Genomic DNA, 71,643 nt, shown 5'->3' on the forward strand with positions numbered 1-71,643 from the left:
AGAAGCATAGGCCTAGTTAATATTTATATACCCTGGAGTGTAAGAACCCCTGATCTAATGCTATCAACAGGGGAAAGAAAGTATTCTTTGAACTTCAGTCTATGCAGATTTTCTAGTTCTCAATGCATTCACCTGCAAAAAAACGTGTTTTCATCCTGAAGCTTGACAATGTCCCTGCCGACCATTACTATCCAGGGACGGTTAGCTTGGTCACCAATTATGGAATTTCTTATCAGGCTCCAACCAACTTTGGCAGGTTGGCCTTTGCTAAATGCCTAACCAGTGACATGTGGTTGGCTGACAACTTAAGCAAGTCAATTTTGTTTTCTATGCATTTTATTCGTTCATTCAGTAAGCATGCATTCAATGCGGCCAGTAATCTTTTTGGTGCCTGGGCAAGAGAGTGGTGGACACAACACATAAGGTCTGTGTCCTCCGAGAGCTTCCATTAGGATAGAGAGGGGAGAAAACAACCAACAAGCTCAAGAATGTGATGCAGTAAGTGCCATGAAGACAATGGAACCCGGCCATAAGGCAGTGGCTGGGGAAAGGTGAGCTCTGAGGGTGTTCAAAGGCTGTTCTGAAGCAGTATCTACCCTCTTGCTCCTAGAAAAGAGAGGCAGCTGTTGCACTGCCCAAGCCCACCATTATTAAGAGCTTCTGTGGGTGGTGCTGGGCCTGGGGTCTGCAGGGACAGCAGTGAATGGGGCAAGGGCCTGCTCCCAAGCAGCTGATGCTTCTGTGGGCAGGTGGACGAAAACTGAACAACAGCAACAACAAGCAAGAGAACTTCAATATCTGGTACGTGCTATAAAGAAAATAGGATAGTTTGACAGAGAGAAACAGGGGAAGGAGAGTGGTCAGGGAGGGTTCTCTAAGGAGAGGACATGAGTGCAGATACCTCAGTTGTGAGAAAAAGCCAGTCATGGAAGAGGCTGGGAAGAGCATTTTGTCAGAGGGAATGGTAATGCCTAAAGATATGAAAATGACTGACTTGTTCTTAAAGGGGTGAAAGCTGAGTGCTTGAGTACTGAGTGCTGCTTATTACAGTGGGTGAAGGTTGGAATAGTTCAAGGTGAGAGTAAAGAATTCTCTCGGGCCACATGGGCTCAGAACTAAATTCTAACAGTGACAAGAACTATTGAGGACTTAATGACTGGTGTGCTGGGACCAGTCCTGTGCTAAGAGAAGGGATGGTGGGTTGGGAGGGTTGAGGGGGCTATTGAGAGGAAGTAGAGATGGTGGCACATGGCCAAGGAGGTAGATTCTGTGGCTACAACCTTGTTGGTGGATTGCATCTAGGGGATAAGGAGAAAGGAAAAAACAAGTATTCCTACTTGGGAGTTTCAGCAACTGAATCAATAGAGGGGCCATTCACTGAGTGAAGGAAGAGTAGGTGGTGGATAAAGGGTTCTGTGTACAGCATATTGTATTGAAGATGGAACAACCATCTTTCCATACTCTAGTTTTGCAATGATTCTTTTTCTCATTTGCCTGCCCACTCCCCTCTTTTTGGGCTTCAGTTTGTGATAGAAGACACATAACAGTTAGGATTCCTATTTGGCTTCTAGCAGGAGAAACCCTGAGAAACCAAGGTTTAAACAAGTGAGTCCAGGGCTGGGTCAGCTGCTCAAAGATGCCACCAAAGATTCAGGGACCTTCTATCTCTCGGTCCCTCTCTCCTTTGTTTGTGGCTGTCCTCTATGTTGCAAAGTGGTTCCAGAGCCTCTAGGCGCTCGGGGAAAATTCTCCATGGATATTTCATAGTTTTGCCTGGTCCAGGATTTCTGCACAAAGGGTGTATTTGGCTAGCAAAGGCCTGGGAATCTGGAGATAGTGTCTCCCTAAAGGTAGAGACCTCCAGAGAGATTGAGAGAGTTAAATCCCTCTCCTTCTACATCCTAGAGACATTTCTTATATTCCAAGATAATAAACCTGTTGATGTCTTCCCTCTTTCCTGGAGCCTTGATCAATGAGTCATCTCAAGGGTCAGATGTGCCAATGGCCTAAGAAACTCCTAATTTCAGGGTTCTTTTCCTGTGATATCAACCTCGCTGTATGTGCAGATGACATCTGGTTCTCACCATGTCCTTCTCTGGCAGCTGGGGTGTGGGGAACTTGTGCTAAGGTGCTGCTCTGGTGGCTTTTGCCAGGAGTGATCAACTGTTTGTCTGATCCAGAAAACCTCATGTCACCTAAAAGTAAATATGCATAGTGTGGTAGGCTAGCATTAGCTTCCAAGTAGGGTAACATCTCAGGTCCTTTGTGGTTTCTGACTTAACACCAGGCTACAAATCTGAGTCTCAGGTGTACTCGCTGGTTGAGTCTATTCCTTATAAAAGCTGTCCTGGAACCCTTCCCAGAATTTTTAGCTCATATCTCATTGGCCAGAACTTGGTCTCTTGGCCACTTCTAAATGCAGAAAAGTTTGAGGACACGTGAGTTTTCTAGCTGCCCATCTTGCCACATTAGGGGAGTAGGTGAGAGCAGATGTTGGTCAAGCACCTCACAGTGGTCTGTCCTGGGATGTTGGTAAGCCTGCTCTTACACTGCTATCTTTCCCAGGTTTTCATAATTTCTCATTAGTGAAAAAAATCTTTTCCAAGTTCCAAGCAACTTACAGTTGTGGCAAGATGAGAAGAAATTGGATGTGGGATTGGGAGACCTAGGGTGAACCCCAGCTGCACTGCTTTCTAATGGTATGCCCTTCAGAAGGCTACAAACTCGCTGAATCTCAGCTCCTGAAAATTGTCATGACGTGGCAACTGGGAGGATAAATGGATTGATCTATGTGGAAACTCTTAGGAAATGTGAGTCCTGGCTGAGAGAGTGGAAGAGCAAAGGGCAGGTCCAGCATGGAGCCAGGTCTCCTCCCAGAACAAAGTAAGAGGCTGCTCCCGTGACATGATGTATCCAAGTCCACATAAAGCTGGCACAAGAGCTCACATCCTGACAACCAACAACACCTATGACTGCCAAATCGTACAAGCCATTTACAATTATTACCACCCTGAGGAAACAGGCAGAGCACACAGGTCAGTCTGGACAATGGTCTCAAGATAATGCAACACGAGTCTAGGCTTTTACTTAATTCTGCTTCAGTGGAGATGATCGGGCAGGCATGACTTCCTATTTGCATGAACAAAAGTACCTTTGAACTTGGCACAGATGCTTTCATGCACACGACAAGTGAAATACTTAGCACAGGCCCCGGGGAAGGAAAAAGACATGACTGAGCAACCAGCACCCAGTCCTTACAACAAACATCTATTATAAATGCCCATTCTGCTCAGATGGTCAGAGAGCAGCACCTGAAGTGATGTCAGCTACGGAACTATTGGGCCTCTTCCCCAGTGTATTTTGCAGGTTTCTCAGAAGGTATGGAGTAAAACCAGATGTCAGAATGTTAAAGGGCAACTTTGACTGGCATTAGTTATGCATCATTGACTTCTCTTCCAAATAAATTCAGCAACGGAAGAATTTATTTAGAACAGTAGCAAAGATGAGCAGCCCCGGTGGCTCAGCGGTTTAGCGCCGCCTTCAGCCCAGCGCGGGATTCTGGAAACCTGGGATGGAAACCCGGGATCCAGTCTCACGTCAGGCTCCCTGCATGGAGCCTGCTTCTCCCTCTGTCTGTGTCTCTGCCTCTCTCTGTCTGTGTGTCTCTCATGAATAAATAAATAAATAATCTTAAAAAAAAAAAAAACAACAACAGTAGCAAAGAATGCATAATGAATACACAGAAAAAAACTTCCAGCATTGAAAAAGGCTTGGTTGGCCTTTCCTGAGTTTTTATGAATGATTTCTAAGGTTGTTTACTGATGAATTAGACCTGAACTAAAACCACTCTCCACTTGTTTTGTACTCCTGGCAGGAGCAGCATGCCCTTCTCAGGGATGAGTCGGTCCCTTCCAGCCTTCAGTGCAAAAGCACTGGGCAGCTGTTTTGTATAATGTGTCCTGACTCCCAGCCAATCGGGGGGGGGAGGGGGAGTTTGCAATTTTTTTTTACTATGACATAGTTCACAAAGCATTAACTCACCCCCTAAAGTGTATAATTCTGTATTTTTAATATATTACAAATTTGTGCAACCATCACCACTGTCCAATTCCAGAACACTTAAATTATCCCCCAAAGAAACTGTGTCCTCATTAGCAGTCATTCCTTTTTTCCCCTCTCACTCAGCTCCTGCAACCACTAATCTCCTTTCTGTCTCTAGGGGTTTGCCCATTCTGGACATTTCATATAAAGAGAACCATACAAGATGTGGACTCTTATGTCTGGCTTCTTTCACTAGCAGAATGTTTCCAAGTTTTATCCATGCCATAGGATGATGATCCATGCTACAGTATTTATTTTATGGACAAATACTGTTCCACTGTATGGATATACCACATTTTGTTTGTCCATTCATCAGCTGATGAACATTTGGGTCATTTCCATTTTGAGTCAATTATGAATAATGATGCTATGAACATTTGTGTTCAAGATTTTGTAGGAAGGTATGTTCTCTATTCTCTTGGGCATGCCCCTAGGAATAGAATACTGGGTCATCTGGTATCTCTTTAATATTTTGAGGAAGTGGCAAATTGTTTTCCAAAGTGGCTATTCCATTTTACTTTCCCACCAGCAATGGGTCTCAGCATGTACGAGGGTTCCAATTATTCCACATCTTCACCAACACAATCTTTCTGATGCAAGCCATCCTAGTAGGCATGAAGTGGTATCTCATACTGGTTTTGACGTGTATTTCCTAATGACTAATGATGTTGAGTATCTTTTTATGTGCTTGCTAGCCATTTGCATCTCTTCTTTGGAGAGATGTCTATTTAAGTCCTCTGCCTATTTTAAAATTACATTGCCTTTTATTATTGAGTTGTAGGAGCTTCTTATATATTCTAGATACTTGACTCTTACCAGATTTATGATTTGCAAATGTGCTCTCCTATTTTTTTTAAGATTTTATTAATTTATTTTAGAGATAGAGTGCACGCATGCATGCACAAGCAGGGGGAGGGGTAAAAGGAGTGGAAGAGGGAAAGAGTCTCAAGCAGACTCTACACTGAGCCCATGTGGGGCGTGATCCCACAACCATGAGCTCAGGACCTGAGCCAAAACTAAGAGTTAGACGCTTAACCAACTGAACCACCCAGGTGCCCCTATGTTCTCCTATTCTGTAAATTGTCTTCTCACTTAATAGTTTCCTCTGATGCACAAAAGCTTTAATTTTTTTATGAAGCTAAATTTGTCTATTTTTTTCTTTTGTTGCACTTGATTTTGGTGCCACATCCAAGAAACCATTACCTAATCCAAGGTCATGAAAATTTCCATTGTTTTCTTCTAAGAGTTTCATAGTTTTAGTTCTTACATTTACATCTTTGGTCCATTTTGAGGTAAATTTTGCATAGGGTATGAGGTAGGGGTCCAAATTTACTCATTTGGGGGATCCCTGGATGGCTCAGTGGTTAAGCATCTGCCTTTGGCCCAGGGTGTAGTCCTGGAGTCCCGGGATAGAGTCCCACATTGGGCTCCCTGCATGGAGCCTGCTTCTCTCTCTGCCTATGTCTCTGCCTCTGTGTGTGTGTGTGTGTCTCTCATGAATAAATAAATAAAATCTTAAAAAAAAACAAATTTACTCATTTGTATGTAGATGTCTAGTTATCCTATCATCATTCTCCCCATTGAAGAGACTTGGTACCCTTATTAAAAATCAATTGACTGGAGTACCTGGGTGGCTCAGTTGATTAAACATCTGGCTTTGGCTCAGGCCATGATCCTGGGGTCCTAGGATGATAGAGTCCCTCATCAGGCTCTCTGTTCAGCTAGGAGCCTGTTTCTCCCTTTCCCTCTGCCTGCAGCTACCCCTGCTTGTGCCTCTCTTTCTCCCTCTCAAATAAATAAATAAAATATTAAAAAAAAACACCAGTTGGCCATACATGTAAGGGCTTTATTTCTGGACTATCAATTCTATTCCATGGATTTGTATGTCTAGTCTGATGCCAGCACCACACTGACCTGACTACTACAGCTTTGTACTAGGTTCTAAACTCAGGAAGCGTTAAGTCTCTCACCTTTGTAATTTCTTTTTAAGATTGTTTTCATTATTCTCAGTCCCTTGCATTTCCATATAAATTTTAGGATCTACTTGTCTATTTATGGGGGGGAAGGGTAATTGGAATGATACTAGTCAGTTTTTTCTTGATAATTTGAGGGGCACCTGGGTGGCTCAGTGGTTGAGCATCTGCCTTTGGCCTAGGGTGTGATCCCAGGGTCCCAGGATTGAGTCCCACATCAGGCTCCCTACAGCAAGCCTGCTTCTCTCTCTGCCTGTGTCTCTGCCTCTCTCTCTGTGTCTCGCATGAAAAAATAAAATCTTAAAAAAAAAAAAAAGCCTCTCTTAGAGGGTTTGTAGGGACACAGGGAAGGACTAGCCCGGCAAGAGCCCCAGGGCTCTGCTTTGACAGCTAAGCACTCTAATGTGTAAGTGAAGTCAATAAATAAAAGCAATTTTTGATCTTAAAAAACACTAAATGGTCCAGTGTAAAAGTCTCAGAGAACTCCACATTTCTACTATTCCTGCTTGGCACTTCTGTCCTCCTCATAGGTCATGCATAAGTTTTTATTTTCTATAGCTGCATTGTTCTGAATGTCCTGGGCAGGGATTCCTAACAAATTAAAGACGCTTTTTGTTTCTCTCCTTTCACTGTGAGGGCAGTGTGTGTGTGTGTGTGTGTGTGTGTGTGTGTGTGTGTGTGTCAGATGATTTATACAAAGCTTCTGATTTTCCCTTCTGCTTACAGAATAATGAAGCAGTCCTGTAGGCTCCTGTAAGTCTGACAAGAGACCTAATAGAATTCTGTGGAAGATACTTTTGTACTTGTGGAGTTTTTGAGACTCCTTCCTGCTGTTTATGGCATTGTAACATATAAGGCTGCATTTTAGGGCATTTTTGCCAGGTTTCTCAGTTTCTCTGGCCTTTGAGTGGTAAAGTATACCTGATACAAGGGATAGATACCCTTTGGGGGGGTCCTGCCTGGCTTGTATCCCTCTCTGAGAATGGCTCCCTGGCCTCTGTGTGAACTCTACAGCAATAGTCCATGAAAAACGATGACCAGTCAAACTCTTTCTGGAATCTGGGACCCATCCAGACATGAGTCAGTCAATGGCAGGTACACGGACTTGTATGGATACGTCAAATGAGTATGTGTGGGCCAAAGTCTGGAGAGAGATAACTTGAATAAGCAGAGACCACAGGTTTAGGAGAATGTCATAAAGAGGAGGAAGAAAGGGGGAGGGCAGTCATCCATGTCCTCTGTCCCCATGAGTCCCAGTTGGGCCTGCATCAGTGACCAGGCCCAGCACAGAGGCATCGACTGAACCTGATTTGACATCAGTCCAGCTTCTCAAACTTTGCCTCCTAAGTGAATTGGGACCCAGGAGGATGAACATGAATCCAGGGGCATTTGCCATATCTGGAGGACATTTTGTAGAGTATCTTACTTCTTTAAATAAATACATAAATAAATAAATAAAATCGGGGAGGATTTTACTCTGGAATAGATCTATACTTAATAAAAAGTGTTTTCTTCCAAGGACTTGTTGAGCTAAGACAGGGCCATGCAACGCTGTGGATTCCGAATCTCTGATGTACTACTACTGGCCCTAGTCTGAGGAACAGGGAATTTGTCCAGATGTCTGATCTTGCAGGTCAGAAGCATGAAACCCAAAGAAGAAAAGCGCTTTTTTTCTCCATCTTATGTCTTCCAATCCGAAAAACATAAGGGCGGGAGTGAAGATTAAGAGACTGAATATGAGTAAGTGATTAGCCGGGTGCCTTAAAAAACGAGCCCAGTGATGAGCACTGGGTGTTATGCTATATATATGTTGGCAAATCGAGCCCCGATAAAAAAAATACATACCAAAAAAAACACCAAAAAACAAAAAAAAGTGCCCAGTGAGGAACAAACGGGTGCTTTCTGCGCGCCCCGCCCCGCGCGCCCCGCCCCGCGCGCCCCGCCCCGCGCCTCGCCCCGTCCGCGCGCCCCGTCCGCGCGCCCCGCACCGCCCCGCCCGCGCGCCCCGCACCGCCCCGCCCGCGCGCCCCGCACCGCCCCGTCCACGCGCACCGCCCCGTCCGCGCGCACCGCCCCGCCGCGCCCGCGCGCCTCGCCCCGCCCCGCCCCGCCCCGTCCGCACGCCCCGCCCCGCCCGCGCGCACCGCCCCGCCCCGCCCGCGCGCCTCGCACCGCCCCGCCCCGTCCGCGCGCACCGCCCCGCCCCGTCCGCGCGCACCGCCCCGCCCGCGCGCCTGCTCCCCCGGGCCGCGCCCCGCAGCCGCCCGCGCCGCCAATCCGGTAACCGCCCCCCGCCGGGCCCCGGCAGCCCCTCCGGCCCCTGGGGCCCAGGCCGGCCGATCCCGAGCGGGGCGCCGCTCGCTCGCTCGCCGCGGTGACCGCGCCAGGCCGGCGGGCGCCCCCCTGGCCTAGCCAGCCCCGCGCTCGAGCCGGCGCCTGGGCCCCTGGCCGCCTCCGCTTCCCGCGGCCGCTCGCGGCGCTCTGCCCCGGGGAGCGGTAGGGGTTAATCTGCGCTGCTGAACTTGTCGCGGTTGACCTCGTCGGCCCCTCTGCCCGCTCCAGCTGCGGCGCCCTGCTCGGACTTGGAGGAACCGGAGGCTCGAGGGTTTTCCAGGCTTCGCGCCTCCTGTAGGGTTTCTGCAGGACCCGCAGAGGCGGAAACTGAGAAGTCCGCCCTGTTTTCAGAAGCTGGGAGTGCGCCTTGTCCTGGAGGCCTTATCAAAACCTCCTTGCCTGACCCAGGGCCTGGTGGGTGACTGGGAGGACCTCCTTGACAGGGTGACGGGGGCCTGCCTTGAGCCTGCTGGGGCCACCCCCCCCAGGGGCGCTGTCCGTGATCAGTTGCCAGGGACTCAGCCCTTAGGGGTCCAAGTCCCTGCCCTGCCCCCACCTTTATCAGAAAATTTCTTCACCTCGCTGGGTCCTTCCCGAAATGTTTCCTGGCCTTGGGGCTTTAAAACCAGAGCTCCTGAATTCACCCAGAGAAAGGTATTCAGAGCTCAAGCTCAGCTCAGACATGGCACCTGGCTCCTGGGTACCTAACTGATGCGGCATTGTGACCAGAGTTAGACCTTGGGTGCCCTTGGACACTCGCCCTTCCCACAACCCCAATCAGAGAGTCCTGAGTCCCCACAGGGCCAGTTAGCCTTGGCTAGACAGTACTAAGGGTACTTGCCAGCACTTCTAACTACTCCAGAATTAGGCTGAGAGGTAGGACACTGGTTTTTAATGAAGATGACCGGGCCATTCTAGTTTGTCTGCCCGGAGGAGTTTCTTGGGACATGAGACTTTCGGCTTTGAAACTAGGAAGGTCCTGGGGAAAGTGGGACAAGTTTGTTACTGTATTTTTAACCCTGGCTGCACAATAGCTTCATACATGGAGCCTCTCATCTAGAGGGTCTAACCTGATTGATCCAGGGAATATTTCTTTTAAAGCTCCCAAGTTGATTCCAACAAACTACCAGAGTGAGGAACTACTCGATTATAACCTAGGCAACATTGCTGTATAACCATTGAAGGTGGTTACTTTTTGGGCACAAGTGGACGGAGGTGTCTCTCAAAAGGGTGTATAGCCAACTGTAGTGGTCCTCTCCTTAACAAGAGGACTGTCAGAATGGCAGTGGCCTTATTGCTATGGTCTTTTCCCAGTTCCCTCATTGCTCGACAGCGAGGATCAAACTTTCTCCTTTCCTGGCATGACTTGGTACCTCCTCTCCCAAGGTCCATGGATTTGCCTCATGTCGACTGGAGAGGTCATGATTTGGACAGTCTCAGATGAAGCTGTCATGAGACTTGACAGGGATCCAGTCTCTTGGGCGGGGATGCTTACAACTATGAGTGGTGGTCTGGGGGCTAGCTGAAAGTGCTGTGTATACTTCAGCTTCTTCCTGTGGGACTGTTCCCTCTGCAGGCTGCCAGGATCATGTGGTATGTCAGCACTCGGGGCATGGCCCCACGGGTCGACTTTGAGGGGGCTCTCTTCTCTGGCTATGCTCCCGATGGGGGTCTCTTCATGCCCGAGGAGCTCCCACAGCTGGGCATAGAGACCCTGCATCAGTGGAGTGCGCTCTCCTACCCCAGCCTGGTGAAGGAGCTGTGTACCCTCTTCATTGGTCCTGAGCTCATTCCAAAAGAAGTCTTAAATGGTGAGCATCCCCCAGCCTCCCTTCTCTCCCACCTCACTCCACTGCCAGTCCAGCACCCCACAGAGCTGCAAATCCATCACTTAATCCCTAGGGGGTTTCTAGTCCTATTTCCCAAACTTTGGAGTTTTTTCCCCCCAGATTCTAGAACCCCAGAAATGTAAATATCCCCAAAGAGTTCATCCATTCCTCCTTCTATCTTCAATGAGATGAATGCCATGGTGGTCTGCAGACAATGTTTCTCAAAAACCTCTTCAGGACCAGAGACTTCACCAACATCCTGAGATGCTTGAATGTTGAGATATTTCCTACCTGTATATAAAGCACCTGGGCCTTTAGATAGCTGTTCTGTTTCCTTGAATGGTAATTTCGGAAAGGACCTTGAGAGTGTCCTGGACCAAACTATCCTCTCAAACTAGAATGTACCCATGGACTCCTCTGGGGATCCTGGTTTTTTTTTTTTTTTTTTTTTAAGATTTCATTTATTTGTTTGAGAGAGAAGGAACAGGGGGAGGGGCAGAGGGAGAGGGAGAAGCAGGCTAGATCCTGGGACTCCAGGATCATGACCTGAGCCCAAGGCAAATGCTCAACTGGCTAAGCCATCCAGGTGCCCTGGAGATCCTGTTAAAATACAGATTCTGGTTCAGTAGGTCTAGGGTGCACCTGAAAATTCTGCATTCCTAGCAAGTGTCCATGGGCTACTGGTCTATAGGCCAAATGTGAAATAATCCACAATGCGATGGTGAGAGTTTAGGGCTAGAAAGAAGAGGACCACTCAAGAATGTGGTCTGCTAGCACTGATGGCATTGCCTGGGCACTTACTAGAATTCTCAGACTTCTTCAGACCTACTGCACTAGAATCTGCATTTTAAGATCCCAGGTGATTGGTCTGTCAATTAAGGTTTGAGGAGCGCCACCTAAAATGACCTGCCTTAGATAGGATTATATGTAAACCATCCCAAGGTTCTGGTATCACAGGTGTGAAATTTAGTATAGCAAAAACAAACAACGTCTGGTCTTTAGGAAGGAGCATTAGAAGAGATGAGACACTGATTTGTTTGTTTCACAATTGTTGAATTGAACCTCTGCTGACCTACATGCACCTGAGAAATCCTAATGATAAAGTTTATAAAGTAGAAAATGGGAGTCTTACAGCACAATTTCTCTTCTCTAGGGGGCATCTCTGTGAGGAATCTATGAACAGTGTTATTCATGTCTTTTCAGACTTTTTTCTAGGATTATGTAATTATACTCCTATGCAGTCTCATTTGGGATAAACGTTTCTGGTCTCTTATCTGGTAGCAGGAGATAGAAACTTCAAAAGCGTAAAGAAGTGGGGGGGGAGGAGAACCTGAGGAAGAGATAATGCCCTTCCTCCACTGTCCAACCCCTCTCCCCTCACAGATCTGATCGATCGGGCCTTCAGCAGATTCCGCCACAGAGAGGTGGTCCATCTGTCCAGGTTGAGGAATGGGCTGAACGTGTTGGAGCTGTGGCATGGGGCCACGTATGCGTTTAAAGACCTGTCCCTGTGCTGCACAGCACAGTTCTTGCAGTACTTCCTGGAGAAGAAGGAGAAGCACATCACTGTGGTTGTAGGTGTGTGTTGCGGGCACGAGGGCCGGAGCCCCTGAGGTGCCTCACTTGCTAGTATTCATCCATAGGATGCCCTGCATTGATATCTCTCAAGGAGTTTGTATTACTGGTTCTTCTAGAGCAGGATTTGTAATCTTTTCCTGTGCCACGGACCCCTTAGACAGTCCGGTGGAGACTACGGAACCTTCTCAGAGTAGTATTTTAAGTACACAAATTGTATAAGGTTACCTGGTACCAAGTCCACACGGATTCCTTGATTTCTGTCCCAGGATCTCTAGGAAGTTCATGGACCCCAGATTAAGTACTAGATTCCAACTCTTCAAGTATTTGAAGTAGACATTGCCTCATGTGGCAGGAATGCTTTGGGGGCTATTTCTTTCCTTTTCCATCTACCATGATCTAAAGAGGAGGGTTATTTTTTCTTCATACCCAGGAACATCTGGGGACACAGGGAGTGCTGCCATTGAGAGTGTTCAAGGGGCAAAGAACATAGACATCATTGTTCTGCTGCCCAAGGGTCACTGCACAAAGATTCAAGAGCTCCAGATGACCACAGTGCTGAGGGAGAATGTCCATGTGTTTGGAGGTGAGTGCTGGGATGGAGGCTCCAGGTAAAGCATGGCCACCTTGAATGGGTCTATTTTGGGAAATGGGCTGGAATACAACTAGTCAGGTGATTAGTTGACCATCCTTCCTCTTCTTTCTCTGTCCCTCCCTTTCTTCATCAGTCATGAGGTTGGTATATGCCTTGGCTCAGCTCTAGACAAGCTCTTGGCAACACAGTTTTATAAGCTATCAGAGATGACAAGTGCATAAACAAGTACTGACAGTAGGACCCAAGAAGTGTAGGTTGAAAACCATACCCCAAAGAGTGCCACCTCTACGTAAGTTCAGCCTACTGGTGCCATATATACAGGCAGCCACCAGACCCATAGCCTGAGCCAAGTGCCTTGGGTTTTGTTCCAGGGCATTGAACTTTAGAGAGCACAAACATGTTAAATAACTATTTTAAAAGAATGTCCTTACATGTTAACAGCTCATGCCCTCCCTTATAGGATAGAAACAAGTAAGTCATGCATTTGGTTAGCAGTCTAGGAAACTACTCGGTAGTATCCATTTTTGGAGATACCTCTTCCTGGGCCACATCATAAATTTTGCCATATTGTACTTGCAGAAGAGCAAAAGGAGCAAAAGAATATCTCCTTTAATATCAGCATCTATTCTGTAGAAATCAACTGTAAAAGGGCAGGATGAGCTTGAGTGGAGCCGTCCATCTTATTTCCACTTTTCACACCTAGCTAGACCCCAGGTAGCCACAAAGTAGGGGTGGGGGATATGAGGAGTAGGGGGTCTTGGTGAGGTTTTGTAGACTGTGGCCTTGGGAAAGCTGTCCAGGAGGCCTGGCTTGGTTTGATCACTCACTTAGCAGGAGAGCAAATGTGATGGCAAAAGACATTCCTCCCCCAACTCACCTGGCCTTCTGGCGTAATCCCATAGGGGATGTTTTCATATAACACCGGTTTTGTCAAGGAGCAAAAGCATAGCGCAAAGAAACCTTACCCATGGGAGTAGCATGAAGATCCTCCGTCGACGTGTTCAAAAGTAAGCAAAAAGCCCTTCTCTTTTCTTTAGCAAGCACATACACATTCCAATGAAAATTTCTGGGTTTAGCTAATGCAGATGTTGGAAAATCTTACCCATTAGCATTGGTGGTTGCCCATATTTGGCTGCATTTTCCTGCACTCATTGCAAAATTTTGACATATGATAATCTGGGCTCCCAAGGGTCCCTATTATACCCTAAGCACTATAATTGCTAGTTATGGAGGTAGAACTATCTTTGCCTAGAATCAAAGCAAAGAATAATATTCTGTACCTCTGTTCTGCCAGAGGAGTACCAAGGACGTACTCCCTTCTTGCCTTATAGCAGATATTGGAAGGCTTTTACCTCAGAGCTTATATGTAAGCTTGGTTCCTGACCACAGAGTGGAGAATGGTGCATTTGTAAAATAGTAGTAGAAATGTGGATGATGATGAGTGCAACATGTCATAAATGTAGAGCCCATGAGGCATTTCTGTTTTGCACATGTTCTGAGCTTCAAGAACTAATAATACAGCAGACTTTAAAGAAATTAATTTTTGTTTCTAAATAGCACTGTTCAGGTCCTTCCTTTCCTTTCTGGAATCTTCTGATTTGGTTTCTAGGAGGATGTGTGTTCGTTCCAGAGCTGAATGGTTATGTTTTTTTTTCTCTTAAACTAGGGAGCCCAGGGAGTAGGGAAGGGCCATCTGGATTGTTGTGTGTTGGACACCGATGTTTTTTAAAGTCATCATTTTCCATATATATTTTATACTTGGTTCTTCTTAAGTGCAAAATAATCAGCATTATTTTAGTTATAAAATAATGTACTACTAGTACATTATTTTAATGTCTACTAGTTATAGATTATTTGGGATATTTTTGGCTGGAAGTAACAGAAAATCTAAGTCAGACCAACTTGAGCAAGAATATTTTCCAGCTTATGTAAGTGAATGCCTAGAGGTGAGATAGGTTCCAAACAGCTGATTTAGTGACTCAACTGTCTGTCAGTGGGGACCCAGGTTCTTTGCATTCTCTGCTCTGCCTTCCCCAATCCTAAGGCTCATTTCCCTTGTGGCATGTGATGCTTACTTAATGTAACTAAGTCTCTCCTCCTGTGGCTCCATCTTAAGAGCAGTGAATCTTTTCCTAGAACCCCAGCGACATCCCACTGGCGTGTGGGTGGATCTAGAGTCAGCCCCCTGGCCTCATTGCTGCTATACAGTGGAATGAATAACAACCTTGATGCCTATTCTGGCACTTCCTGCAGTAAATCTTACCCCTCACCTTCAAGTTTGGATCTGGTGGAGAAATAAACCCAGGTTCCAGATAAGAGATCAATATTGGCTTGATTGCTCATTGAGTAGGATTGAGAAGCACAACTTGGACTCATAGCCAACTCACCATAAATTTCCCCAGTAATTCATCCATAAATTAAATTGTGTCCACACCCAGTTTGGGGAGGAAAGGTCCATGCCAGCTTACCTACCACATGGAGCAGAGAGCAGAATGCCTCTCTGTGATCTGAGAGAAAGGCAGAGCATATGGGAACAATAACTCTAACCCCAAGCCCCGGTGGAGGACCATGGGGTAAAGAAAGGATCAGCCTCTTGCCACCTCATAGCCTCAGAAACCATCTCTCCTTCTTCCTGGAGAGTAGAGCAGGTGGGCACGGGCTCCAAGGAAGAGTTCTTTTTTTTTTTTTTTAAAGATTTATTTATTTATTTATTTATGATAGACATAGAGAGAGAGAGAGGCAGAGACACAGGAGGAGGGAGAAGCAGGCTCCTGCTGGGAGCCCGACATGGGACTCGATCCTGGGAATCCAGGATCGGGCCATGGGACAAAGGCAGGGGCTAAACTGCTGAGCCACCCAGGGATCCCCCAAGGAAGAGTTCTTTTCCCAATATCCCACCTCGAAGGTTGATCATTTATGTCTAGTTTCTTATAATGGTAGAGATGTTGGAAGTATGACCACAGGAATATGAGACGTTGTTTCTTTCCTTGAGTTGCTTAATTTTTTTTTAAGATTTTATTTATTCATGAGAGACACAAAGAGAGGCAGAGACACAGGTAGAGGCAGAAGCAGGCTCCCTAGAGGGAGCCTGATGTGGGACTCAATCCCAGGACCCAGAGATCGAACCCTGAGCCAAAGGCAGATGCTCAAACACTGAGCCACCTAGGCACCCTGAGTTGCTTAATTTTGAGTCTAGAAAGCCAGGCCAAGACCTGGGAGAGCAGAAACTAAAGCCAAGTGAAGGTCCCAGCTGGATGGGCCCAGTGTGGGAGGGCCTTGTTGTAGGCAAGTACTGGCGACGTGGGGGTTCTTCATGCTTCTGACAGCTACCCTCTGCTCTCTCCCCTGACAGTGGAGGGCAACAGCGATGAGCTTGATGAGCCCATCAAGGCCGTGTTTGCCGACGTGGCTTTTGTCAAGAAGCACAATCTGATGAGTCTGAATTCAATCAACTGGGCCCGGGTCCTTGTGCAAATGGCCCATCACTTCTTTGCTTATTTCCGGTGTGCACCATCCTTAGACACATACCCCCTGCCCCCCGTGGAGGTGGTTGTGCCAACAGGGGCTGCTGGTAACCTTGCAGGTAAGGAGACCCCTGGGCAGAAATGGCCTTTCCAGAAAAATACCTGTGGCCCTAGTTCTTCCAGCTGCCCTTTGGCTACAACTGGGAGGAGAAAGTTTGAGTCCTCGCGCTGAAGGTGACAGGCAACCACACAGAAGGAGCCCCTAGCAAACCTCCCCCGAAGTCCCTGGGAGGACATCCCAGCCTTTTGCTGCAGCGGGGAAGGATGGGCTAACCCCACTCAGGAGAGTGTGGAGAGATGAGGTTAAGGTTCAACTTCTGGTTTGGCCTGGCACTCCCCACCTCCAGATATCCGGACTTTACCCCCAGCCTCAGCCAGCTGCCTAGTATGAGGGCAACTGGCACAACATGTTCCCACTCCTAGAATACTACCCAGAAACCATGTAAGGTGGAAAGATGTGTGGACTTAGGGTTCTGGCCCCAGCTGAATGGCCATGGAGCAGTCCCTTAGATTCAGCTGCTCGGCTGTAAAAGCAATATTGGATAGCTTATCATATCTCTCAGGGCTACCGTGAAATGCAAGTGAGATCCTTCATGTGTGTACTTGAACTTTGTAAGGGTGAAGTGCTGTGCTGCTGCGTGGCAGTAAAATCATCTTAAATAATAATAATAAACATTTATCCAGCACTTACTGTGCATCAGGCAGCCCTCTAAGTGCTTTTCACATATCAACTTATTTAATCCTCACGTGCACCTATGAGGACGGTACTCCCATCCCTCCTTTATAATGAGGAAGCGGAGACACAGCTAAGTTAGCTAGCTTGCCCCTGCTTACACACGGGTCATGGCAGAGCCAGAATCACCACCTCCAGAGCCTGCATCCTCTTGAGCTTGCTAGGCTGCCTCCTAACGGGCACCACTGTTTCTGATGGTTCTGTCGGCAGCATTGCTTCTGATGGGTGCCAAAGGTGGCTTCAGTGAGACCAGGAAAGCATCCTAGCAGTCAGGAGGCTTCCTGACTTCTTCCACTATCATGGGGGTGGGAAGAATGGCACTGGCGGTTAGGCAAGGATAGCTCAGTCATCTTCATTGGGGGAGAAAACACACTGGGCTCCCCATTTGCATGAATGGTGCTGCCTACACGTGTCCTGGTGCCTACCACAGTGGTGGGCACAAAACGAACACTTGCAGAGAGTGTTCCTATCGATATCTGCTCCATCAGGAACTAGCTGTTTAAATTTAAGCCCCTGGGCCCTTTTGAACATCTGTATCCCCTCTGCCATACACCAATAGCATGGGGTTTACAGGCGGATCAAGGGAAGTAAGAATGTGAAAGTGCTTTGCAAAATTCAGAGTGATGTTGGGGTGATGTGGTGATTCCCTAACTCCTCTTAATGACCCTCCACAGATGAACCATTCGTGAAGTATGTAAAACCTTCCTTAGATGACTACCTTTTAGGACTCTCTCCCTCTCTCAGGGTGAGGAATTCCTTGTTTGTTCCATGCAAACAGAAACTGCTGGCAGGGTGGGCCGAGTTCACTGCTCTGTCCTTCTCCATGGGGCCTCTCCAGGAGGTGTGGTCTATCTGAAGGCGCTGCTTCTAGGAGGCTGAGTCAGGGTCAAGAGCATGTGTCACTCAGCAGGGAACCTTCATTTTCTCTTCTGCAAGTGGTAGCAGGCATGTGTGCCTGGTGTGTGTGTGAGAGAGACTGCTTTATTGTTATATGATTCACATACTATACACTTCACCCGTTTAAAGTATACAACTGAACAGTCTTTAGTATATGTGCAGATTTGTGCAGCCACCCGCACAGTCAGTTTCAGAACATTTCATCACCTTGGAAAGGAACCCTGTTCCTGTTAGTGGTTACTCCCCCATTCCCCTCATTCCCCCAGCTCCAGGCAACCATTGATCTGTTTTGACTCTATCGATTTGCCTGTTCTGGACATTTTATACAAATGGAATCATGCAACTTGGGTCCTTTTGTGTCTACCTTCTTTCACTTTATATGTTTTCAAGTTTCATCAATATTATAACATGTATGAATACTTTTTTCCTTTTTATGGTTGAATAATATTCCACTGTGCACGTATACCACATTTTGTGTATCCATTTATCCATTATTGGACATTTGGGTTGTTTCAGTTTTATAACTATTATGAATAATGCTGCTATAAACATTGGTATGTAAGTTTTTGTGCATTCCTGTATTTTCCCTTCTCTTGAGCATATATACCTACAAGTGGAATTTCTGGGTCACATGGTAACTCTAGGTTTAACTTTTTGAGGAACTTTCAGACTTTTCCAAGGCAGCTGCACCATTTTAAATTTCTACCAGCAACATATGAGTGTTTCAGTTTCTCCACATCCCACCAATGCTTTGATTCTAGCCACCCTAATGGACATGCAATGGTATGTCCTTGTGACTTTGGTTTATGTTTTCCTTAAGTTGAGTATCTTTTATGTTCTCATTGGCCATGTGTATATCTTCTGGAGAAATGTTTGTCCAAGTCTTTTTGCCCAATTTTAAATTGAGCTACTAGTATTTTTATTGTTGATTTGTAAGAGTTATCTGCATATTCTGTATCCTTAATCAGATATACAATCTGCAAATATTTTTTCCCATTCTGTGAGCTGCCTTTTCATTTTCTAGATAGTGTCTTTGAAGCACAAGTCTTCAAAATCTTCAAAAAGCACAAAAGTTTCTTAATTTTGATGAAGTCTGGTATGTCTAAATCTCGTCTATTTCTTGTACTTGGGGTATCATGTCTGAGAAAACTTTGTTCTTCTCCCTTCTTGTCTTAAGCTGGGTGCATTGCTCAGAAGATGGGCCTGCCCATCCGCCTGGTCGCAGCAGTGAACCACAATGACATCATCCACAGGACTGTGCAGCAAGGAGACTTCTCTCTGTCTGCGGCCGTTGAACCGACCTTGGCCTCAGCTATGGACATTCAGGTAGGGCCTGTGGGAAAGTGTGCACCTGGTCCAGGTGTTGATTGAGTGGGCATGGTCAAGAACGGACATCAGTGTGGCCCCTGGCACCCTGCCTTCCTGCCCAGGTGCCCTACAACATGGAGAGGATCTTCTGGCTGCTATCTGGCTCTGACAGCCAGGGGACAAGAACCCTCATGGAGCAGTTTGAAAGGACCCAAAACATGAGTCTACCCAAGGAACTGCACAGCAAGGTCAGTCACCTCACCATTCATGGATCACAGAGAAGGTGAAGGGTGTAGCCATGAAACCCAACAGTGATTTGAAAATCTGTCTAAGGAAAGAGGGTACCTGTTTCTTGAGCACCTGTTATGAGCCAGGTACTTTTGCAGTCACTTTCTGTGCATTAATTTAGTGAATGAGGAGAGGTAGTAGAAAGCATTGGTTTAGAGTCAGACAGAGCTTGGCTCTAAGCTGGCTATGAGAACTTGGGCCCGTTTCTTAAACTCTGTGCCTCAATTTCCTCATAAGTGAAGTGGGGCTAATGAGAATGCCTATCATTGTTGAAGATTTAAGTCAAATAATACCCATGAAACACTTTGTATACTGCCTGGTAATTCAGGGCTTGATACATCGACTATTATTATTATTTTTATTTATTGTTGATTTTCAGCAGTAGCAACAATTGGAAGCTACTTTGCCCAACTAGTATGAACAGAGACATCTGTCCTCTTGAGTTTCTTTCTTTCTTTCTTTCTTTCTTTCTTTCTTTCTTTCTTTCTTTCTTTCTTTCTTTCTTTCAGGAAAAGGAGTAATTTTATTTCTTCAGAGTGGTAGGAATCTAGTTAAGAAGGATTGCTTTTATTTAATTTGTTTATTACTTTTTTTGAGAGGGAGAGAGTGTGTGTGAGTGGACAGGGGCAGGGGGAAGGAGAGACAGAGGGAGAGAGAGAATCTTAAGCAGGCTCCATGCTCAGCACAGAGGCTAATGTGGGGCTTGATCTCACAACCCTGAGATCATGACCTGAGCCAAAATCAAGAGTTGGACACTTAACTGATTGAGCCACCCAGGTGCCCCGATTACTTTTATTTTAATGCAACCTGGTGATGGTCCACTTATTTTACATTGAGAAAAAGGATTTCATATGTTGATGTTGTCTTTAATTTTCTCTACCACATCCCATCAACTCATCCAGACTGTATGTCCAGTGACCAGGACCTCACTACCTCACACCAGCTCTCATCATTACGAGGTTCTATATGCTGAGCTGGGGTCTCCTCCTTCGCACCTGTGCCCAGGGGAATAGTGTGATTCCCATATTCCAAGAGAATCTTCGTTTCTCTGTTGAGTCTTTCCAGTTCCTTTAGCTGTCCCTTATATGACCGAATTTTACACAGTCAATGACTGTCTTCAAGGGTTGTTCCCAGAACTAGATATAGTTCTCTGGGCTTAGCCACTACCCATGCAGACCACAGTGGAATTTCAATGTTCCCTGTGATGCCACCTGTCTTAGCTTGGGCCACTATCACAGAGTACCAGAGACTGGGTGGCTTATAAACAACAGACATTAATCTCTCTCAGTTCTGGATGCCAGAAGCCCGAGATCAGGGTGCCAGCCTGGTTGGGTTCTGGTGGGAGCAACTTCCATAGAAGTGGCAGACTGCCAGTGTTTCCTCATAGCTTCACATGGTGGAAAGACATTTAGCAAGCTCTCTGGCCTCTTCTTATAAAGACACTAATTCCATTCATGATGGCTCCACCCTCCTGACCTAGTTACCTCCCCAAAGTCCCACCTTCAGATACCATCACATTGGGATTAAATTTTTCACATATGAATTTGGGTTTGGGGGGCAGAGAACACAAACATTCAGACCATACCACAACCAAAGATCAACTTATTTGGTTAATGGTTTGTTTTAATCCCGCATTCCTTCTCCTCATGTAAATGAGGTGCTCCAGGGAAACAGACACCAGATCCCACACTGCTTCATTCCCTCCCTGGCTGTACACATACAAGACTTTCCACCTGCTGGAACAGCCATCACTCATTCCTTCATTCCTGTATCCCCTGTATCCCCTGTAAGCTAAGAACTGTGCTAGGTGCTGGAGATACAAAGATAGAACACATTCTTTGTCTTCTGTGAACCCACATCAATAGCACACAATAAATTTTCAAAGAATGATCAGATCAACCCTCCACACTGAGGGGCCAGTGAGAAGGGAGTCTTCCTCTGTCTGAGGATTAGGGGAGGCTTCCTGGAGGAGGTGTGACCTGGGCTGGGAAGGTGTTCTTGCACCCACCGGAAGGGGATACACCAATGACAAGGCACCAGAAATGTCTGAGTCCCCATAACCTCCTGTGTTGTGTCCGTTTGTGGAACAAGACTATATACTAATTTGCTGATTCATGAGCTAACGTAACTGAATTCATTGACCTGAAACTCAGACGATCCTTCCCCCAAGCTGAGTGAATCAACTTAAAACTGGGAAACATAGGGAGCTAGATTTTTCTCTGAGCTAAAGCTGAGCTCTTTGTCTGAAGATAGCATCTGAATCTCTGGTGTTGCCCGCCTATGTTATATAGTGAGTTTTTAGTCACTTTCCCTGGGTTTCCCCTGGCCCTGATTCCCATCCCTCTGATCCTGGGACCTGTCAGCTTTCAGGGGCAATGACGTCTGAGTCCATGTCAGATGAGGCCATCACCTGGACCATGAGTCGCTGTTGGGAAGAGAACCAGTACTTGCTGTGCCCTCACTCAGCTGTGGCTGTGGGTTACCATTATCAGCAGAGGGATAGGCAGCAGCCCAGGTATGGGCCACAGGCGCCTGGGTCACTGGGGTACTCTGGCTTTCAAGGGCCCTCCTCTTCCCCAAACAAGGGAGACAGGAATCTGCATGAATGGCTTTCATGGGCTTGACTGGTGCTGTGTGGAACTGTGCCCTGAGAACTGTGGTCCCGGAGGAGGGTGTGTGATCAATGTTTGGGGATGGTCGCTGTGAGGTAGTGGGTGAACTGGGTCTCCAGCAAAGAGGAGCAGTATCATCGTAGAGAGAGGTTGAAAGTACCCAACATCTGCCTCTTTCTCTCCCTTCCTTTCCTCTCTGTGCACCACCCTATCCCTACCTCCCTGTTCCTTCATCTCCTCCCTCCTTGCCTTCTCCTTTCCATATCTGTCCCTCTGTTCTCTCGCCTGCCCTCCTGTTGCCACCTGCACCACCCCACAGCTTTCCCCGGTGCTGTCTGGCCCCCGCCTCTGCAGCCAAGTTCCCAGAAGCTGTCCTGGCAGCCGGGCTGACCCCAGAGACCCCTGCAGAGATCCTAGCTCTGGAGCTCAAGGAGACGCGCTGCACCCCAATGCGGAAGGGTGACGACTGGACACTGATGCTTCGGGACACCATTGAGAGTTTGGGCTGGCAGCAGAGGGGTCACTTTCTGAATGCTCCCAAATAGCCAGGCTGGGTTGGATGGACTTCCTTCAGGCTTCAGACCCCAGGGAGGCTTACCCTCTGAATTGCTTTGTGCACTTTCTCCTCATTAAGAGTTGTCATTAAGAGAATCTCAGGAGGCTGCTGAGCATGGTCTGGTGCTGGCTTTGCTTTTGTGGCTGCTGTGTTCTCACTGTGGTGGTCCTGTGCCTGGTTACTGGAGCTGCTGGGTATGGGGGTATGGGTGGATGGGGTGTTCCAGATGGTGCAGGAGCATCCCTGCAGCATGTCATCGTTTCAGACCTGCCGATGAAGAGCTTGAGCTCAAGGTGGGCTTCAGCTCCAGGGGTGAGACCCCTGATCCTGAATCTCTGCAGGTGGGCACTTCTCCATCCATTAACACAGGTCTGAGGTTCACAGTCTCTGAGCCTTGGTTTATCTGGTCTCCAAGCCAGATTCAGAGGTATTCACCTGCCTCGTCAGAGGCTCCCCTCTTGTTAGAAGTGTGGGACTCCCTGGAGTAAAAGTGCACGTTCAGTGTTATGATGATCACTCTGTGGCTTGTGAGCAGAGACTAGTGGCTACCAGGTGGTGGCAGGGTGCCAGAGGGTATGCTGCATCTTCCTGCTGCTCCAGACTTGTCCGGCACTGAGGGGCAACAGAACAGGCAGGGGAACAGGCAGCATGCATGGTGGTGGTGGACAGAGTCAAGATTTGGTATCACCAAATCAAGGCCATGTGGGAAAGCATGCACCCCAAAGTGCAAACAGAATCAAGTTGCTCTCTTGCTCTTCTATCAGATTCCCCTGTTGTGTTAATCCAGGGCATGTGTCATAGCAGCATTAACCACTAAATAAGGTCCAGATGCCTTCATTTCCTTAGGTACCTCCATAATCATGCTGCCTCAGAGAGGTCACACTGTCTTTTCCTCTGAAAACATGACTCACTTTCTCCCCTCTTTCCACCCTGCCTTTGCCTCTGGGAGACTGTCCTTCTTTGATAAATCCTGCAGATTGTTTACTGCAGAGTTGTCCTTCATCAGGCCAGATGGGATCAATGGTTCCTGATTTCTGGCAGAACTTCAACAGTAGCTTTCCTTCTACCCTGTTTTGTGGTTCCCCACATCAGATATCATCTCCTCATCTCAAAGTTTCTTGAAGACAAGAATCACTGCTTTACACAATGGGCTGAAACTTTTTGGATTTGCCCCTACTGATCAAAATGTTTTTAGAATTTGTTCTCCCAACATGTGGATACTAAATTATATGTAAGCTACTACTAAATTATATATAAACTATACTGGCCCTGGGATCTCCTCAAAATGCACACTTCTGGCCACCTTCATAGATGAATCTCTGGGTCTGGGGTGGACATCTGCCATTCTTACAGATTCCCTAAGTCTTCTGTGCACTCTAATTTGGGAAACCCTGGCTGGGGAATTTAAGTGGATAAATAATTTATCAATTGTGAGGTGTACTTCACTTCCACAAGGGCATACTTTATTGCTCCTACAGTTTTCATGATCTAGCCTTGCACTGGGGAATTCAGTAGCTCCTAGCCACATGTGACTCTGAGCACTTGAAATGCAAATAGTGCAACTGAAGAGCTGAATTTTTAATTCTTAAAAATTTTAATTTACGGGCAGCCTGGGTGGCTCAGTGGTTTTGCACCGCCTTCAGCCCAGGGCATGATCCCAGAGATCCAGGATCGAGTCCCACATCGGGCTCCCTGCATGGAGCCTGCTTCTCCCTCTGCCTGTGTCTCTGCCTCTCTCTCTCTCTCTCTCTGTGTGTGTCTCTATGAATAAATAAATAAAATCTTTAAAAAACAAATGTAAAAAAATTAATTTACATTTAAATTTCAAAACTAATACTTGATTCAGTCATTAAAATCTTTTAAGTAGTTTTGGAAAGATGCAGGTATGTGAATCTGCTTTTTCTGCTATAAATTTTATGAAGTTTAAATATAGATACGTATTCCCAGTGAAAATTTAGTGTTCTAATTGAAATACACCATAATTGTAAAATACATGCTGGATTTCTAAGATTTCGAATGAAAAAAATCTGAAATATCTCAGTAATAATTTTATATTGATCACAAGTTGAAAGGATATTTTTTGATGTATTGTGTTAAATAAAATATATCACCAACTTTAATTCTGTTTCTTTTCCTTTTACTAGGATGTTTAAAGTTTTATATGTGGCTTGCCTTTGTGGTTCATATTGCATTTCTGTGGACAGCAGTGATCTAGAGTTTAGCATTAGCTTCGGGTCCACATAAACACACTGCAGATTGTTGCGGGTTTAGTTAAATTACTGCATGAATCGAGGGGGAGGGGTTTAGACCAACACAAACATGTGAAGGTCCACACAAGCCCTATGCTCTGGACATGGAGGGGGTGGTGCTTGGGAACATAGGTGAGGCAGGCACGCACGCAGGGAGTTTGGGGGGACACTAGAGGGCGCTGTTGTTACCATTCTGAGGGCTGCGGGGTAGGGGTGGGGGAGGGTGGTGTATCCAGCCTCCTTAGCCCCATACCCATGCCCTGAGGTCTAAAGGAGCTGGTCACCCAGGTTGATTTCTGCCTGCCATTCCCACTGCAGAGCATGCCAGCCCCACGTCTCTGTGATGCCCAGGGAGAGAATGCCCTCCTACTGGAAAATTAGACATTGAAGCATGACAGTTCAGTACAAAGAGGGAAGGGCAGGAATGCTGGACCCACAGGAGGATGATAGAGCATTCCTAAAAGAATGACAATGACCCTTCCAGGCCAAAGCACTGCGCAGTTGTTGAGACCCTGTAACATCTTCATTAGCAAACATGATGGAGCCCCAGAGTCTGTTTATCCACTAGGCACTATAGGTCTGATGCTTAGGAGTCACGATACATTTAAAGACCTATGAAAATGTTTTCATTTCTTTTAAAAATCAAAAGAAATAATGAGGGACGTCTGGGTGGCTCAGTGGTTGAGCGTCTGCCTTCAGCCCAGGGCGTGATCCTGGAGTCCTGGGATCCAGTCTCACATCGGGCTCCCTGCATGGAGCCTGCTTCTCCCTCTGTCTGTGTCTCTGCCTCTCTCTCTCTCTGTGTGTGCCTCTCATGAATAAATAAGTAAAATCTTTTAAAAAAAGAAAAGAAACAACGAATACAATCCAGCATGGCTTCTATTCAACATAGTCATACAATAGAATTTTAAACATTTTTTATGGAGGAAGAGGCCCATGAAAGTGAAAGCACCCAGGGCCCACAGAAGTCATTACGTGGGCCTAAAAGTACGTGCTACACACCAGAGAATGCTTTGCCATGTAACTAATTGAATCCTGAAAACCTGTGATTTAAGTCTTCCTATTATCTGCATTTTGCAGGTAAAGTAACTGAGGCAGAGATGAGTACCTAGGTGGCTGGGGTGGCACTAAGGGGCAGAGAGGCTAAGACTTGAACCCAGATACTGTGCTTTCAAGTTCAATGTATAGTTTCCTTCACACTGTCTTCTGTAGCTGCTCTGTATTCCACCACTTCCCATCCTTCCCCGGGCTGTGGCCCTGCTTCTGGATTCTTCTCTGCCCTCTCCTCCATGGATGGATGTGGGAACATGGTTTTGTGTCTCTGAGAGGCCTGCCAGGGGCTGCTGTGGCCCAGGTTTGTGGGTCTCCCAATTGGCACTGGCACTGGCCCCCAGGGCCCACTGCGGGCTGCCCTGAGCTGCAAGCTCCTTATCTTTTGCTACCATATTTCTGAGGGCCTCAGGGGAGTGTTGAGATCATAGGGGTCACAAAAATCCCCGCCCTTTGGATGGTTCAGAGACCTAAGTGGTCACCATACCTGGAGGAAGGGACCCAGAATGAGCCACTAGACACAGTGCAAATAGATGGGAAACATGAACTGCATCTGGCCATGGGGAATCTTGGAGGCAAGTAGAAGAGCAGGGCAGGCATGAGAGAAAATCAAAGAAGCACCTGCACCATGAACATACAAGCAGCCTAGCTATCCTCACACGGACACACACACACACACACACACACACACATCTACACACATACATACAGACCTGCATGCACTCATTAACATCTACACACCCATACACACCTGCGCATACATCTACACACACCCACACACATCTACACACCCATATACTGACACATCTACATACGCATACACACACCCACACATATCTACACAGCCATACACACCACACACACATACATCTACATACCCATACACATCTGCACACACATACATCTACACACCAGTGTGCGCACACACATCTACATACCCATACATGCCTGCACGCACACATACATCTACACACACATATATCTCACTGGCCCCAGATAGAGTTAGAATGGGCTGTCCTTCCTGAGAGCACCATGTACTGGCCATGTGATCACAAGCCACATCACCTTCGTGAGCCTCAGGCTCCTGTTGGCTAATTCCAGTCCTCACCTGGCTGGTTTGTTTTGAGGATTACATGAGATAATGTATTCCCAAGTGCTAGGTAAATGCGAAAATGCTGCACAAATAGTTCTTCTTATTAACACAATTATAGTCTGCACTGAACAATTTAGTACTTTTAAGCTATCTTGTATTTTTTACTAATTGCTTTGTGAATTAGTCTTATCTTGCCTACAAGACTGCCTCTTCCTCAAGGACCCAGTTGGTCTGTGGCCCCACAGTGCTGGCACAGCTCTGGGCACAGGGTTGGAGGTGCCTCACCCAGCCAATGTGCCTGGCAACAGGCTCTGCGGGGCTCGTTTGGGGGTTCAACGGGATGGATTGGCCAGTGGTGGCTCTGCTAGCTTGTTAACAAGCCTTGCTGATTTGCAACGACGATGGGGATGGAATGATGCCCTTTACTGAGCTTTAGTGACTGGCTGAGCCCTTGGTGAAGCACTTCCCAGACATGGACTCCTCTAACAGTCATGAGGACTATCTGAGAAGGGACTATTGATCTCCATTTTAGAGATGAGGAAATGAAACTCAGAGAGGTTAAGCCATTTGCTGAAGGCCACCCCAGCCAGTGAGGGGTGGAGGAGAGATGCGAGGCTGAGTGTAGGGTCTGTGAGCTTGGACGTTGTGCTAGCCTAGAAGAGGCACTTTGGGCCAGATGGCCTCTGGGTTCTCTTGAAATCAGGATCTGTGGTCATCTGAAGGTTAAATGGGGAGATGACTGAGTCTGAGAAAGCCAGGTGCTCTGGGGAGGAGCAGGGAGCCAGAACTTTTGCTGGGGGCTTGCCCCTGGCTCGGGTTCCCACTTGGAGCTGGGGTCCTCACTGGGGAAGGCTGGGAGCAAGAGTCTGCTGAGTGGGGTGGGTGTTGCCTTGGGAGGCAAGTGGCGTGACAGAAGATCTGAGAGGCTTTTCAGTGGCTGACAGGGAGGCCCTGACAGGTGGGCCCACTGGGAAGACCCAGATGGGTGGAGTTGGGGAGACTTTGCTGAGTTTTCTGTGTCCCCAAATAAACAAAGGGTGAGCAACATGAGGAGGGCCGGGCCATTAACCTCCTAAAGGGGGAGAGGGATGATTTCTCTGTCCTGCTCAAGAAAGCTTCTCCCCAGATCCACCCTTCAGCCTACCAGGTGCTGGGCCCTGTGTTGGGTTCCCAGGGAGAGAGAAAGGGTAGGAAAAGATAGGGCTGGGGTTAACTTATGTAGAAGGATAAAAGCTTGTGACAACACCCAGGCCCCAAGGCTGTGAGTGACCAGCTCTTGAATGCAGGAGCCCGGCAGCCCTACTGTGGCCCCCTCTTCCACATCCAGCTCCAGCACTGACCCACAGTGTTGCAGTGATTGGTTTAGGGGCCTGCTCCCCGAATACTTAGACATTTCTGCAAGACTGCTGTCCAATACCCCATCAAACAAGACCTAGCCCCCAAACTTAGCCTTCCTGAGTATGGCCTCAGTGAGTGGCTGACTAGAACAGAACTGGCAGGAGGGCTGCAGACCCAGAAAAGGAAAGATGATGGCAGGGAGAGGGAGTGGTTGGAGAGAAGAAGGCTGGGTTGAGTGTCCAGGGGTCTCTTAGGGGCCGAGGTGGTCCTCCTAGATTCAGAACTGTTTCCTTCTCCTCCTCAATAGTTTGGTCATCACATAGATCTAAGAAGGCAGAGGGACCTTTTTCTTCTGAATGAATGATCAAGAGCTAAGTAACCAAGGCCAACTATAACAAGTACAAAACTAAGAACCCAAGCAAAGCTCTGGGTCCTTCCACGCAGGGTGAAACCACTAGAGCCTTCCTCTGGTGTGGCTTCTAAGAGGATCCACAGAGTGTCACCTCTCCCACTTCCTATTCATCTCCTCGGCCACCTGGATCACAGTCTTCCTTTACCTTCCTTATCCAAGCCAAATCCCCAAGCAGAGACAGTGCTTGCTTATAGAATGGATTCAGTTTAGGTCTTGAGGGATCAGAAGGGTGAGGGCTCAGCTCTGTACAATGCTCCTGCAAATAAAGGTCACTTTTGCCCTCCTTTCCCCCAATCTCTGGACAAAAAAAAAAAAAATCCCTCCCAATTCTCCAAGCCCAGGAGGAGCCAGCCAGTGATTCACATGGCCGGCAGAGGGCAGCAGAACACACCCCAAGGCCCTCTCCCTCCAAGGTGACGACTCCAGCCCCATCCCCACCCCCTACAGGCAGGTAGGTCTGACTCTGTTCTCTAGGAATTAAAACCCTGAAGGTCTGAGAGGGGGTGGCGGCAGAGTTTCTTTAGTCCATTCTCAGATTTAATACTGGGACCTCCTTCCTTTAAAAATAATAAAAATATATATCACAGATGCTTCCAATGTTGTCTTAAGTAGTTTTTGTTTTGTAATAACGCTACTCAAACATGTACAAACATAAAACTACTTGTGAACTCCTTATACTGATAACTCTCATACAAAGATAAACAGAAATAAAAATTCAAATTAAACGAGAACAAATCTACAAATGCAATCAAAGTTCAAAGTCATCTCATGAATGATAAATCACATGCTACACTCAAACCTCCAGAGCCCCAGAACTAGGGCACTGAAGTCTGCAGGCAGGGTTTTCGGTGTTGTCCTCGTGGGTTTAGCTGATTTGTCCCCTGTTTGTGATGGAGTAATTTCATTCTCCCTTCCCTCTTCCTTTCAAATCACAGGGAAACATCCCAAGCACAGCACATTGTGATGCCATAGGACCTTTGCTTGGCACCAACTCACCAGGTATTTGTCACGGGGTCTACCCTTCCTTACTGGCTTGTGACAATTGAGACAGTATTGTTGCTTGTGATTGTAAATACAAATACAAATGCAGACTCTGGAATTATGCATTTCATTTTAAGGTGGCTGGACACGCACAAAAATCACATACAAACAAAAAACCCACACCATTGGGACACCTGGGTGGCTCAGTGGTTGGGAGTCTGCCTTCGGCTCAGGTCATGATCCCGGGATCTGGAATCGAGTCCCACATTGGGCTCCCCATGGGGACCCTGCTTCTCCCTCTGCCTGTGTCTCTGCCTCTCTCTCCCGTGTCCCTCATGAATAAATAAATAAATCTTTAAAAAAACAAACAAGCCACACCACTGATTGAGAATTCTTAAATAGCAAGGATGGGGAGTACCTGGGTGGCTCAGTCAGTTAAGCCTCTGGCTTCAGCTCAGGTCATGATTCCACGGTCCTGGGATGAATCCTGATTCGGGTGGGCTCCTTGCTCTATGGGGAGTCTGCTTCTCCCTCTCCCTCTGTCCTGTTCCTGCACACTCACTGTCTCTCTCTCAGAATAAATAAGTAAAATCCCTATAAATAAAATCCTTATTTAAAAAAAAGGCTCTGGATGTCCAGAGCCCCATATGACAAATGTCATTTCCCTCAACCCGTGCTTTTTATTTATTTATTTTAAAGATTTTATTTATTTATTCTGAGAGACACAGAGAAAGAGAGGCAGAGACAGAAGCAGGCTCCATGCAGGGAGCCCGAGCCGAAGGCAGACGCTCAACCACTGAGCCACCCAGGCGTCCCAACAACCTGTGCTTTTTTTTTTTTTAATAATAAATTTATTTTTTATTGGTGTTCAATTTGCCAACATACAGAATAACACCCAGTGCTCATCCCATCAAGTGCCCCCCTCAGTGCCCTTCACCCATTCACCCCCACCCCCTGCCCTCCTCCCCTTCCACCACCCCTAGTTCGTTTCCCAGAGTTAGGAGTCTTTATGTTCTGTCTCCCTTTCTGATATTTCCTACCCATTTCTTCTCCCTTCCCTTCTATTCCCTTTCACTATTATTTATATTCCCCAAATGAATGAGAACATATAATGTTTGTCCTTCTCCGATTGACTCATTTCACTCAGCATAATACCCTCCAGTTCCATCCATGTTGAAGCAAATGGTGGGTATTTGTCGTTTCTAATGGCTGAGTAATATTCCATTGTATACATAGACCACATCTTCTTTATCCATTCATCTTTCGATGGACACCGAGGCTCCTTCCACAGTTTGGCTATTGTGGACATTGCTGCTATAAACATTGGGGTGCAGGTGTCCCGGCGTTTCACTGCATCTGTATCTTTGGGGTAAATCCCCAGCAGTGCAATTGCTGGGTCGTAGGGCAGGTCTATTTTTAACTCTTTGAGGAACCTCCACACAGTTTTCCAGAGTGGCTGCACCAGTTCACATTCCCACCAGCAGTGTAAGAGGGTTCCCTTTCTCCGCATCCTCTCCAACATTTGTGGTTTCCTGCCTTGTTAATTTTCCCCATTCTCACTGGTGTGAGGTGGTATCTCATTGTGGTTTTGATTTGTATTTCCCTGATGGCAAGTGATGCAGAGCATTTTCTCATGTGCATGTTGGCCATGTCTATGTCTTCCTCTGTGAGATTTCTCTTCATGTCTTTTGCCCATTTCATGATTAGATTGTTTGTTTCTTTGCTGTTGAGTTTAATAAGTTCTTTATAGATCTTGGAAACTCAACCTGTGCTTTTCACAGGTGAGCACGAAACCTCAGAGAGGAGAGAGTTGGCTTAGCCAAGGTCTAGGGCTAGTCAGTCAGGTCAGCTTGAGAGCTCCGAGACTCTCTCACTTTGCACACTACTAGCTCCTAGGAGCACACTCAGGCTGCCCCTTCTAGGCTGGGTGTTCTCCTTGGGATTAGTCATTGGCTTTTGGGTACTTCCCTGCAGGTTTTAAGTAGCCATTTTACAAAATTTGGAATATGAAAGAAATTGAATACACAGCACTGCCCCAAGTGAAAAGAATTTGTTTAAAGCACTTCCAGACTCTAGGGTCTGAAAAGAAGGCCCAGTCTGCACCTTTCTGTATGTTCTCATTTTCTATGTGTGTGTGTGTGTGTGTGTATTTACTAAGTCTTATGGATATTGAGTTCTTATTGGATAGTCTTTTCAGGCCCTGGGGAAAATAGGCCATCTCACCCCCAGCTCCAGGGGCAGGTTTTGAATTTGAGGTCTAATAATTCCCAAAGGGTCCATGGATAGAATTCTAGAGGTTTGAGAACCTGAATGGGAGAAAACTACAGCTTTATTTTCCCTCACCTATGACTAGAAGTTAGTACTTCCTTAAAATGTAAATATTGGCAACCAAAGATTAACAATAGCAGCACCAGGGACTTTGCCAGAATCAGAAGTCATACATTCTCACAGGACCTTATAGGAATGGTAGGTACTATGAAATACTATTAACACTCACCACCACTTTGAAATAATATTAGATTGGACATTATATTATGTTATTTAACTACCAATAAAGAGAAGATACTGTGTTTCTATATTATAAGTATTTTTAAATATTTTAATAACGGCCTCTCAGTATAATTGGTTTCCTTTCTTATCTCATGCACTTTATTTTATGCATTTGAAAATATTATTCTAGCCTGTCAAAGGAGATCGCACACCAGAAAAGTACGCTTCATCTGGGGGAAACAAATCTGTAGAGAGTTATATCAACTACAAACTGGGCACATCCTGGGATTCGGTGTGTGCATTATCTTTAACTCTGGCAACAATAAAGTGGACAGTGTTATCCTCCTTTATACACGAGGAAGCTGCCTAATATCACACGCTCCACAAAACAATAAATATGTTGAGTCCTTTAATAGAAATAGGGACAAAATGAGGGCAACACCATGTCTGATTTTGCTTACTACCATATCCCCCATGCCTGGCACCTCTCAGATGCTCAGTTGATGTTGAATAACTGGATGAGGAGACATTCAGTAGCCCGCCAGGGGTGAGATAGAAAAGGCTTCAGAGGAAAAAGTTGAGATGAGCCCTGGGTCTTGGGGAAATGCAGGCTGGTGTAAGCCAATCATGGTACTTTGTTGCCCAGGCCAATTTCAAACAGGGCATGTTACTTAGCGTTGGCCCATGAGATGCAAGGGAAAGTTCATCCAGGATCGGTTCTGCCTCTTGACATTGGAATGGGAGGCAGAGATACTTGGAGCCACTGCAGCCACCTTGTCCCCATGAGAATGGCAGAGATGGGGCAAGGCCCTTGGCTCTCAGCGATGCTATAAACCTCTGAACTGAATGTCCCTCAGCTTCCTTCCTCTGGGCCTCTAATGAGGGGCAATCACAAGGAAGGTTATATTTAAATCTGTTTGAGTTGTTTTCTATGCCTTATAGTTAAATGCATCCTAGTGATAGAGTGTGTACACACAAGGAGGCAGGGGCTGTATCAGGAACAGCTACCAGGTGATTCTAAAGAGCCTATGGCTCACCCCTAGAGGTGATGATGTGGGTGAGCAGGGTGAAGGACAAAATAATTGGAAGAAGGGACTGAGATGGTGTGATTTATATTCTAGAAAGAATACTTTGGAGGCAATGTAGAGGATGGGATAGTGAAAATTTGGTTAATAAATAAAATGGTAATGGTGCAAATATGGTGAATAAGGAAACCGGGTGGGCCTTTTTCTGCTCTCAGTTTGAGGAAAGAGAAATGGAGTCAGTAAGCATGTTCAGATTAGAAATTTGTTGTAGATCTCAACTTGCAGGGGACCTTCAAACTCACATACCTCACAGTGGACAGGCTGCTGGGGATGGTGCCCAGGATAGTGACACTGAGACCTCACCAACACCAGTGAGGCCAGCAGCATCATTAAACCAAGGGATTCATCTGAACCAGGCCATTTTAGTTTCTGGAATCTTCCCTTCTGGTGTACACTATTCTTTGAAAATCATCTTTCTGATTTAAGTGGTTACTCTCAATGAACCAGAATGCCCCCTCTCCCCACTTTTTTCTGAATAAAAGATAGCTTGCTATGTTTGAGTGTGTGGGTCTGGTTCTAGGCCTGTCCTGGAGACAGAGGTGCTGCTTGTGGTGGACAGAGGAGTGGCCTGGGAATCAGAAGGCCCCATTCTGGCTCCTGCTTCTGCCCCTATCTGGCCGGGCACTGTCAGACATACCTTACCCCCTCTCCATGCTGCAGTGTCCTTGCCTATGAATAGTGGTATTGGCCCCACGTTCTCTGTGTTCCTTCCTGGTTCCCACACCCCTGGGTTCTGAAACTGCCCCCCACCCCCATTGGGCTGCATCTTTTATGTGCAATGGTTCTTCAGAAGGAGGGGATGGGATTCCTCAGAATAAAATATATTGTTCTCAGTTAGGTTTGGGGCCAGTGGTCAGCTGAATATTAAGTATTTTTAAAGCCCCTACTATGTGCTTGGTACCATGCATGAGGAGGCATCCTCAAAAAAAAGGTAGGTTCCACTCTCCAGTAGTTGCCAGAGACCTATGTGCGCCCTCCTCCACACACAAACACGCATCTGCACAAACATACATGTACCATATGCCCACACAGACATGAAGTGGTGGGAGCAGTGGTTAATTTCTTGTGGTAGTTCTGGGAAGGGAGAAGTCACTGCTTCAGTGTTGGACAGTCCATGAAAGCTTCCTAGAGGTATTGAGTCAAGTATCTTGCCAAAGGATGGTAGGGTCTAGCTAATGGTCTATTAGCCATTGTGGACTGATTATACTCCTCCAAATATTTGTATGGTTGAAGTCCTAAACCCCAGTACCAGAGAATGTAACTGTATTTGGAAATAGGGTCTTTAAAGAGGTAATTAAGTTAAAATGGGGTCATTGTGTGGGGGCCCTAATCCAATATGACCGGTGTCTTTCTAAAAAAAGATTAAGACACAGACATATACAGAAGGAAGATGATGTGAAGACACAGGGAGAAGATGGCCATCTCCAAGCCAAAGGAGACAGACCCTATGAGCCAGGCATGGCTTTAGGTGCAGGGTTATGAAGTGCCTCCTCCTCCAGTGCCTTTCATACTGGGGAAGGCAAGGAGCAGGCAACAGAGAAATAAATACAAAAGCAAGGTAAGTCCAGACTGTGATGTGGCTGTGAAGGGAAGCAAGCAGAAGGTGAAGATGTGGTGGAGACAGGGGAGGGACAGGGCCAGCTTTAGGTGGAATGGTCAGGGGAGGGTCCCTGAGGGGCTGCTACCCCGGGCATGAGGACTAGATAGCCAGCTCAAGAACATTCTAGGGGGGTGTCACAAGCTGGAGCAGGGGCTTGGAGGTAGGGTGTGCTGGGGCATTTGAAAACCCCCTGGCTCTGTCAGTTGTGCAAGAATATGGTGGGATGACATGAGCTCCCTGAGCCCTGGCAGGGACTCCCAACAGGCAGACCATTGTGAACTCCAAGAGAAGGTTGGGACAAAATAGTTTAACTTCCATATTTAAAAGATCATTCTGTGCCACGTGATCCAGTAATTCTACTTCCAGGTATATACTTTAAAGAATTAAAAGCAGAGGGGCACCTGGGTGGCTTAGTTGGTTAAGCATCTGCCTTTGGCTCAGGTCATGGTCCTGGTATCCTGCGATGGCGCCCCACATCCCTGGGATCTATCCACACATCGGGCTCCCTGCTCAGTGGGAAGCATGCTTCTCCCTCTCCCTTGGCCTCCCTCTCCCTGCTTCCCCTGCTTGTGCTCTCTATCAAATAAATAAATAAATAAAATCTTAAAAAAAAAAAAAAAAGAATTGAAAGCAGAGAATTGAACAGATACTTGTATACCCACATTCAAGCTGCACTATTCACAGGAGCCAAAAGGCAGGAGCAACCCAAGCATCGGCCAGCAGAAGGATGGATAAATAAAATGCAATATACCCATACATTGGCATATTATCCAGTCTTGAAAAGAAATTCTGACCTGTACTACAACATGGTTGAACCTGAAGACATTATAATAAGTGAAAGAGCCAGACCTAAAACGACAACCATCATGTGACTCCACTCCATGAAGTACCTAGAGGAGGCAAACTGATAGAAAAGAGAGTGGTGGTTGTAGGGGGGTAGGTCAGGAGAGAAGGGAATGGGTGGTTAGTGCTACAGGGGTGCAGAGTTTTAGTTTGGGAGGATGAAAATCATCTGGAGATGGATGGTGGTCACAGTCATTCACTATTAGGAATGTCCTTAATGCCTGGATACTTAAAAATGGTTAAAATAGTAGATTTTTAGGTGTATTTTACCACAATTAAAAAAAAAAAAAAGAAAAAGAAAGAAAGATCAGGGGCACCTGGGTGACTCAGTGGTTGAGCATCTGCCTTTGGATCCTGGGATCCAGTCCGCATCGGGCTTCCTGTATGAGGCCTGCTTCTCCCTCTGCCTATGTCTCTGCCTCTGTGTCTCTCATAAATAAAGAAATAAAATCTTAAAATTAAGGAAGGGAGGGAGGGAGGAAGGAAGGGAGGAAGGAAAGGAGGAAGAAAGAAAGAAAGAAAGAAAAATAAAGAAAAGAAAGGAAAAGAAAGAAAAGAAAAGAGAAAGAAGAAAAAAAGAAAAAAGAAAAAAGAAAAGAAAGAAAGAAAGAAGAAAGAAAGAAAGAAAGAAAGAAGGAAAGAAAGAAAGAAAGAAAGAAAGAAAGAAAGAAAGAAAGAAAGAAAGAAAGAAAGAAAAGAAAGAGGAAGAAAGAAAAGAAAGATCCATCAGGGGCAGCCCAGATGGCTCAGCGGTTTAGCGCTGCCTTCGGCCCAGGGATCGACACCCGTGAAGACCCTGGATCGAGCCCCACGTCGGGCTCCCTGCATGGAGCCTGCTTCTCCCTCTGCCTGTGTCTCTGCCTCTCTCTCTCTCTCTCTCTCTCTCTCTCTCTCTCTCTCTCTGTGTGTGTGTGTGTGTGTGTGTCTCATGAATAAATAAGTAAAATTTAAAGAAAGAAAGATCAGTCTGGTTGCAGCTCAGGCGGGGAGTGAGGCACAGCCTGGAAAAATGTGGGCCGGCCGGGCGTCTCCCCAGTGCTCCGTGCCTGGGGAGCAGAGGCTGCCCCCAGCATTCCCATCCAAGCACTTCCCATGCCCCAGTGTCGGGGACCTTGAGCCTGCAGCGGAAGCCAGGACTTCAGCTCTCGGTCCAGGCTCCCCGGTTTGGGACTCACACGGCAGCCTCCAGCCTCGCAGGTGGCTGTCATCTGTCGCCCAGCTGGGGAGGCCGCGGGGTGGAGGCCGGGGGCAGCTGCTGCCCAGACCCCTTGCAGCCTGCCCAGGGCGGAGCGGCCGCGCGGCAGCAGACAGCTCCTGCAGGCTCCTTCCTGCGCGCCGCCCGCGGTGCTGCCTGGGCAGGCCCGCACCGGGGAATCACCCGGCCCTGGAAAAAAAAAAAAAGGCGAGAGAGGGAGAAAAGCAGCACCATTAAAATCTTAGTGTATGAATAATTACATTTTAAAAATCCCCACATTTTTTTTTACATCAAAAGGAATTCTGTAATCAGAGGTTTAATTTGCAGATTTAGTGGCATTTGGCAGGTTAAAAGTAGGTGCTGTGAAGTGAGTAAGCGTGGGATTTGGGGCTGGAAGCAAAGAATGGGGGAATCTGCTCAGCCAGAAATCCCGGCTTTGAGCTGCCTCTGAGCTTCGCGCAGCCTCACTTCCTCTGCCCACGGCCGCCCTCGGACCGCGCTGCTTTCTCCTTAGGGGGCGGGGGTGGGGGGAATGAGGGACGCGAGAGCGAGAGGGATCTAGCCCTCCAGCCTCCCGACCTTGCCTCCTCCTCCTTCTTCAAAATAGCTTAATTGTGGAGGGGTTTTTTTTCTTTTGATTATCTGCTCATCGCAAAACAAAACAAAACAAAACAAAAAACAAAAACAACCCGCACCAAAATCCTGAAAATACAGAAAAGCAAAAAAAAACAAAAAACAAAAAACAAAAAAACCAAACAAACAAAAACCCACAAAGATCACCTGTAGTTTCACTGCCTGAAGATAGGCGTGACTTTTTCCTCCTCTCTAAAATAGTGTGGATAAAAAAAATCCCTTTGCCAACTAGCTCAGGCTTTACAGATGCGCAGGCTTATTATTCTCACCCCTACTTTTCCCTACTCTCCTCTGGGAGTCTCCCTCTCTTTCCTTCCCCATGAGAAACAAAACAAAGCAGGAGCTTTGACACAAGAAGTCCAGGAAGGGAGATTTTGGCCCGAGAACCTTTCCAAAGCTGATGCTGGCAGAGCAGCCTGGGGGAAGGGGCTCAGAGCAGGGCGATCCTGGCTGGGGGATGGGATGGCCTGGGGGAGCAGGGACCCAGAAGGGTGATTCTAGGGCAGCCTTCCCGTGGGAGGGAAGGAAAAAAGCGTGAGTGGGCAGTGTTTGCCCCCCATATCAATTACTCACTGGATGTGGGCTCACCCCAGAAGGGGGGACATGGGGTGATTGGACTGTCCTCAGCTGAGACTATTTCTACGTAGTAGGGCTCAGGACTGCCTGCAGCTGAAGTCCCAACAGCTGCGGAGGGGCGGGTGGTAGTTGTATGTCCTTTGATCCTGAACAGGGTATGAGAGACAGGGTTTCTGGAACTCATCAAGGGCAAAAATCTAGAACCAGCGCAAGGCAGCTGCTCCCAGAGAAACTGCCAGTTGCCAGGCAGTGTCAAGATGCGTTGGTGAAGACAAATGTAGGAAGGAGACAACAGTTGGGGTTGTCCTGCAGCTCACCAAGATAGGACCAAAGTCCTGGGCCCCTCTGGCTGTTTGGCAGGGGTGGGGGGCAGGACAGGCACGTTCAGGGGGCGGAAGGCAAACCCCAGAGTGGGAACAATGAGTGAGCCTTTCCTGAAGAGGCTGCTGGCCCCACAGCCCCTGTCAGCACTCCTCTGTGGAATCTTCCTCATCACAGACTCTGCATGTATCTGGCAAATATTAACAGCTACCATTAATTTAGCAGGACTGTCTTATCCCCCAAGAAACTGGAGCTCTGCTCTTGGACCAAAGCCAGAAAATGAGACTAAAAGTGGTTGAGAAACTTGCCCAGGCTCACAGGTAGGAAATGGCAGAAAAGGAGGTTCAAAACCAGACACTCCAACTCCAAGGCTCTAACACACATCTTTTTTTTTTTTTTTTTTTTTTTTTTTTTTTTTTTTAAAGATTTTTATTTATTTATTCTTGAGAGATAGAAGGAAAGACAGAGCCAGAGACACAGGCAGAGACAGAGCCAGAGACACAGGCAGAGGGAGAAGCAGGCTCCATGCACCGGGAGCCTGACGTGGGATTCGATCCCGGGTCTCCAGGATCGCGCCCTGGGCCAAAGGCAGGCGCCAAACCACTGCGCCACCCAGGGATCCCCTCTAACACACATCTACTGGCCCTTGTGACCATGTTTCTCCAACTCATGATGATGAGCTACATTTTTTAAAGTATAGTGGATTGAAGGGCCACCAAGGTGATTAGAATCATGCGCTTGGATCACACCAGATGGAAGGACATGGTCTTCCAGATTAATTGTAGCAAGAAATTATATAGTATTATATAATACTTCTTATTATATGTTGTGTTTTTAGTTTAGAATTGCCATATTCTCTACAGTAAGCCAATGTATTTCATGAATAATTAAATAGATCAAGGTTTTAAATATGTATATTTTATATTTTTTATTAATATGACCCCCTCAAAATTATTTTAATTAAAATAATTCTTTTTGAATTATTTAAAAACCACCTTTTCACTTAATAATAGGAGCAAACGGGCTGGTTAGGATCTTCCTTATCAGGTTCAACATCAGGTGTATTTCCATATTCTGTTTCTGTCACCAGTACAATGTAGCAAAGGAGAAAAGATCAATTTCCTTCTTTGTATTGTTTGTGTTGTGTTTTTACTGTAGTTATTCTGATGGTTGGGAATTAATTTATTCATTATGAACAGCTCTTCTCTCAATGTTTTTAGAAATTCTCTTCATAAGGAGGCTGCTTAATTGTGTGGTTCTATGATTCAAATCCAGCGTGGGAGCACATGATTCTGCTTTTTCTTTGAAACTTCCTTCTGGATCCATGAAGATGATATGGGGGAGTAGCTATGTTTAGGATACAAAAAAATGTTGAATCATGTCACCAATATATTGGGTCTTATATGTCAGAACATGCAATGAGGCTGATCATGATCATTGAAGAATCACACCAGAGTCAATTGTTCAATCCCATCGATAGAGGCTATATTAGATGTCACATGTGTGTAGTTAGGTAATGCTTCCTACCATTTTTCAAGATGGCATATCATTTTTAAAAAGCAGAATGTCAAAATTATATCAATGGCACGTATATGAATGTGTCTGGTGTTTTTCTTAAGTAGATATTTTCAATATTTTTAGAGCAAATATATGGCTAGTAGAGCTTGAGCTTTTCTGATGCAACACCTACTAACATCCCATAGCACACAGGCTGCACCTTGGTCTCGTGACATATTGGTAAAATCACGCTAATTTGATTAAATGCACAAAAAGTAGCAAATGCCATGGATTCCATGGTAAAAGACTTGTGCTTTAGATATGCATTCTAGGAAAAACCGTAACAGGTTCAGGGATAGACTATATTGATAAAGTTTTTAAGGGTCCAGTGGTTTGAACCACGATCAGATTAACCTTCCAAAAAAAGGACAACTTACTGCACCTTTAAACTCCTGCTTCTGAGAAAGAAACGTAAGCATTCTTTGGGTTTCCGAAGCTATATATTCCATGCTTAGGAATCCCACTGTGGTTCGTTTATTAGGTGTTAGGGAAGGCTGCTAGCTTTGAGTGGGGCCCGGGGCAAAAGCAGGCTCTACAGATCTAGACTATAGAACAAGCAGCCCTGCTGCTGGCTAGTACACCCTGGGAGATTCCATGGCATCAGACACATCTATGGTCTATGTCTGTGGAGTTTCTGTACACCCCAATAAAAGAGCAACAACACAATACTTAGGGTTCTGCAGCAAGTTCAAGGCATTTGCAGCGGAGAGCTATGTACCATTATTGCAAAAACAGCTCCTGACATGTTAGTAGGTTCTTGCAGAAATTTAGCCTCTCTGATCCTGGTAGTCAAGGGGCCATGAATACTATTAGAGCCCTAAATCACAAGGCTGGGGAGGGAAGCAGCAGAAATCTATCATAAAATAAAAGTGAAACATTGGGGTTTGGGCTGAAGTGGGTTCAGGGGGGATAAGGGAGCTGCACAAATGGATGACCCTGGCACGCATACCAGTCACCACTATGGTACCAACACGTCTCCCTCAGCTCCTACCTCTCATCTTCATGTGATCTAGATTTGTTTCCTTACTGATAAAATCTGGATAAAAGAGACATCCTTCAAGCTCCCCACCTCCCTCCGCCCCGGGAATGTTGTGAGAGTTAAATAAGATAATAGACAAGGGAAAATTGAAAAGTTAAAATTACGAAACAAATTATAATTAAATACTATCACAGATGAAACTTGAGTAAGGCTTGACTTGAGCCAGGTTGTAAAGGTGGGAAGAACTTGTCCTAATCCCAGGACTGGAAGGCTCTCTGGGACTTTTCAGACTAGGGTCCATGTCTCTGGAGGGATCCTCAGAGTCCCTGTAGTGGCCCGGGTAGTGAGGGGGCTCCTGACTCTTGCTCCTGCTGTCTCTAAACCAGTTCAGCTTAGATCTGTTTGTTACAATGGGCACAGGACCAGATTAAGACCTTAAAGGCCCTGAATACTGAGAAGACCCAGAAGCTCCCATCCCTACTTACTGACATTAAAGTGGCTCATCCAAAAAAATAAAACAAAGTGGCTCATCTCTAGTCTTGCTGATAGAAACATTTTGGTGCATTTATTCAAATGGAACATTTCTCTCTCCCTCTCCCTATTTGTCCAGTGTTCTGAGCACATGCTTAGTATGCTTTTTGGATACTCTCAGCATTGACTGGGGTTTCACAGAAAGATTCATTTAAAAAGAAAGTTTCAGGAGCATCTGGGTGGCTCAGTGGTTGAGCGTCTGCCTTGGGCTCAGGTTGTAATCCCCGGGTCCTGTGATCAGGTCCCACATCAGGCTCCCTGAAGAGGAGATTCTCCCTCTGCCTATGTCTCTACCTCTCTCTGGGTCTCTCATGAATAAACAAAATCTTTTTTTCTTTTTTTTTTTAAAGGGAAGTTTCAAGGGTGCCTGGGTGGCTCAATTGGTTTCACATCCTACTCTTGGTTTCTGCTCAGGTTGTGATCTTGGGGATGATGAGATAGAGTCCTGCACGCTGAGCCTGGGATCTCTCTCCCTCTCCCTCTGCTTCTCTCCCTGCTTGTGGTCTAAAAATAAATAAATAAATAAATAAATAAATAAATAAATAAATAATCTTATAAAAAAAAAAAGGGAAGTTTCACTGTTTAAACTTTTGATTGAATCTACTGTCCATTTAAATCCCCTTGCCAATGGCTCAGCAAACATTTTCCTAACTCTGGCTTAAATACTTCCCATACTATTTACTATCCACTGAATGACCCTGGCACATCTTCAGATTATTATTAGAAAGTCTGGTAGTGAGGCCAAACACATCACCTTCTAGCTTCTACCATTGGGTCTCCGTCTGCCCTCAGGGTTCTGCTGAATATGTTTAATCCCCCTTCCACTGTCTGCCTCGGCTCAGCCAGGTGCTTGGGTGGGGTTCTTGGAGTCAGCCTGTCTCTTCTCTTTCTCTCCAACCCTGAGTCCTCAAATAGTCTCCCCAGTTAGTGATAATAATAATAAGTGGACTCACTGCAGGCCAGGTGCCAAAGTCACACAGCTAGAGGATTTTAGAGCCAAATGCTAGTTTGTCTGATCCCAGGGTCTCTATTTTTAGCCTCTACATTATGATTTTAACTTCTCATCTAGTCTGAAACAACTTCAAAGTGTTGTCTCCTCAAAACATTTAGAACAATTGGTATAGGAAAAAAAATTCAAATACCCTCCAGGCTTTGACATGAGCATTGTCTAGAGCCTGAGATACTAAATCAAGGAGTCTTCACTTGTCAGTCAAAGGCCCTGCCCCTATGTTGGATCCGTTCATGCTTCTCCTTTAAGGAGGCATCTCTTAGGTGAGGGGTCAGGGCTGTAGCTAACTATGTCCTTTGGCAACAGGGAAGAGTCACTGGATCTGCTGAATGTTCTCTGGATTATCACTAATATCTGCAGTGATCTCCTGTCCATCTGTGTGATATTTTCCCCATAGGAAGTTCATGGCTGAGGTGTCATTGGCACCTCACTAAAGCCAAGGCAGGTGGGGACTTCTGACTTGTGAGCTTTGGTCTTATGACAGTGCTCTCACTCTAAGGACAGCTGGGTAAGGAATTTCATAAGTTTCTGCTTCCTTAGTGTGAGGTGGGCTCTTCTCACCAAGATTTATAAGTAGGGAATTCTTCCCACATAGGAAGAGAGATCAAATGTGATGAATCCAAACGTGTCCACAACTCCGTAGGTATGAAATTCCCCAAGTCTTTTTCTTTAATGAATCAACTCATATTTAACTCATATTTATCAAGTCCAAGGTCCCTGTAAGGAACAGTGAATGGGAAGGTGACTGTCTCATTTAGTTGAAACCTCAGATCTCCAATGTACTCAAGGTCTTTCGGTTCCTGTATGCACCAAGCCTACACTGGGCTCTTTATTTAAAAGACCAGAGATCAGATTGGGGGGTGAGAGGAATTCAAGTGATTGGCCTTACCCTCTCAGATTTAAAACACCCAATGATTAAAATCCTCAACTCTCATCCTAATACAGGGCTTACACAGGGCTGTCACTGTGATATTACTAAAACATAAAATTGTGTCACCTCCACAGCTCAGGAATCATTGATTAATCTCCATTACTTAGAGGCTAACCCATTCATTCATTCTTTTATCTATATCCATTCATCCACTTAAAGTGTATCTGTGCCTATTATGTGCCAGGTATAGTGCTAGACAATTGAGACATAAAGATGAAAGCCATGGGCTCAGCCCCCTGGGAGATCAGAGGGTACAAGGAGATAGACATGAACACAATTACATTCGGAGAGGTGGGAACACATGCAGCAGTGTGTCCTTAATGCTTCTTGCTGAAATGCCCTCCTCAGTAGGCACACCACTCCCCCTCCATGCCCCACACCTATACCTATATCCTGTAAATCCTGCGCTTCCTTCGAATCTAATCTAGACATCTCCCCCGGAGATCTTCGATGTTTCTCTGTGTTCTGAATGCTGGAATCTCCTGGAGAGTGGTATAAGGTGGGGCAGGAGGGCCCATGGCATTTTTACTGTGTTTCCTGCAACACCCTGTAGAACACACTCTTAGCATCTAACAGGATGATTCCTCTGGTTTCTCTTCCCACAAAATCAACACATGTTTGGTGATGCCTTTCTGGAAGATGAAAACACATTTTCATTTTTCAGTACCTGAATATGATGTGGTTACTCCCCAAAGTCACATTCACCATATGCTCTGCACCTGGTAGGCCCTCAGTGACCATCTGTGGGGTTTGTTCAGGGGCTCATCTCCTGCCTCAACCAGGCCCACATAGGGCAGGGCTCCCCAAGTCAGGGGCTCCCTAAGACAGCTGGGGGCTAAGGGAGAGCTCTGCTGCTTGGGGGGATGCTCCGCCTCCATCAGCTCTAAGTGAGGAATCTGAGCCCAGAAGATAAAATGGTTTTCTGCCTGATGGAACTTGCCGCTTCTCAGATTGGCCAGCGGAGCTTTGGTTTCCGGCCAAGTCCATGGTGGGCTTCCCTGCTTTGATGTGGTTTTACAAGGAAAACATCCGCAAATGAGCAACAACTAACAGAATCTCTTTCTCTCTTAGTCCACTTTGAGTTTTTTAAAAAGAAGTGCTAATTAGCTTCTTGGAGTTGGTTGGGGCTGGAAGCCACCGCCCCTCTAGAGGAGAGAAGGGTATAGGGCTTCAGAGTCGGAATAAAAGTATATGTTTAGATGAATGTGAGATCTCCAAACAGTTACTCAAACGTGTGTCATTGGTGGTAAGGGGAAGGGAGGTAATTTGGAATTAGGACATGTGGGCCCTGAATCACTCAGGCTCTACCTCTTGGTTAAGGTATACCATTTTGTTTCTGAGCCTCGGCTTTCTCATCCATAAAACGGAAAGGCCAGTCAAGTCACCACCTCTGTACTAATAAACTCTAATGAAATGGTACCTGTCAAAGCCCTGTGTAATCTGTACGGCTCTATCCACAGTAGGTATTAACCAGGGACAAATAACCAACCCCAAAATAAGACAAAAAAATTGTTTATGAATATCAGAGGTGTGGATCCCTGGGTGGCTCAGTGATTTAGCGCCTGCCTTCGGCCCAGGGTGTGATCCTGGAGACCCGGGATTGATTCCCGTGTCAGGCTCCCTGAGTGGAGCCTGCTTCTCCCTCTGCCTGTGTCTCCGCCTCTCTCCCTCCCTCTCTCTCTCTCTCTCTCTCTCTCTCTGTCTGTCTCTAATGAATAAATAAATAAAATCTTTAAAGAAATATATCAGAGGAAAAACATGTTGATCAACTCTTTTTGAAAAAAAAAAAAGGCTTTTCATTGAACTAGATACACTTTGTATCACAATGGCAATAACAAAAGAGCTTACACAAATAAATTTAATGCTAAAAACATTTAAACCTGTCTCTTTTTTTGTCATTGTTCTTGCAGAACATTTTAACTTTTTATTTTTAAGCGATTATAGATTCACAGGAGGTTGCAAAAACAATGTGTAGGGAGGTCTATGCACCCTTCGCCCAGCCTACCCCGGAGCCTACTCCCTACATCTTACAGAGCCTCTCAAACCAGGCAGCTAACATTGGCATCATCCAGAGAATTTGCTCAGATCTCACCGGTTTTACAAGCACTCATTTGTGTCTGTGTATACATAGCTTTGTGCAATTATCAAACATGTAGCTTTGTGTAACCACCTCTACCATGAAGATTCAGAACTGTTCTATCACCACAGGGCCCCCTGTTGCCAGCCCTTCATAGATTCTCATCCTTTCCCCAGTCTCCAGGTCTCCAGCCCTGGCAACCACTGATCTCTTCTCTATCACTATGGTTTTGATAGTTCAAGAATGTTATGTAAGTGGATCATACAATATGTAACCTTTTGAAATTGTTTTTTTTTTAACTTAGCATAATCTGCTTGAGGTCCCCATGCAAGTTGTTGCATGTATCAATAGTTTATACATTTCCTTTGCTGAGTAGGATTGATGATGCAGAGGTACCTTGGTTTGTTTAGACCCTGAAGGACAATTGGGTTGCAACTATTTCTTATAAAAGAAGGGAAGCATTGTTTGGTTCTATCAATAGATATTTATGGAGTCACCCCATGCATCATGTTCTACCATAAGTATTGTAGCAGTATTGAGAGAAAGATGATAAACCCACAAAGAGAATGATTGGAGGAGGTAATTAAGGATGTGAAGGAACCAAAAGATCCGCAGAGCAGAGTGTGCAGGACTCCTTCAGAGGGGAGGTTGGAGGGGGCCCCTCAGAGGGAACTTCATTTAAATCAAGACCTGAATGAGGAGGAATCAACCCTTCAAAAAGCCCTGGTAGGAGCATTCTAGGCAGAAAGAACAGCAAGTGCAAATACCCTGAGTGGGCCTGTGCCTGGCTGTTTGGGAAACGGAAGGGGACTGCAGGAAACATGAAGGCAGGCTTAGGAGTGACCGAAGAAGCAGGCAGGGCTAGATCAGGCAAGGCCTGTAACCTACAGAGAAGAGTTTGGATTTTATTCTAAGGATTTTTAGCAAGGGTAGACATGATGCCATTAATCTTTTAAAAGATCACTCTAGAGTCTAGGGACAAACTCTATTTTAAGCCTCTAGGTGTAATTTCCCTGAGTAACTACTCATTTATTATTCACAAACCCTTGAACTAGAATGCTAACAGCCTGCGTAGCTACTGGTCATGTGGGACTAGCCCCTCTCAGTCAAAGGGGAGTCCCTGGAGAATATACAGAGACAAACATTTTCTGCAGCTCCCAAGCCAGTGGCTCAACAAGTATAGATTCACACAGAAGAATCTGTGAATGTTTTTTTAATAGATACCCATTGGATTTCACTTGGACTCTGTTAGAACTTGCTGCCCTCCCCCTGCCTGTGCCACTGTGCACCTGGCTCCCATCCCTTAGTCCCCAGTCAATGGCAGAGGTGAGAAGAGAAGGGATGAGTGAGCAGAAGAAAGGGAGATACTTCATCAGGCCTTAGAGAGCTCTTGGTCTGCTTGAGGGATTGGTGGCTGGGTTAGGAAAGAGAGAGAGAATGAGAGAGAGTAGAACAAGAAAAGAGCAGTGCAGGCTGACATGGGAGACAGGAAGGGACATTAAGGGTCCAGGCCCAGCCCTGGTAGTGGGGAACAGTCTGCCCCTCTGGACTTGTGTGCCCTCATCAATGGCCTGTATGTTCCGGTCAGAGGATGATTTCTATCTGTAGGACAAGCCAGTTCAGGACAAACATGCCTCTCTCTGTGGCTGACCTGCCGGAGTGAGAGTGAAGGGATACTGAGGTCAGGCAAATGTGGGACTATCTCCCTCCTTCAACATAGTGGGGTAGAGTCTAGAAACTGAACGATCTCTAAAAGCCAACACCAGAAATTGACCGTGTGCATACAGGTTGCCTTACGGCCTCCAATTCTGGAATTACTCATATTAAGAAAATCTGGTATACAAAAATTTAATTTGCCTAACTGATAGACTAGGGCAGGCCAGGCAAACCATGACCTACATGCCAAATCTAGCCCACTGCCTATTTTGGTATGGCCCACAATCTAAGAATGGTTTTATATTTTTAAATAGTTGTGGGGGGAGGGTGGGGAAATCAAAAGATGAATGACATTTTGTTACTGTAAAAATGATATGAAACTCAAATTTCAGTGTCTATAAAGTTCCATTAGAACACACTGATTTGTTTAAGTCCTGTCTATGGTTGATTTTGTGCTCCAAGGGCAGAGATGAATAGTCTGACAGCCTAAAATATGTCCTTTCCAGGCTTCTACAGAAGTTTGCAGATCCCTGTGGTGGGCAGGCTCTAAATGGCCCCATGACTGTTGCTTTCAGGTGTTCTCACCTCTGTGGAATCCCTCCCCTTGAGCGTGGACAGAACCTGTGACTGACTTCTAACCAATAGAATGCAGCAAAGGCTGCCACGCCCCCTGATGACGCCACACAGGGCTGTAAGTCCGCCTTGCTACCAGACTGGCTCCCTTTGCAGCTTTGGCAAAGCCACCTGCTGTGTTGTGAGTCGCCTTACAGAGAGACTCCTGTGACAAGAAACCGGGGGTTGGCAGCAGAAAAGAGCAGGCAAGGGACTGAAGCCCTCATCCAACGATGGGCAAGGAATGAAATCCCGCCAACTGCCACAGGAGCTTGGAAGTAGATCTTTCGCCAGTCCAACTTCAGGGACCCCAGCGCTCGGTGACACTTTGCCTACAGCCTTGTAGGAGATCCCAAAGTAGATCTTAGCTGAGCCCAAACTCCTGACCAACAGAAACTGTGAAATAATAAATATGTAGGCTTTTAAATTTTTTTATTATTAAAGTAGAGCTAACATAGAATGTTCTGTTAGTTTCATCTGTACAACAATGTGATTTGATCATTATACTACGCAGTGCTCACCATGGTTAGCGTAGTCACCATACAACGTTATTACAGTATTATTAACTATATTCCCTCTGTTGTACTTTTCATCTCTGTGACTTATTTTGTAGCTGAAGGTTTGTACCTTTTAATCCCCTTCACCTTAAATGTGTGTTGCTAAATTTGTGATAATATTGTTTCACGGCAATAGGTAGCTAGGGGATCGGAATTCAGATTCCCTCAAATATGGAGCATTCAGTGGGATTCCCTTCACAGAGACAGGATTTCTACACATTCTGAGGAAAGCAGAGAAGTGAGGTGAGGCTGTGGCAGCCCTGGGTGTGGCAGGAGGACCAAGTTCATCAGATCCTGGGATAGTTAGAAGAGATTACTAAGAACAATCCTATGTAGATGAATCACTAAAAAGCCTTTCATTAAGGGTGTTACCAAGTGGGCAGGACTGGAACAATGTGAATTCCCTAGATGTGTTTAGGGTCCTGGGGTCCTGTGGCCCAGGGGCATACTGTCTGCCTGGCTCTGAATTGCTGCAAGGTCATGGCCCTGGTGAGCTGGGCAGACCACTGAAATTTGAGGACTCCCTGCAGCCCAAGACTTGAAATCTTAGCCTAGGGTCAGGATTATGCAGTCTACACTGTGGATGTTCTCAGGTATTCTCTAGGGGCCATCACTTAATCATGAAGAAGCCCTCCCTACTGCCTTCTTGACCGGACAGCCCTACAACCTTAGAACCATCTATAGTAAGAAAGTAGAGCCCTGATAAACTGAAGAGGGTAGGAAGTAGGGAGCTCCAGCCTCTACCTAGAAGCTAAAGAATGTGGATACATGGGGATACAAAGAACGATTTGATTATGAAATTTAGGACAATAAACTAAAGATGCAGTAGATATTGCTAAACAAAGTCCAGAACCTTTGTCAATCTCCAAGTTAGGAAACATCATCATGGGATTTCAGGAGAGTTGTCAAGGGGCCAGTATGCGCAGGATGTCTGGTGGGTGGCTAGGATCACTACTGAGCTGTGACTGCAAATGGGCTTCCCCTTCTAGATCAGCCTCAAGGTCCTGCCATCCACCTGCCAAACTTGAGGCAGAATCAAGAGGATTGATCTGCCAGGGTTTCTAACAACTAGAAGAAACCATGAATATTAATTTCTTTTGACAACTAACTGCCCTTTTGTTTTAAAATTCCTGAGGCGGGTGCCTTGGTGGTTCAGTCGGTTAAGCAATGTTCATTGAGCATCTACTGTACTCCAGGCACTGTCTTAAATGCTGGAAATACAAAAGTAGACAAGATGGACTTGCTTCTAGCATCGGGCAGCCTTGGGGAGTTTCAAATTACACAATGGCAGTAATAATAGCTTTGGTTATTTTGACTATTACAGTTATTATAACTTATAGCATAGATCCTCCATTACAGCCTTTTCTGTCCTTGCTGTTAAAATTTTCAAACACCTGTTTGAAAGAGTTCACCATGAGCCTCATTAACTATTGAACTTCATTAGCTCCACCTGCCATGTGCCCCAAGATTATCCATGGATATAAGAGAGTCTTTGTAAAGCACTATCATTGAGGATGAGATGGATATTTCAGTGAAGACCAACTTAGCATACACTTCACTGCAGCTCTGCAATGTGTTCACTTTGAAATCAAATAAAACTATTGTGTGGCAATGCTTTGGGAAATAGACATGTATTTTTTCAAATAAAAATGTATATTTATTATAAAACAAAACTAATGTAAAGAATGAAAAACTATTATGAGTCTTTTTAAAATTTCTGCATTTGTTGTTCAAAAGATGAAAACTTAGAGAAATGTGAAGAGTCACCTTTGCCTTTACTCCACATGCCCTGACCCTCCCCACCTGCCCAATGCACAATAAAAGATGACCACTGTTGATAGCAGCTGTGGATCCTTTAAGCTTTTCTGTGCATGGAAATGTATAGATTTCCGAATTAAAAATGGAATATTACACCCACTTTTAAAAAATGCATTTCTCCCCCCCTCAATACTACATGGTTCAGCCAAACAGCAGGCATATTACCCCCAGACTGCATGAAGTCACCTAACAGTTTTGAAAGTGGTGTAGTGTTCTATTAAAAAATGTTGCACAATATTTAACCAGTTCTCCACTGATGGACAATCAGCAAACAATCATTTACCAGCAACGCTGTGGTAGTTATTCTTGTACAAAAATATGTGCATTTTTGAATAAATATGCCCGTGGGATAAATTCTTAGAAGTGGATTTTGTGTGTGTGTGTGTGACCTGGCATTAATGTTCTGATAATGAGCCGTAATAGACAAAGCGCTAACCATGGATTTGGGAGCCCCAACAAGTTCCTGCTCTCTTGGACAGCTCACTGCACCTCTGAAACTCAGATTCCTCACCCCTGAAATGAGGATGCTAATCCTCCATTGACCCATTTCATTGGGGGGTGCAGAGATCAATTGAAATAAAAAATACAGGGGCGCTTTGAAGGAAATGAAGTGCTAAACAGATGGGGGAATGGGTGGTAGTGTTATTACTGTTATCCCTTGGGGTGTAAGCATGGGAGGGGCAATGAAATTCCTTACATGAATTTAATTAACTTTAATTTTTAAATTCTGCCAAAATATTCTGGGAGTACAATGGTGGGTAGTTACAGGTGCCAGGGCCATGGACTCAAAACAAACATGAGACTTTGCTGGCAGAGACTCCAGAGTCTGCAAGTATCCAGAGGGCTCTTGCCCTAGACTTACCCTGGGGCCTCAGAGGCCAGATTGAGACCAGAGGCTCGGGGTCAAAGGAGGCTAGTTCCGACATGCTCTGTGGAAGAGTCTAATATCAATTAGAGCCATCCAACCCGCAAGAGTTTACCCTAAGAGAGAAATTCTCATCATTGGAAGCATTCAAAGACAGGCAGATGAACCCCTGTTGGGGTCACACAGGGAGATATCCTGCAGGAAAACTGCCACCAGGACTACTTGATTGGGCCTCTTCTTTTCTGAGGGACCATCTCAGAAAAAGCAGGCTGAAGACTCTGACTGGCACCTGTGCGTGGGCCAGTCCCCAACCTGGCCATCATTTGAAGTCTCTTTGTTATTTAGCCACCACTCAGTGGGCTCTATTCCTCAAAGATTTTGCCTACCACCAAATAAACCACTATTACTATGAAACAATGTGTCCAGTCATTATTTATCAAATCAGAGCCTCCTCTTCCTATAAAATAACCAGGGGGGCAGCCCGGGTGGCTCAGCAGTTTAGCACCGCCTTTGGCCCAAGGTGTGATCCTGGGGACCCGGGACGGAGTCCCACGTGGGGCTCCCTGCATGGAGCCTACTTCTCCCTCTGCCTGTGTCTCTGCCTCTCTCTCTCTCTCTCTCTCTCTCTCTCTGTTTCTCATGAATAAATAAAAAAAAAATTTAAATTAAAATAACCAGGGTTGCTGCTCTCAACTTATATGATTACAGCCCCGAATGACACTTAATTCAGAGAAGTTGATTGAGTTATTAAAGGACACACAACCAGGAAAGTTGCCGAGCCAGGATTGGAAGCTGGACCATCTGAACCTGCATCCTTCCCCCTGAAGCAGAGAGCTGGATGCCTCTCCAGGATGCTAGTTCTAAAGTGCGCTCACTCGTAGTTAGAAGACAGGGTTTAAATCCCAACCTTGCTGCTTTCTAGTTGTACAAGCTTCTGGAAAATGAGACCAAGGACACTGTGCACTGAGAGTGGCTCTGAAGAGCAGATGAGACCAGAAATCCTCTACCATTACATAAAGGGGAGGCTCTTGTTCAGTGATTGAATATGAAAGGAAAGGGATAAGATGTGAGGGGGTAGAAATCTGCACAAGCATTCAGCATTAGCATGACTGCCTTTTCCTGGAGCCAGAAGTTGCTAAATGTGGGGTTAGCCTCTGCAGGCAGGAGACAAGGTTCCCCACCGTGGAGCCAGATCTGTCCAGGAGGAAGAGATAAGGACCTTGATACTTTCTGCTCCCTCTTTGAGGAGCCTCAGGAGCAAAGTTGGCTGTGTAAGGAGAGCCAAGTGATCTAAGGCCAAGGACACTGTGCTTCCTTAATTTGGAAATTCATATTTTAATGTCTCTGAACTGTTAAGATAGATGAGGGCATCTGGTGTACAGTTTTTCTTTTATGGTTACAGTCTCTGGAATGATCTATCAGTGCCTGGATGGTGCTTGAAGCCCTGCCCCACACAGGGCCCAAGGAGTCCTCCAATCAAGAAAACTCCGCACCCCCCTTCTCTTTACAGGAAACTGAGGCCCAGAGAAGGTGAATGACAAGTCCAGAGTCAGGGAGCTAGAGTAAGCCTGAGTAGGGCCTCAGAGCTGCTGTGTGCTCTCTCAAATTCTGGAGGCTGGGACGCTGAGGTGCCCCACCTTCTGTGAGCAGAGGAAGGGCTGCGGGACCCTGTCCCTTCCAGGGGTTCTGAGGGGAGTCAGCCCTCAGGCAATTAGAGAGAACCTCTTCATTATCTTCTCAGAGCCCTGACAAACCACAGAAGTACCATCTGTCAGCTGTCTTGCCCTTGCTACATGCCAGGCACGGCACTGAGCTCATGGCACGCCACCCTTGCAGGTAGAGGCACAGCTGTCCCATTTTACAGATAAGGAGTGTAAGGCTCAGACCAGGGCTGTAGCTTGGCTAAGTCACACAGCTAGGAAGTGGTGGGGTCAAGGTTTGAATCCAGTGTTCATCAGAAAATGTCATCAGACAAAAGAGGACAATGATGTGCATCATCCTTGAGGTTGGTCTGAGGGTAAAATAGCCAAGGTGTAAAGCAGCAATGCCTGGGTATCAGTCCCAGAGTCCATGGGGTGGACATGGACTGACATTCTGGGGTGTCAGACATTCTGACATTCTGGGGTGGGCCTGAGAATTTCTAACAAGGTTGCAGATAATGCTGAGGCTGCCCCTGGTTGGACTCCGTGGTGAGAGCCACTGCTATGTTACGTTTCTCTCACCACTACTAACTCACACCCCATCTGGGCTCAGGGAGTGAGATGAGGAAGGACTCTATGGTCCGAAAAACTGGGTTTGATTTTCCTGTTTTTTTTTTGTTTTGTTTTGTTTTGTTTTTTTATCTCTCTGTGACCTTCGTTAAATTGCCTAATTTCTCAGAGCCTCAGGGAATTCTCTGGAAAATGCAGATGTTAAAACCTACTTCCTAGATTGCTGAGATTATAACCATAAACCCACCTGGGATGTAGTAGGAGCTCAATAAGTTACCCTGTGTCTGGCACACAGTGGTTTCTCTTTTATTTCTGCTTTTCCACCAGGCCTCTGGACTCCTGGGCCAGGATATTTGAAACTCTGAGGGTTGACTCTGTTCTTTAAAAACTATTCCTAGGGATGCCTGGGTGGCTCAGTGGTTGAGTGTCTGTCTTTGGCTCAGGGTATGATCCTGGAGTCCAGGGACTGAGTCCCGCATCAGGCTCCCTGCATGGAGCCTGCTTCTCCCTCTGCCTGTGTCTCTGCCTCTATCTCTGTGTTTCTTATGAATAAATAAATAAAATCTTTTAAAAAAATTATTCCTAAAGGCAGCATCAGACTGCTTAAGAGGCCTGCAGTTGAGGATTGCCCCAATCTCAGAGCCCACAGTAAACAACACAGCAAGGGAGGGCAGGGAGGCAGCAAGAGAAAAAGCCGTAAGATCTGGAAACTGCCTGTAGATTAACCCCTTAGTGACCTAGGGCAGTGGACTCTAATCCCTGACAGCTGTAGGCTCTGGGCTTTGTCACGTGGGAAGAAGTGGGAGGAAGCAGCTGACTCTTGGGTCCTTACCTGCCAAAGCTGGGCTGGGCTGCCTGGTGCACAGGTGCTTGGGGCTGTGGGGTTTTGATCTTGCACAGAGCCTGGCAGCTTGCAGGTGGGACTGCCAGCATCTGCTCAGCGGACTGGGTGCATGCCTGGCCCCATCTGCTCAGCTCACCTCTGCCTATGTTCCCTCCCTCCTAGAGGGCTGCTGAAGGGTCCCTAGGGGCAGTCCAGCTCCCTCCCACCCAAGCTCTGAGAGAGATGCATGGGTGTGCTGTCAGTGTGCCCACATCCTTGGCCAGTTCACATTCTTTAACTCATCTCAGTCTCAATCTTACCAGGTATGAGGGCAGCCCTGATGGCTCAGCGGTTTAGTGCCGCCTTCTGCCCAGGGCCTGATCCTGGAGATGCGGGATTGAGTCCCACGTCAGGCTTCCTGCATGAAATGGAGCCTGCTTCTCCCTCTGCCTGTGTCTCTGCTTCTCTCTCTCTCTCTCTCTCTCTCTCTCTCTCTGTGTCTCATGAATAAATAAATAAAATCTTAAAAAAAAAAAGATCACTTTATGAGTGATCTCGTATGTGACAGTGCTTTGCAGTATGAGGCAGTATTAAGGATTGTGAGAGCTGGAAGGGGCTGGAGGGATGAGTAGACCCAAGTTCTCACTCCATCTACACGAGAGAATTCAGAAAGGTGACAAGGCACAATAGATAATTAGAACAGCAGAGCTGGAACCATTCATTTATTTGTTCTACAAATGTTTATTAAGCACCTGCTGTGTGCTGGAGCCACATTTGGTGCTGGTATTAATGTTCTCAGACTCTCTTTCTGGTCCTCTATGTTGCTGGTGTGATCTTGTGAATTTGACAGGTGACGTTATGAAAAACTTATCTTCAGGTCTCCTTTAATCCCCTCTTGAACACACTTGGCACTAGTCATGGACAGCCAGGGTGACTCCTGAGCTCTACTCCTTTTGAAAATAATTCCTTCATCCCACCCAGAGACCATATGCTTCAGTGCCAATATTCTCAACCTATTGTTTGGGGCAGAGTCTTCTCCAGTTTTCTTATAACCATATAAATAATCATTTAAAAGTTAAAGAATTGGGATGCCTGGGTGGCTCAGTGGTTGAGCGCCTGCCTTCAGCTTGGGGCATGATCCCGGAGTCCTAGGATCGAGTCCCACCAGAGGGCTCCCTGCATGGAGCCTGCTCCTCCCTTTGCCTATGTCTCTGCCTCTCTGTGTGTGTGTCTCTCATGAATCAATAAATAAAAACTTAAAAAAAAAGTAAAAGTATCATTAAAAAATCAGCAGTTACCAAAATGTTTGTCTTTTTGTATACTCTTTACTTAGAGACTTCTGTTATGCCAAGGGTGCCAAGCTTAGAAAGAATAGTATTCACTGAAACCTAGGATCATGGATTTCATCTCACTAGAGTGTTCTATAAATGCCAATTAGACCTTATTGGTTGCTGATTTTCTGTCTACCAGATCTATCAACTGTTGAGAAAGGAGTGCTGAAGTCCAAACTGTAATTATGAGTTTCTCTATTTCTCCTTTCAGTTCTATCAGTTTTTGCTTTATATCTTTTGAAGCACCATTATTTAGTGCATACATATTTAGGATTGCTATGACTTTTTGGTGAATTGATCCTTTAATCATTGTTTTGTTCTTCTTTCTCTGTGTTAATTTTATTTGCTCCAAAGTCCACTTTATCTGGTATTAATATTGACTTTCCTACTTTCTTGTGATTAATGTTTGCAATAATTTGCATCGTGTTTTTGCTATCTTTTTACATTTAACCTACCTATATCATCATATTTGAAGTGAGTTTCTTGTAGTTAGCATATAGTTGGAGCATATTATTGTAGTAATTGGCCCAATCTGTCTTTTAACTGGTATATTTAGATCATTTACATCAAGTGTAATTGTTGATATAAAAGGGTTTAAGTATGTCATTTTTTATTTGTTTTCTGTTTACTCCTTCTCTTTCTATTCTTCTGTTTCTCTTTTCCTTCCTTTTTATGGATTACTTGAATATTTTTAATAATTTCATTTTGATATACCAATAGTGTTTTGGGATGTATATTTATGTATAGTTTTTTTTATAGTTGCTCTACATATTATATATACATATATAACATGCCAGTTTACTACTGTAGAAATTTTATAGGTCCCTTTATCTCATTTATAATTTTATCTTATTATATAATTATTTTACATATTTCTAATTTATAATTATCTTAAATATTTACTGTACATACTCTGAAAAATATATCATATAATGTTATAATTTTGCTTCAACCACCAAACATAATTTAGAAAACTCAAGAGGAGAAGAAAAGTCTATTGTGTTGTAATTACTCACATTGTACTTTTTCCATGTTCTTCCTTCTTTTTTGAAAATCTACAAGTCTTCTATTATTTCCTTTCCATTTAGAGAATTTTCTTTAGCCATTCTCATAGGGCAGGTCTGCTGATAATAAATTTTCTTAATTTTCCTTTATCTGAGAATGTCTTCATTTCCCTTTCACCCCTAAGAATATTTTTCTTACTTTTCTTGGACATAGAACTCTGGGTTGATAATTCTTTCAGCACCTGAAAAATGTGTGGGGTCATGAGTTTGAGCCCCATGCTGAGTGTAGAGATTACTAAAAAAAACAAAAAATATGTTACTTCTTTCTGGACTTCATGATTTGGATGAGAAATATGCTATTATTCAATCTTTCCCCTTATAGATAAGGTATCGTTTCTCTTTTGTTACTTTCAAGATTTTTCTTTGTTTAGTTTAAGAAGTTTGATTATGATGTATGTTGGCATGGGTTTCCTTGGGTTTATTCTGGGGTTTAAGCAGTTTCTTTAATCTGTTTATGTCTTTTGCGAAATTTGGGACAATTTCAGCCATTATTTCATAGAATATTTTTCAGCCCCACACTTTTTTCCTTCTTTTTGCAGGACTCCAATGACATAAATGTTAGATCTTTTATTATTGTTCCACAAATCCCTGAGATTTTGTTCTTCTTTTTTTTTTGGTCTATTTTCCTTGTGTTGTTTAGATTGGATAATTTTTTTTTAAGATTTATTTATTTATTTATTCAGAAGAGCAAAAGAGAGGCAGAGACACAGGCAGAGAGAGAAGCAGGCTCCATGCAGGAAGCCCGACGTGGGACTCCATCCCGTGTCTCCAGGATCACACCCCGGGCTGCAGGCAGCGCTAAACCACTGCGCCACCGGGGCTGCCCTAGATTAGATAATTTTTTAGAAGATTTTATTTATTTGAGAGACAGAAAGAAAGAGAGAGAGAATGTGAGCAAGGAGGGGAGAGGCAGAAGCAGACTCCCATCAACCAGAGACCCTAACACAGGGCTGGATTCCACGACCTTGGGATCATGACCTAAGCCAAAGGCAGATGCTTAACTGACTGAGCCACCCAGGTGCCCCTAGATTGGATAATTTATTTTGATTTATTTTCAAGTTTACTGATTCTTTCCTCTGTCTCTGCCATTATGCTGTTGAGTCCATTGAGTGAGTTTTTCTTTCAGTTCTTATAATTTCAGTGCTAAAATTTCCATTTCGTTCTTCTTTCTATGTTCTATTTCTTTCCTGAAGCTTTCTATTTTTTCATTTCCTTCAAATGTGCTTATGATTGCTTATTAGAACACTTTCATGAGAACACTTTAAAATCCTTGTTAGATTATTCCAAGTTCTATGTCATCTCTGTATCAGTGCTTTCTCATTGTCTTTTTTTTTTTTTTCATTCATATTGAATTATCCCTGATTTTTGGTATAAGAAGTGTTTTTCTAACATAAACTAGATATGCTAGGTATACTTTTATGAGACTCTGGATATTATTTAAATATTCTATTCTAGCAGGTCTCATTGACCCTACTCCAACAGAGGAAAGAAAGGTGCAACCTCATTACTTCCAGGTAACACAGAAGTTCAGGCTTCCCACTAGGTTTTTGCTGACACTGCAAATGGTGGGATGAGGAGGTGGGGTGGGCAGAAAAGGAAACATAACCTCTGGGCATAGATTAAATCCTAGGTTCCCACTTGACCGCAGTTGTTGACAGGTGCCTTGTTTTTCCCATGATGTTTGACTAGAGTAAAGTAAGTATTTTCGTTTTTAAAAAAAGATTTTATTTATTTGAAAGAGAGGGAGAGAAAGAGAGAGAGCTCATATGTGAGGGAGAGAGATCACAAGCAGGGGGAGGGGCAGAGGGAGAGGAAGAAGCAGGCTCCCTGCTGAGCAGGGAGCCCAATGTGGGACTATAGTGAGTATTTTCTTTCTTTTTTTTTTTTTCTAAGATTTTATTTATTTATTCATGAGAGACACACACAGAGATGAGAGAGGCAGAGACACGGGCAGAGGGAGAAGCAGGCTCCATGCAGGGAGCCCAACGTGGGACTCGATCCCAGGTCTCCAGGATCACACCTCGGGCAGAAGGCAAGGCTAAACTGCTGGGCCACCGGGACTGCCCTAGAGTGAGTATTTTCAAAAAAGTTTCTGTTCTGCTAGGCCACCTCTGTTCTAATCATTTGGCTAGAGATTTTCTTAGAGATTAGTTTTTGTTTTTGTTTTGTTTTATACCTTTTGGTATTTCCAGATTGAGGGGAGTCATCATACATATAAGAAAAGAGAATAAGGAAATCTATGAACTCATCACCATGTCATTCCTCAAATCCTGAGGTTCCTACCCAGTTTTCCTTTTCACCTCTCAGAATCTTCTTATATTTGTCCTATTGTTTTCTGGTGTTTGGTTGTACTTCAAGTACTTGAAGTTTGGTTGAGGGAGAAAGATGAAGAAATGTGTCCATTCCATTTTGTCTGGAATCAAGAATCTCTATTTGATAATATTAAATAATTTTTATTAGTTTTTTTCCAAGTTTTATTGAAATGTAATTGGTATATTTCATTTTTCTGAAGTATCTTTCTGAAGCTCTTTCAGATAGTTCTTTTTGAGATACATGCTGCAATATTTCTACATGAAATAATATGATAGCTTGACTTTATTGCAAAATAATTCAGTGTGAGTGGAGACTGGCAGGAATAAAGATGAAGCAAGAATGTTCAGAGGTTGGTAATTGTTGAAGCTAAGTGATCCATTTAAAGTGGGGATTCAATATTCTATATTAGCTTGATTCAGAAAAAATTTGATGTGAGCTATATACATATTTAAATTTTTCTAGTCACATTTTAAAAAGAATGAAAGGTACTGTTAATTATAATAATACAGTTTATTTACCTCACCAAACCTAAAATAATATAAAAATTACTAATGAGATATTTTACATTTTTTTTATACTAAGCTTTGAAATTGGTGGGCATTTTATACTTATAGCAATTTCAATTCAGACTAGTTGCATTTCGAGTGTTTAATAGCCACATGTGGTTAGTGGCTACTGAATTCGACAGCACAGTCTTGTATTCTCTTGTTTTGTTACTTGTTTGGAACGTTTCATAATAAAAAGCTTTAAAAAAATCTAGAGCTGAATTTAAACCCCACGCTCTTAAATCATATTTTCTTTCACCCCTGAATGCTTGCTCTGTCATTTGGGACTCTCTGAGATACTGCTTAGCAGAATGATGCACAAGCTATGGGGAAAGGCATACCCCTCACCATCCTCACCATCCTCTCCATTCTCTGTTGCTTCCCTTTGCATAATCCGGCATCTACCTTTCTCTCCTGTGGTTTTGAAGGTCAGCAGAAGTTCAGGCTGGCTCTCCCTTACCACCTAATACGCACTTAGCACATAATTCACATTTCGTGTACATTGACTAAGTAAATGAATCTTAAGAAGGAGAAAAAAGCTCCTATATATGGTGACGTGGGTGACAGCAGAAGAAAATCAAACACTTGGAATGTGTTAGGTATTTTCCCACATAAAATCTTATTGAACCTTTGTGAGATAAATGTGCCTAAAGTATTATCATCACCCCTCTGCAGATGAGGAATTAACTCAGAGCGTCTAAGTCACCAGTCATTAAGTGTGAAAGCCAGGTCAGGCCAGGCTAGATCCTCCTAACCAAAACTCCAGCACACCACTTCCCTGGAATTTGCCCGACAGCTGGAAGGGAGTGCAGGGGCTGACCAGTTGTCCACCATAATCAGCCGTCTCTTGCTCTCCTTGCTTCTGCCCCGGTTGGCTTTTCTCAGTGTGTGGTGGACAGAATAATGGGCCCCAGAGATGTCAATGTGCTAATTCCCAGAGTCCACGTCTGTGTTAGGTTAGATGGCAAAGCAGAGTTAAGACTGCACACGAAATTAAGGTTGCTAATCTGCTGACGTTAAAATAGGGAGATTATCCTGGATGGCCCAAGTGGGCCCAATAGAATCATAAGGGTCATTCAAAGTGGAAGACACAGTTGGAAGGGAGAACCAGAGGAGTGGCAGCATAAGAAGGACTCAGCCTGATATTGCTGAGGGAGCCAAGGAGTGTGGGTGGCCTCCACAAGCAGGAAAACGCAAGGAAATGGGTTTTCCTCCAGAGCCTCCAAAAGGAACACAGCTCCACCTCAACGTCCAGAATGAGCTGCCATTCCCATTTGCTGCTCTACTTCTCTTGAACCATGATAGGCCAACTGGCATTTGGTCAGGAGCCATGGAGGTCTTGGTATCTCTGATTCCTTCAGGCTCTTTCCTGGACTGAGAGGTCATCAGTCTCCTTCAGGTCAGTTATGTCCTTTGTGGTGAGTTTTGCCTGGTTCCCCAACTTTCTGGGGACTGCCTGGCATTTTGGTCCTATTTTCACTGTGTTTTCGTGTGAATGGGTCCTATCCTGGCCTGCGATTAGCAGGCGTTCAGGTGGTACAACATACCTGTATCCACTTGGCACCACATAGAGCTAAGCTGGCTGTCTCCTCCTAGGACAGAACCATTTTTTTCCCCTGCGAAGCTTTGTCGGGTAGGAAAAAGTATTTGGCACCCAGTGCCAGAAAGCCTGGGCCCATGTCTGAGATGAACGTGGGCCAGGCACCAATCCATTCTGCTTCCTCATAGGTCAAGTGGTGATAATAATACCCATCTCACAGGGTTCAAAGTTCAATTTAACTCACAAACATTTAGAATTAATAAATAGTTACTAATTGTTATTGAGTGATTTATGCTCCCGATATGTGTTGTTTAATCCTCAAAACAAGTCCGTTTATCGTTAAGGACCCTACCAAATTGAAATAACAATATTATAAGCTCACTGTACATACATACTCTGTTTTTGTTCTAATGCTCTTCAGTTCAATAAAAAAAAAATGTAAAGAATTGATCTCTGTACAATTAATTGACAGTGATAATTATCAAATTTAGCTGCAGAAGTTAAAAAAAAGAAGGAAGAAATCTGACAACAACTAAAATAGTGCACAGTGAAATTTGAAAACTGAAGAATCACATTGAAAGAGAAAATACTTTGGGACACCTGGGTGGCTCAGTGGTTGAGCATCTGCCTTCGGCTCAGGGCATGATCTTGGGGTCCTGGGATTGAGTCCTGCATCAGGCTCTCCACTGGGAGCCTGCTTCTCCTTCTGCCTCTCTCTCTGTCTCTCTCATGAATAAATAAGTAAAATCTTTAAAAAGGGGGTGGGGGAATACCTCTATCTCTACTACAATAGTCTAGTCCTAGAATACTTCCTTCCAGTCACCAGATGTGTGTGTGTTGGGTGGGGGGGGGGGGCGGGGGGCAGTTCCCAGCAACTCTGCAACTCCAGCTCAATATCCTACAATTTGATTCTGTTACTAATTGGAGTTAGTGCAGATCCCATAGGGGAAGGGCTCAGTCCCGCAGCACTGTCCTCCTCAACTTCAAATACCAATTGCAAGTGGTGGGTTCCCAGGTTATCTACAACTTGTCCAAGTTAGCTATAAATTGGAGGTTTGGGTTTGATCAAACCTTCCCTGGGTTTGATCATTTGCTAGAATGGTTCACAGTAAACTCAGCAAAAACAGTTTCCTTACTAGATTACCAGGTGATTACAAAAGATATTGAAGTATAGGAATGAATAGCCAGATGAAAAGATACATAGGGTGAGGTCCAGAAGGGTCTGGAGCACAAGAGCATCTGTCACTGTGGAGTCACAGGGCAAGTGGATGGGTTCCTGTTCACCAACCCAGAACTTTCCAAACCCCATCCTTTTTTGTTTTTTATGGAGGCTTCATTACATAGACATCGTTGATGAAATGGTTGGCCATTGGTAATGAGTTCAGATTCCAGCTCCTTTTCCTTCCTTGAAGATGGAGAAGAGTGAGGGCCTCTAAGTTCTAACCCTCTAATCATGTGGTTGATTCCCTGGCAACCACCCCCAATCCTGTGGTTATCTAGGGGCTTTCTAAAAATCACCTCATTAACCAACTCAGGTGTTGTTGAAAGACATTTGTTATAAATCCTGAGAGATATGCATTTACCTTTATCTCACTGGAGCTATTTCAGGAACTGAGGACAAAAACCAAATATTATAACAAAAGATGTTCTTACCACTCTAATAACTTAGGAAATTACAAGGTTTTAGGAACCATGGACAAAGACTAAAATATATATTTCTTATTATATTCACAACATCAGATCTTTTGAGTAACATCAGAAATGCAAAAATTGGTCCAAGAAAAATTGGTCTGTGCAAAAAATATTCAACATATAATTAAACTGTCAACAGCTAAAGTTGTATATGGTAAAATTGGTTATGGATTAAAAATGGACAGAATTAAATTTTCTCAGTAAAATTGAAAATTTTAGGCCTTACCAGGAAAATTAGATTTGGTAGAAATGAAATTGCAGAACAAAAATCAAAATGTTAAGAGATATGGTATCATTGTTTAATTTGACAAAAACAAAGCCTTGATTGATTAGGTGAGTCATCTTTCACTGTTTAGTTTTAGAGCAAAAAAGAGAAAAAAACATGACTGATTAAAATTTTTCAGTAAAATAAAAATGGAAAACAGGGGAAAACTATATAACCGTGTTGTATAGAAAATTGATCTAGAAATCTTACCGGCTTAATGAGACTTGCTTCTAAAAATTCTCTCTTGGTGAAAAATGTATTAATACTGGTGTAGTTCTGTTTCTGAAATTTTATATTTATAAGCCCGGAGTCCAAACACCTTCAGCTCAATATGATGATGTATCATTTGGGGTTTCAGTGCAAAAAAAGGAAAAAAACCACTTTCGGTGTTTCAAGAGGGAGGGCTTTCTGTGGGGAACAAGTTGCTTAGAGTGAAGAAGCCATCAGGAACCACCATTAGATTTTGGTCCGGCTGCCCCAGCAAGTTTTATTCCAGAGGTCAGACCTGCAGGAACCTGCTTCTGCCAGGACAGATGACAGGTAGGGGATGGGAAAGCGAGATGGCCACTGCATAATTTCACATCTGCGGAAGCTTATGTATGCTTTAGTGCCCAGAGCTACAGAGAGGATGCCTCTGCCTGGTTTCTGAATCTCTTGCAAGTTGGTCCATGGACAGAACCTTAGCCTTGCTGGCAAGGGAAATCAAGAAATGTAGTTCTCAGCTTTCTAGCTTCTACAATACACTGAAGAGGATGGAAGGGGAAAGGAATGAATGCTGATCACCATTAAACAATATCCTACATCGGAGGGATGTGATGCCTGAGCTATAAGATATCCAGATATTTTTATACATTATTCTGGGTATTTCTGTGAGAGTGTTTTACACAAGATTAACATTTGAATTGGAATACTAAGTAAAGCAAATTGCTTCCTCCAGTTGAAGTACTAAATAGAACAAAAGACTGACCTTTCCCAAGTAAGAGAAAATTTTCTTGCCTGACAGTCTTCCAGTTGGTACATTGAAAGATCCAATTCTACAGCAGCTTTCAGCCTTCAGACATGAACTGGGACATAAGCTCTGCAGATTTTGGACTTGCCAGCCTCCATAATCATGTGAACAAATTCCTTATAATAAATCTCTTCATATGTATATATAAATATATATTCTCTATGTAAATATTTTTCTAATAGGTTAATATGTAATTATATACACATATATATGTGTATATATATGTGTATATAATATATATGTGTATATATATGTGTATATATATGTGTGTATATATATGTGTATATATATGTGTATATAATGAATATCCTATTTGTTTTGTTTCTCTGGAGAACCCTGACTAATACAGGGGTCAAAACATTTTGCATCTAGAAAAGTCTTGTAAAGGTTAATCCAGCGAAGGTCCCTGGGTGAGTCAGGGGGATATAGAGCTGAGTGAGTACTGGGCCTGTCCTCTCAGTTTACTGTGGATGGAAGGAGACAGATACAGAGTATCTTATAAAGCATGGCCATGCTTTATAAGAGCTCACAGTGAAATAGTAAGGAAGGAGCAATTCACACTGCCTGGAACAGGGGAGTCAAGAAAAGGTTTGAGCAGTGCCTGGGTGGCTCAGTTGGTTAAGCATCTGCCTTACAGCTCAGAGTATCAGAGATCCTAGAATCTCAGGATCAGAGGGGAGTCTGCTTGTCCCTTTCCCTCTGTCGTCCCCCTACTTATGCTCTCTCTCTCTCTCTCAAATAAATCTTAAAAAAAAAAAAGATTTGAAAAGTCAACAATCTTTATTCGGGTAGTCAAGGGTGGCTGCATTCACATGGTGGGGAGAACATGAGTCTGCCAAGAGGAGGCTACAGGCTGAGGAAGGCCTGGCGGTGCCTTCTGCATTCGGACCTGCTGTGTGGGTCTCCATTGGTGTGTACCTGGAAGAGGAGCCCGCACGGTCAGCAGGGCAGGTTGGGACTAATGTGTGTCCCTGTTGCCCACAAGCTGTGAAAGGGAGCAGCGGAGTAGTACCTGGAAGCCCCTTAGAACTCACCAACATGGGACTTGATAAATGGTGCTGGGCTCAATAACCAAGCTGGAGAGAACATTCTGGGCCATGTTCCCCAGGGTCACAGCATTGTAGGGCTGCTCTATTCTCTTTCTCCCCCTCACAGATTCAGTCCTTCATTATAATGAATTCACCTCCCAATACTCCTTTCTGCTTTTTTGGCTCTAGTTTCCTAGACGTCCAACAAGTATATGCTTTTTATAATCTTCCAGATTTTCCAAATCCATCTACCAAATTAGCAGTTTCTGGGGTGTGGCTGCTGTAGCCTGTGCAGCTCTGAGAGATGGGTTGGGATTTTTTAGGAATAACTATATTTTTGCAGTTCTCTGAGCAAACCCCACAGTTGGTGAGCCCTGGCCCCTGGCCCAAGGCCTCCACTGATTTCATGTGACCAATTTGACAAAATTGGAGAAAAACTGTCACAGTTATAACTGAAATATAAAAGTGAAACAGATTATTAGAGGTGACACTACAGGGAACAGAGTCTACTAAGGCCATTCACCTTTGATAACCTTGTAAAGTAGGTATAATCATGCCCATTTTACAGATGAGATAACTGAGTCCTACCTAGGTAGAAAGAGGCATAGCTGGGACTTAAACTAAGTTCTCTGCTTCCAAGTCTAATGCTCTTCCCACTGAGCCACAGGACAACCCCCTCATTTGTTGGCCTTTGTCTTCTATCTTCTTTGATACTCGTCTTTCTTTCTTTTTTTTTTTTTTTTTTGATACTCATCTTTGGAAGAATGTTCTATAGTTAATGTCCAAATAGAGGCACCGTTTGGTGACAAATGGTAAACTGGACAGGGTGTCAGGACAGCAGATGCAAACTTGACTGTCCCAGTCAAACTGGGCTGTAGGGTAATCCTATTTATAGTAAGCAGAGTTTGATATGCAGGGAAGAAAAAAGATGTGTACGTGTCATTTACATATAAAAATAAAAGTATGGGTAGATTTGTCCTAGAAACAACCTAGAGACAAAGTACAAGATATAGACTAGCTCCAGGCACCTCTGGGAAGGGCCTACTCCATCCCATCCTGCTTCTAACCAAGTGCTTCAAGATCATCCATGGAAGGTCCTCACCTAGATACCAAGCTTTCCTGTTTGGGAAATCTAGTCTCCTTCCTGTAATCTCCACTAATATTCTGGTCTGAATTGTGTCCTGTAAGGAGGCAGCAGAAAGCTCTGCCTGGATTAGCCAGGCTAAGTGAGACTTTTAAGGGACAAAAGACATCCAAATCTTGCAAGTGTGGGCTGAAACCCAAGTCTGCCAACTCTGAAGAAGGGCTCCAGAGTTTTCCAGGGATATGTACATTGTCTCTCTCTCTCTCTCATGCACACACATGTGTGTGCACACACACTCATGTATAAAATCTTCTCTTTAAGTTTGGAAAGTCAGTTGCACAAGAACATGGAGAATATCAAACCTCACTAAAAAGCATCTGAAGTTTCCTACCTCTTCCTGTGTGTAACCTGAGCTGGCTAGGTATTATGCTTACTAAAAGCAGGTTTCTGAGATTCAGTTTTACCGTTTGTAAAGTAGGAATAATATTTAGAGGGAAGGGAGTAGAAGGATGGGCAAAATGAGTGAAGGGGAATGGGAGGTATGGGTTTCCAATTATGGAATGAATATGCCACAGGGATGAAAGGTACAGCACAGGAAATACGGTTAAAGGTATTGTAATAGCATTGTATGCGGACACATGGTAGCTACACTTGTGGTGAGCATAGCATAATGTATAGACTTGTCCAATCATTACATTGTATGCCTGAAAAAGATATAACATTGTGTGTCAACTACAGTTCAATTTTTTTAAAAAAGAAAATATTTGGTTCAATGAATCTTTGATGGACCTACTGGCTATACTTCTGAGAATATAGGATAGATTCTGGGTTAATTCAAATGTATGATGTGGTGGTGATGAGGAAATAGGTGATAATGGTAAAAAAAAATGATGCTGTTGCAAAAGAGGATGCTGGTGAGGATGTTGGTGATGGTGATGACAGTGATGATGAAGATGGTAATGAGGAAGAATGTATGAGAATGCTAACAGTTGGGGGGGCACTGGATAGTTATCTTCAGACAATTGAAAAACTGACAGAGGTACAAAGAGTAGGTTTGATCTTTCTACTCCAGATTAACCTAGTGGAGGGAAACCTACATTTCTTGAGTACTTGCCATGTTCCAGGGCTCCTAGGAGCTCTAATGGTCTTGTCTGGCTCACCTCCCACCCCCTAAAGTCTCCACATCAGGCTGAGCAAGCACAGTGATTTGCCTGAAGTCACATGGGCAAAAAAAAAAAAAAAAAAAAAAAATATATATATATATATATATATATATATATATATATAGAGAGAGAGAGAGAGAGAGAGAGAGAGAGAACCAAAACTGAGGCATTTTTGACTTTATAAACCCAACTTTTGTATTCATTACTTTCCCATATAAGGAAGACTGATTCCATGCCAACAGAAAAAGCACCCTCAAGAGGAGCAAGAAAAACATTATTGGAATGTCCAGAAGCTATTCAAACATCTGTTTATGGGGGTTATCATCTGGTGAGTCAAGCCAGGTAACCTCCTGAGCCTGTCAACTCTGTGATTTTGGAACATACATACATTCGTGCCCTACTGACATTCTGTACTCTCTGGAATGACCAGTTGGTGTCATCTCTAGGTATCAAATGGTGGTAAGACCAGAGATTCTGGAGTCACACAGACCTGGCTACAGGTCCCAGCTCACATTTTATAGATAGGCATGGGAAGGCCTAGAGAGGGTAGGGGACCTGCCCAAGAATGCATACCGAGTCAGACAGTAGCACCAGGTGCAGAAACCAGGCGTCCTGATTCATCATATTCTTCCTTAACAGACCAAACCCTCCTTTGTGGATGCCAGTATATGCTGTCTACACTGCATCTTGAGTTTAACAACTCTTCCATACTTATCCAACCAGTGGGCCGACAGTCACATGGGTGCCCAGAGGCTGTTATTAATTTCACCTGCTTCAAATAGTTCATCATTGGTCTAAATCAACCAGAATCCTGGTGCACTGACAGGGGTGCTCTTGTGAAGACAGTGGTGTGTGTGTGTGTGTGTGTGTGTGTGTGTGTGTGTGTGTTGCCATGGCTGTGATGGCAACTGGTCTACCTAGGTGATCTTATTGACACCTCAACCACAGCTCAGGGAAGCAGGCAGGGCAGGGATAATTATCTCCTGTTGACAGATGAAGTAACAGGTTCTCTGAGGTTATCTGCCAGTTGCTCCCCCACCCCCCCATGGGCCTTGGTTCCCTCACCTGGGCATCTGTTATTTCTCCATTCTAACAGTTAATGCCTCTATAGTTTTGTCCAAGTGGACACAACTATTTAGAAGCAAAATTAAAACTAGGACAGAAGTCTTAGGGCTCCTATACCAGTGTTGTTTTTAATGTTAATTGCATTCATTTCCTAGGACAGGATGGCTTAAAACAAGAGAAATGGGTTATCCCATAATTCCGGAGGCTAGAAATTGGAAATCAAGGTGTTAGCAGGGTCCCTCTGCAACCTCTAGGGTAAGATCCTTCCTTGTCTCTTCCAGCTTCTGGTGGCTCTGGTTGCTTGGCTCGCGGCAGCTAATTCCAATCCCTGTCTCCATCTTCACATGGCCATCTTCCCTCTCGCCTGTGTCTTCACTTGGCCTTCTCCTCTCTGTGTACATCTGTGTCTCAATTTCCTTCTTCATATAAGGACACCAGTCATACGGGATTAGGGCTACCCCCAAGTGACCTCATCTCAGCTTAATTACATCTGCGAAGACCCTATTTCCAAATCAAGTGGCATTCATAGGTACCTGGTGTTAGGACTTCAATGTGTTTGGGGGACTCAGTTCAACCCATAACATGAATAATACCTAACAGCTATAAAAAGACTTCAGTTTATGACAGGCTCTTGTACGTGGATTATCTCCTTTAACACACACACACACACACACACACATGACGTAAGGGTCACCATTATCTCCCTTTTATGCTTTAGGAGACCCAGCAGAGACGCCAAGTGACTTGCTCGAGGTCAAGTAGGCATGAAGAAGCATAAGTGAGGCCCAGCCCTGCCTCAGCTGATTGCAGAGGCTGCACCCTTAGCCACTGGGCAACATGGCCTCTCTGTTCTGTGTGGCCTTATGGTGGCTGTGGTGCGATTTCCCGTGGGGGTGGCTGTGAAGAAGGCTGTGTCTGGGTGGTAAAGGAACCAAACATGGCTGGTAAGTTTGTTTGCTCAGCTGAAACGCCAACACACAGTGAGTCGATATTGAGTCTGCTGCCTTCTGACAATTCCCTGAGTGGCTGTGGTTTCCCAGAGCAGCTGCAGCCCGGGGTGAAGTCACTCCAGGTAAGTGGGCATGACGTGAGTCCTTGGGAGGCAGGAACACTGAGAATTTCGCCTCGATGTTGGGCTTGGTGCTGGAGGAAGTACAAAAAATGCACGCACAGCCAAACAGCCCAAGCCGAGGCCCAATGCAGGCAGTTTGGGGTAGAAGTGGGTATAAGCAGGACTCAGACAGCACTGGAATGAGATCCTTGATCCTTCACCTATTAGCTGTGTGACCTTGGGCAACTTACCTCAATTCTCTGAGTCCAAGTTTCTTTGGCTATTGAACGCGGATCGCAGCTGTCCCTACCTCATGAGGCTGTGAACACACACAGGAATAATAGGTCCAGAGCTTAGCCCAGAACCTGGCACAGAGGAAACACAGCAAATGCCTCTACATGGTAGGAGACAGGACAAGTTTTGGGTGTGCCAGAAAGTGGGAAAGAAAATGGAGTCTTGATCCCTTCAGAAAATTCACCCGACAAGAGGTTGCACAAAAAAGTGTTTGTAGAACACTTAAAGCAAATTTAGATGAAGTCAAAGCTAAGACTTAGAGGTTCCATGGAGAAATGGAATCCTGAGAAAGATTTTGAAGGAAGATAGGAAGGAAGACTGGAACGGGTGAGGCTACAGGGCTCAATAGCCTTGAGGGCTCTAGAACCTTCCGCCATGAGCAGCAGTTCCTGAGTGATGCTCATTCTGCTCTGGGGACCTTGTCTCAGACATCTCCTGAGATGGCCAAGCTCCTCCTTCCCCTCTTCCATCCTCCAAATCACACAATGCACCACCCTGAACACACAGACACCCCTAACTTTCCACTCTGCGTTTTATTTGAAGAACCACAAAGCTTGGGTTTTCCCTGGGAAGGGCCTGTCAGTCAAGAAGTGTGTTACCCAGAGCTAATGAGTAACTCAAGAGAGATCAAAAGATAGAAGTGATGCCTTTTATTAAGCTCGCAGATTTATTATAAGTGAGTCGGCAGGACCACACAGGTCTCCTGTCCCAGTGCAGGAGAACTGAGTGTGTGTGTGGTCTGCACCAGCCGAAAGGCAGTGAGACGGCGGGTGTGAGCCTAATAAAGGCTATAATTGGCACCTCTTTTCCCACAAAACCCAGCGACCACCTTCTCCCATTGCCAGGCTCTCTCCTTGTGGGGAAGGGGGTAAGTAGAGGAGCTGAGCCAGGGGGAGGAGACTGGAGTGGGCAGGGGAAGCTTCAATTGAGGGGCCAGGGCTCTGAATGTAAGGGCATCGTGGGGGTGGGTGGGAGGTGCTTCTTCCTGGGAGACTATCCATCAGGGGTCAGGAGTTGTTTTCAAAGACACCCCCCCACCACCCTGACTCAGGTTGGTCACAGGCATTCAATTACATGCTACTCTCTCAGGAGGGAGGACACAAAAGATGAGTCATTTCCACAAACTCTTCTCTGGTACATCATTAGTATTAACATTTCATTCTAATAAACACTATAATGAAATTATATTATGATCAATATTATGTTATAATAAATATAATTATGTTATACTATATTTATTATACATAATAATAAATAGCATGAATATTTGTTGCAGTAGCAACACAATTTTTTAAGAAGCTCTAACAGGTGGCTTCTACCCCCACACCCCACATAGTCCAAAAGAAGGGAAACAGCAGTGCGATCCTGTCCGTATGCAGTACCCTCTCTGCCCATGGGTGATGGACAAGCAGTTGGCATTGCCTCAAGACTTTTATGAGATGAGCTCAGCACTTTCTGGACATCTATTTCTATTTCGGCCAAAACAGGACACTGGACTTTCCTTCTCTGCATGACCCCTAGAAAGCCAGCCATGAACAATGAGGCTCTTCTCTCACAAAAAATGCATGTCCTTGGGCAGGTCAGAACACGGCTGGGCCTCCGTTTTGTCCTCTGTATGATGAGAGTAGAGCCACCTGATGCTAAAGAGTTTTCTAGCTCTGACATTCGGACTCTGGGCCCTACAGGCAGGCCCACCTGTACCTCAACAGTGTGCTGGCTGCAGGGTCCCTCCACTCCCCAGGGCGAGCCCAGCCGTATTTGTCAGTGTCCCTCCAGTCCTCCCTGGCAGCTCCGCACCTCCTCCCCAGGCTCCTGCCTTGCTTCCAGCAGTCTCTCCATCTGCATGCCGCCCACCGCACGCTTCAGAGCCTGGCTAATTCTGCTTTGGCAACCCCACAAGCCCGATAATTCCCCCCAACATTCTTTGGCAGGCTCTCTTTCTCCTCCTCGGCAGAGACTTAAGAGCCGAGGGCAGCCATGAGCTAATGTTCTGGTCCAGCTTTATTACTTCTAGAGAGTCAGCTTCATTTACTAATGTGCTATTAATTATCACTGCAAGTAATTGAATCTAAGTTGAATATTATGAGACAGCCGGAAAGAAGAAAAAAAGAAAACAAACTTCAGTTCAGGAAGTATACTCTGAATGCCTTTTTATTGCTTACTCGGCCTTAAAAGTTTACTCTTAGGGCAAAAAATTGAAAGTTGCTACTGAGACCAAACAGTGGTGCTCAAAGGAAGTTTTGCTAGCTTGAGGGCAATAGGGAGAAACTGCAGAGATGGAAAGGATGAAGAACATTAATATTAATAGGTATATCCTATTTGGTAGCTCTTTTAAACATCAGAACAATTGACCTTTTTTATTCCAACTTGCAAGTGAAGGGAT

The 71,643-nt window shown here is 45.0% G+C and overlaps 1 protein-coding gene across 7 annotated transcripts; it reads left to right on the top strand.

The window, feature by feature from the left end:
* Positions 1 to 8,301: 8,301 nt before the first annotated feature.
* On the top strand, positions 8,302 to 39,685 carry THNSL2 (threonine synthase like 2). Of its 7 annotated transcripts, none has more exons than XM_041756543.1 (9): positions 8,302 to 8,354; positions 9,985 to 10,219; positions 11,621 to 11,815; positions 12,246 to 12,398; positions 15,760 to 15,990; positions 18,739 to 18,887; positions 18,992 to 19,117; positions 21,521 to 21,672; positions 22,089 to 24,022. In XM_041756543.1, exons 2-9 carry the CDS (start codon positions 9,997 to 9,999, stop codon positions 22,312 to 22,314), a joined length of 1,455 nt encoding a protein of 484 aa, XP_041612477.1. In that variant the 5' UTR covers positions 8,302 to 8,354; positions 9,985 to 9,996; the 3' UTR covers positions 22,315 to 24,022. The 7 variants fall into 7 exon arrangements, with proteins under 7 accessions (XP_041612477.1, XP_041612480.1, XP_041612475.1 ...); XM_041756546.1 differs by lacking the exons at positions 8,302 to 8,354; positions 21,521 to 21,672; positions 22,089 to 24,022 and adding exons at positions 29,403 to 29,466; positions 38,414 to 38,511; positions 39,412 to 39,685 and having other exon boundaries at positions 8,361 to 10,219; XM_041756541.1 differs by lacking the exon at positions 8,302 to 8,354 and adding an exon at positions 8,361 to 9,062.
* Positions 39,686 to 71,643: the final 31,958 nt, after the last annotated feature.

This window comes from Vulpes lagopus, chromosome 5 (assembly GCF_018345385.1).
Source record: "Vulpes lagopus strain Blue_001 chromosome 5, ASM1834538v1, whole genome shotgun sequence".
Lineage (NCBI taxonomy): Eukaryota > Metazoa > Chordata > Mammalia > Carnivora > Canidae > Vulpes > Vulpes lagopus.

Excerpts from the sequence above, each read along its gene's own strand:
- THNSL2 (XM_041756543.1), top strand. The coding sequence starts at position 9,997 with ATGTGGTATGTCAGCACTCGGGGCATGGCCCCACGGGTCGACTTTGAG. Across the intron at positions 10,220-11,620 it reads TCCAAAAGAAGTCTTAAATG|ATCTGATCGATCGGGCCTTC; the intron begins GTGAGCATCCCC and ends CTCCCCTCACAG. Across the intron at positions 15,991-18,738 it reads GGCTGCTGGTAACCTTGCAG|CTGGGTGCATTGCTCAGAAG; the intron begins GTAAGGAGACCC and ends TCTTGTCTTAAG.